Source organism: Pinus tabuliformis, chromosome 3_1, assembly GCF_031772625.1.
Source record: "Pinus tabuliformis cultivar Carrire ecotype Pingquan chromosome 3_1, CPIR1, whole genome shotgun sequence".
Classification (NCBI taxonomy): Eukaryota; Viridiplantae; Streptophyta; class Pinopsida; order Pinales; family Pinaceae; genus Pinus; species Pinus tabuliformis.
The window spans coordinates 228,309,789-228,381,877 of record NC_142301.1 but is presented as its reverse complement, the minus strand read 5'-3'; the positions used below and the strand labels follow the sequence as shown (position 1 = coordinate 228,381,877).

The 72,089-nt window shown below is 36.8% G+C and overlaps 1 pseudogene; it reads right to left on the bottom strand.

Moving 5' to 3' along the window:
* Positions 1-21,627: 21,627 nt before the first annotated feature.
* Positions 21,628-70,347, bottom strand: LOC149186625 (homeobox-leucine zipper protein PROTODERMAL FACTOR 2-like; annotated as a pseudogene).
* Between the last annotated feature and the right edge of the window lie 1,742 nt (positions 70,348-72,089).

The window sequence follows — 72,089 nt, the reverse complement described above, 5'->3', positions numbered from 1 at the left end:
ATTGACACACCTTGGAACTCGGTACATCTTTGCATGCTTACCTAGCACTGTAGCATGCCTTGGCACTACCTAGCATAGCTTGTCACTCCCCCCTTAGCACACTCGAAACTCACTAACACTCCCTATCATACACTCTTTTTCATTCATTTCCATGCAATTGAAACTAGTGCTCCCTTGTGTTTCCTAACACTCCCTAACACTCACTAGAATGTGTTGGCATCACACCCTAACACCTGATACATCTTGGCATGCCTTAGCACTTGGCATGACTTGACATGTGTTGGCACAAAAATGGAAATAGGGAAAATACCATGGGTTTAGGTACAAGGGGCCAACAAGGCTTTGTTGTAGTCTAGAACAATGTCGACATTTTCACCTTCCCCAGAGAGGGTAAGGAGTCTCACTTGAGGCATGCCGCGACTGAAGTTTAAGGGGGTAGAATGAGGCGCCAAGGGAACCGTAGCCTGGAAATAATCTTAAATCATAGCAATCACACAACTACTATAATCTAACCACATTATTCTACTTGCATTACCTTAGGAAATCATATAGCATATATACAGATATTTAAACATTTTAAAGAACTAGTATAGAACTCAACAATACATCATAGGTGAAAATTGTCTCTTTCATTATGCTTCATAGAAATAAATACATAAATAAGCACAGAAGGATTGAAGCCTAATCATCAACAACAAGAATGACCCAACCCACAGATCAAAGACCAACAAAGCAAGGGTGTACCCGCCTTTCATAACTCAGGAAGGTTGCATTGATTCCTGGCTTGCTTGGTTCATCAATATCTAGTAATCACCAACCCTTTCCCATCCTTTGTTATGCATTTTATCCTATGCTCCACACTTAGACTGCCAATTCCACTTATTTCCTGCTCGATTGACTCTGTCGTTGGCCGCCTTTTCTCTCTACTTGCTCGGTTGCTTTTTCTCTCCATCACCACTAATCTATTTTTGAATGATTAGTTTTTACTATGTTAATATTAATTGCATATTTGTAAACATATTCTTGCTTATTGTTTCTTGCACTGAGGTTACATTACCTGTTTTTGGATGTAATCAGGTAAATTTCCTTAAGTTTAAAATGACATTCATCAGAAAAATAACTTCAAAAACAAATATTGAACAACAGACATTCAAATTACATCAAAACATCAAAGATACACTTTAAAATAGTGATTTGATGAAGTAGTTCACCCCTCTTGGATTACATCTCCTTGGACCAGTTTCCATGGCTTGGGCCTCTGTATTAGCTAAATATGGAAAAATGTTGTTTTACAAATCTCTATGGCTCCTAATACATGCACCAATGTGTTGAGAATGTCCAAATTAGCCAAGAACACCTCTTCTTGAGCTCAATTTGGTCGAAAATTTCCTTCTCTATGACTCAGTTAGTCTTTTCCTAGAAAAGTTTGCTAAATATGGAATGACTCCAGTTAGTGCGCTAAATGTGGAGGCAGGCCCAAAATTGCGGGCACCACCAAACTTCCACCAAACTAAACCCGGAGTTAACTAGTGTTTAACTGCGCTCATTAGCTTTAAACCCATATTAATTAACATAACCCCACGATTAGTGTTAACCAAACCTTTAACATCCGGCGGTTTTGATGTAGTGTTCACATGTAGTGTTAATATCGCATTAACCATTGGAGCTAGAGCCGTCAGAGTGGTTAACTGTTTGAGGTTATGGAAATTGCATTCACATGGGTAACAAAAAATGTTAACGTTTTTGGAACTGTTCGCCAGAGTTAACTGCAACCTTGACCATGTGGTTTGTGTTGTTGCAATCACATGCGGAGAGTTGGCCTACGGGCTAACCCTCCTAACCACTCGCTCCAACATGGTAAAAATTTAAATGAATGTGGAAAGTATATGGGGTAAGAACCACGGTGGTAGCGGAGTTGGTTAAGACTTGTTTATTGTAAGCTGGAGGTTGTGGGTTCGAGCTGACCTCCAACAAAAAATTTTCTCCACTATGTTGAGTCATGCCTAGGCCATTGGGAGGTACACATGGTGGCCTTCGGGCTTGCCATGCGGCACTCTTCAATTGGTCCAAAAATAAACCAATAAGATCGCGCCAACACACCACCTGTATAACCCAATGAAGCAATGCCACTTGTCCATCTGTGATTTGTTGTTGACCATCATTGACCATGCCTAGTCACTTACCATGTCAATAGTACGAACTACTGACTATGCAGTGACTGGGCTTTTTCTTTAAATTTTTCCTGTTTAGAAAAGAAATCAAAACACAATAAATTTCTCATACAAACATAGTTTTTTACAAAACAAGTTGTGTTAGGATCATTTTTCTCAGATAGACGTCGTAATTCAGGTTTTAATCCATTCTTAGAACTTCGATTTTTGAGCTAAATACTGAGCGCCTGATCATTCCTCCCCACTAGAAGCCTTTTGGAACCCAAAAGAGACTATCAATTGTTTAGCAGGTGAGGGTACAGCTCCCTCACCTTCTCAATCTGCAACCATTTGGCTTGAGAAGGCTTTTGTCCCTTGAGTCCCACTCTAAGGTATTCAACATCCCCTCTCTTTGAAGTTCTGATTCTTCTGTCAAGTATGATATCCTACTGAAGTTCATCAAGATATTCTGGCAAGAAATAATCTATTGATGGCAGTTGAACATGCTTTCCTTGATCATCAATCAAATTATGCTCAAACAATCTCAAATTCTCAACATTGACAATAGAGTATATTTGCATGAAAGGAGCCAAATCAAGCATAAAAGCATTATTACCAATCTTTTCCAGAACTTTAAAAGGACCATAATGGATTGCTTTAGTATTTTTTCCTTCCCCTTGAAGTATCTCTTTTCTAATATATAACCAAACTTCATTGCCAACTTCAAATTAATGATCAACCCAATGTTTGCCATGCCTTGCCTTGTAGCTTCTTTGACTTTTCTGAAGTTGTTCCTACACTATATGATGTATCAACTAAATTTTCTCTATGAACTTCCTTGCCTTATTGATGTCAATATGACCATCAATGGAGACATATTTCTCAAAGATGAAGTCCAATGGCGATCTTGGCAAGTACCCATAACATGCCTCAAAGGGCGATGTGTTTGTGGAAGAATGCTTTTCCCTGTTGTATGAATGCTGCATGTAATGCAATTGTTCGTCCCACAACTTGGGATGTTTTCTGCAATATTCTCTAAGAAGATGAATAATTGTTTGATTGACCACCTCGGTTTGTCCATATCTTTGTGGATGAAAGGTTGTACTCTTCTTGAAATTTGTGTCCATCATGTCCCACAAATTCGACCAAAAATTCCAAACAAATCGAGAATCTTGATCACTTACAATAGAAGTAGTGAGACCAAAATGAACCCAAATGTTTTGGAAGAAAAGATGAGTTGTTTGTTCAACTGTAATTTTCTTTTTACATATTGTTAGTATGCACAGCTTGTTGAACCTATCTACAACTAACATATAAGTAATCATGACCTTTCCTTGACAAAGGAAGACCTCCTACAAAATCCATTTAGATACTCTCACATGGACATGAAGGTACCAGAAGTGGAGTGTATAAACCAAGTTTCCAGTATTGTTAGGCTTACTTGTTGCACATAAAGAACATCCTCTTATCAAACGTAAAGAATTATCCAACATGCGTGGCCAATAACAATACCTTTGAAGATTCACTATTGTCTTGCCTACACCAAAGTGTCCAGTAGTCAATGAAGTGTGTGCCTCCCTTATGATATTGTTTCTTTCTCCCTATGGAATACACAAACTTTCCCAAGTGATTATCCATAATGTGAAACATGCCTATTGTAGATAATTCTATAAGAAGGTTCGTTTACTAGCCTCATTAAGATTTTTTCTTCCTACATCTTGTATTGGCATAGAGAATATTGATTTTATTTTCCATTTAAAAGCTACAATGTATAATGGACAATTCTGGAGGTCAAGCACATGTCTTCATATTTTTTTCGTGATAGCGCAAAGTATTGCATGCACATGGATCTACATGTTGCATTGATCCATAACTTTGTTTTCATAAAGACAAAGATGTCGACAACTAAATTTTAGACAGTTATACTACAAGGATTTTTTAGATTTGAAATTTGTCACATGTTTGAACCAATAGACAAAATATGATACAAAAGTTGAAATAATCAAATAAATTCTCTAAGAAGTTATATGCTTGATGATAAATTTCATGTAGTAAATGTTACTCTGTAATAGCAAATTGAATTACAGTAGTTTCTTACATGTACTTGAAAGTACCTCTTGGTAGCCTATGATGGTCAAGTAAGGTAAGAGCCTAATATAACTTGCCCTTAAAGTGAAAATTCGTAATGGGAACTAGTCTCGGGCAACTTAGCTAAGTAAAATGTGCACACTGAATCTTTATACATTTTCCTCCATGCAGGCCGGCAAAAACAAGGATAAACATTTACAAAAACGCAAGTGTCATTCTCATTTCTCAGTTTCTATGCCAACAGTGTTGTAGGATAATATCTACCTTCAATCTTGATATTTCTTGTTTTATTTCCTAAATTTTCTATCCTTAAGAGACTACATACTCTAATAATTCTTCATTTTCCTGCCAGTCCTTGAGATAATACTGATTGGTATTTCATCTCCATTCTTTGTGTTTATTGGTGCTTTAAAATATTACATTGCCGTTATGATACACTGGGGATTTACATTTGCAATTCCGATCTTCTTGTGCTTCTTTATGTATTGTCCATCCATGTAGTGATTGTTTTTCTCCAACTGATAAATTGCTTCTTCCAACAGTTAAAAAAAGAAAAATATCACTGTAAACTTCTCAGTCAAGTATAATTGTTTATTACCTTCAAAATTATGTAGGTGCTTGATAAGGATGGTGGATTTATTTCAAAAGGTAATCTGGAAAGTGGTGCAAGTTGGGTAGTGGAATTGGGTCTTCAAACTATGGCATGCCCTATCATAGTGGATAATATGAGTCAGCCATGAGAATTGCTTATAGATGTCAAGTAATTTCTTAGATTAATAGGGTTCTAATATTGCACTCAATAACTCGTTTTTGTTATTTTGAGACATGGTTTAACGTTGTCATGTTATCTTCTATTGGTTTTCACCAATATTGTAGATGCTTTGTGAGGAGCGAGGGCTCTTCCTTGAAATATATGACATCATTTGAGGCTTGGGGCTTATGATTTTAAAGGGAGTCATGGAAGCTCATAGTGACAAGATCTGGGCTCGCTTTACTGTTGAGGTAATGCCCTGATTGTAAACAAGATAATTAACTCTCAGACCTTTGATTCCATGTAAAGCTTCCCCTATTATTTGTGTTTGGTTGCTTTAGAAGACCATATACATTAAGGATTGTAAATTGGATTTATAATGAGAAGATGGTATACAATCTATTTTAAGCTTGTGTGTGTTTCTAGAGTTGGAGAAAACTACCAATCCAATCAAATGGCTACAGTTTATTCTTAATAACTAATGCTTAGAGATTGTTCTTAGTAATTTGATTGTATAGGGTTGTAGATCATAAGATACTCTAGCTATCAACCTCTATATTTCACCATATGTTCTCTATGTTTTGGCATATAAAATTGTGAAGGCACCCTAGCATGATTTGTCATGTTGTGGAATTTTGCAACTTCACAATATTTTCTGCACAGTAGTGGCTTCTTAGATTGGGAGTGAAACTCTAACAATGTAAAAATATTAATAATGTTCTAAGAACCGCACAAATTTTAAAATCACAATTATGACCTTTAGTGAGCCTTGTACATGCATGTTACTAAATACTATTTGTAGTTAGCAAGAGATGACGTAAATCAGTAAAATTGTTTTGGTAGACTTAGTACTCTCACTTGAAGGTGTAAATTAGAATTAGAAAATTTTCCTAACCCACTTTATCCTTGGGACACCCGGAATTCACTAACACTCCCTGACACTCCCAATACTCCTCGACATGCATTGCCACTGTCTGGAATTTGTTAACATTCATTTTCATTCCTTCAAATGCCCTCCCACTCGTTAGCTATCATGACCTCACAACTACCCTTACCTTTTTTTGCAACTTGCGAACCCAACCAAATCTTTCCTTGACTACAACAGCTTGGCCAAGCTACAGTTACTATGAATAGACTATTCCTTGTTCACCTGATAACATCCTATAACTCATCTTAGGCTACTCATGTCGAATCTCAAATCATAAAACTTAAGAATTTATGAAGACAAGGCTCACATCGAAATGTGGTCATAAAACAACTAAGAAACATAGTTTACATCTTGACATGCCATAACACTTGGCACATCTAACATTGGCACTATGTGGCACATGTTAAAATCCCCTTCATTCCTTGGCATTCGTTGGCACTCCCTAGCACTCCTTGATACCTTTCACACCCAAAACGTGCTGACACTTCCCTTCACGCTCTTATTCATTCATTTCCATGCATTTGAAACTAGTGCTCCCTTGTGTTTGCCTGGCACTTGGCCCTAACACACAATAGAATGTGTTGGTGCCACACCTTGGCACTTGGCACATCTTGGCATGCATTAGCACTTAACATGTATTCGCATACCAAACATGCCTTGGAAGTGTCTAGCATGTGTTAGTACTTCATGGCATTCCCTGGAACACCTTAGCACTCCCTAGTTGTCATGCTCTCATAGATAGACTTACTTTTATTGAGACTTGGGAACCCAACCAAGTCATTGGAAAAACAATGTTGTGCCCAACCCAAGTATCCATTTGTTTGAAAATACATTGTCCAAGCCCTTATTGTAACCATAGGCTTTCCTCCTACAAGTCTTATTCTGACCTTATCCTAGCATATTTTATCCTTGAGACACATGGAATTCGTTGACACTCCTTGGCACACACTCTTATTCATTCATTTCCTTACATTTTGACCTAGTTCTCCCTTGTGATGTTTTGGCACTCCCTAACACTCCTCAACATGCATTGAGACTATCTGTCATGTGTTAGAAAGCCTTTTAATTCCTTGGCATGCCTTGGCACTCCTTAGCTATCATGCCCTCACATCTACCCTTACTTTTTTTTGGGACTTGGGAACCCAACCAAGTCTTTCCTTGACTACAACAATTTGACCAAGTTATGACTACTACAACTAGACTATGCCATGTTCACTTAAGAACTAGCTATAACTCATCTTAGGCTACTACGGCTATATTATTGGACCATTACATTGTTTTATATTATTACACTTCCCTTTATGAAACCCCCTTTTCTCTTATGGGATAATTTTTCTTGAGTGAACTTTCAAATGGCTGCTAATAATTTTTGTCAAGACCTTATATGAAATATTTCACAATGAAACTAAATGGCATGTATCAAAACCAACGAGATCCATTTATTTTTGTAATAGTGAAAGAAAGGATCTGTGTATCACCTCATCTGTAGATGCCCCATTTATTATGATATTCAAGAGATGTTATATTGTCTTTATCAAGATTTATATGGGTCGTTGTCTACATTATTTCAATACATATCTATCTCTTTTTATGAGGGAGGTATTTAGATTTATTTATTACATAATTGAGCGAAGAGTTGCATGGGTGGAGCAAAAAAAATAAGAAAGAGAGTCCAATCTTAAAAAAAAAAAAAAAAGTTTTTAAATTTATCGCCATTCCACTATTTCCATCTATTTGGCTACTTTGAATGTATTCTTCGACCATTACAATGTTTTATAGGATTATACTTCCCTTTAGAAAATTCCATTTTTTCTTATGGGATAACTTCTTTTGAGTGGAATTTTAATTGTTTGCTAATGATTTTTGTCGAGACCCTATATGAAATATTGCACAATGACACTAAATGACACTAAATGACACTTATCAAAACCAACGAGATTCATTTATTTTGGGTTTAGTGAAAGAAAGGATATGTTTAGGGGATGAAAATGAAGAAGATATTTACTCACCATTGGTTGATGCTATTTATAGAAGTGTCCCATGAAACCATTTGAGCTTCAACCCTTATATTGTTCCATGCTCTTTGATGCTTCCCATGGTTCTGCCTTGAAGATGGAAACCAACAACTTTTGGTTATCCTCATTCAAGATGACCCTTGTAATGTCCCCTATCTGAATAATTTGCAAAGCCTTGGTCTGAATTGCTCACAATATCTACACTTCATGTTGATATGGAGCTTGTAGTTCTCTCCCATATAGGAGTCGATAATCAATAGATCACTCATAAAGAAAAGGCCTCTCTAGCCCTAATGCATAAGTAGTGAACCCTTGATACAAATATTTCGTTTGCTTAGAAAACTCAATTGTGTCAATGTATAACATTGTGTACATAAGATTAGATAAAATGATAGTATCCACATAAATGCTTTAGATAACCTCACATTAGCCATGAGTGTGAGAAGAGGGTTGAATGCGCAACACTATTAAATTTAAATCATGTTTAGTTTCCTTTTACATCATGAGGTTGTTCTCTAGTATGGTTGATGAATCAACATAAGGGAGCTTGACACATCGACATGGGGGTAGAGATTAAAGTTGTAACACAATTCAAGTGATATACACCTCCAACGTAAATTCCATTATCGTATGCTTTCGTCACATTTTTAGAGAGTTATTTATAGACATTACATTTAGTTTACTTGGACTTCAGCTTTTCATGGCCTCGACTCTAAGATGGATTTGTGCTAGGTACACTTCATGCAAATAAGAGAGGGTGTTATTTTTTAACCCACATACGCACCAATGCATTTGATGTTTCTCTTGGATTCCCCTTGTTTTATTTGAAGTCAGTTAACGTTAGCATCAAGTTGAAACTAATCATCATGATATTCATCTTCTCAATAACATATGCTAGCTTTTCCATATACATGAGATAGAGTTAGAGGATCACCTCATATGTAGAAGCCCCATTTATTATGTGATTCAAGGGACATTATATTTTTTCTATCAAGATTTGGATGGTTCATTGTCTACATTCTTTCAATACATGTCTAGCTCTTTTTATGAGGGGGTCCTTGGATTTAGATCTTTATATAAGGACTTATGTGCCATTACCCATTTGAACTCTTTTAAGGGGGTCACCTCCTTCCATGTTTCCTTGCCTAATAAGGGCCAAAATTGACAAACCGAGATTAAAACTTCTTCAACTATCAAATTGGTGAGGTCTCATACCTCATATTGACCCTAAATGTTACATATCTCTTCAAAGAGACTTTTGAGGATTTCCCATTGAAAATGGTAGGTTGTATGTCATAGGACATGTTACCCCACTTTATATATGGGTTTTTAGAGGAAATTTATAAATTTTCATTGTCATCTTAACCTCTGGGATTATTTTCACATTGATCATTTTCCAACTGAGGTATATACATCTATATGTAACTCATGGATTTATCATTGGTCTGATGACACCTTTCCTTGGCTATCTAGGACCCTAGGTGTAGGGAGCGGTTGCTTTAGCTACCACATTTAGCTTGATATGTATGATCCATGTGTATATGATATATTCAATGTTTATTATTTTTGTTGTGATCACTTAAGCAATCTATTCTAACTCTTGATGCTTTGGCTATAAGTTCTAAGTTCGATTGTCCTATGGTGTTTCATAATTTTACTCAAAGAAGTGTGTCATCTTGATGGTTTGGGAATATACTTGGTGATTTGAATAGGTGCTACACATCAATATTATTGTACCCTTATTTCCCTTAGTCAAATTTTATCCCATGTCTTTCTATAGGATATTCATTCATTTTCCTCAGGTGACACCTTTATGATTAATCATTCATAGATTTCTCGAAAATTATTTCCCCTTTTGTTATTTGTGATGAGAAAAAGAAAAAATTGAAAGCCAAAATCATTAAAGATACACGAGTGCGATGTATCTAAGTTTAAACTCTAAGGTTGAAGTGCAAATTCATGTAAATGTTATATATATGAGTTGTTGAAAACTAAAGAAAGCCTCATTCCCTAAGCCCTAGATATAAGAAAAAATTGAAGAAAGGAAAATAGGGCCCAATGAATGGTAACCCATGATAATGAAACCCAAGATATCAAAATGACAACTGCAACTATTTCTAATTGTTTCCTTTGAACACTAAATGAGTGGTGTGATGAAGGAGGTATCTCGAGTAGAAATCAACTAGCCTAAGATGAATTCAAAATTCTTGAAATATAATAGTGAGAAAGTGTTGCCTTTGGGTAACATCTTGGGCAATAGGCCACATTCTTTATGTCAAAATAACATCATTGAATCACATTTATTTCTATTTCCACCAACATCAATCTAATAGAAAAATGGTAAAAAATAGTGTTTATGATATAAAATAAGTTTGGGTTGGAGAGCAATGTTGAATGCATGGAGGCTTGAAATGCCAAATGGAACGCAAGTGGGAAATGTTTCATTTATCTTCAATGTTTATGTAATTAAATTGTTGTGAGGGATATAACACAAAGTAAAGGAGAGAGGATTGGAGTAGGGTTGAACAACAAATGAAGCACATGGGCATTGAGAAGAACACCTTGGAGTGAGGAACTTCCCTTTCATTGACAATGATTATGTTTACAAATCTCATCAAATGCATGGATGAGGGTCGCATTATAAGTGTCGTGGGGGAGGGAAAGTAATTATCACCCTTAGGTGGCTCTAATGCAGAGGGTTAAACATAATTCACATTAGGTGTGAGTGTGGATCAACACAATATCGCTAATTTACTATTCATTTTTTATTCTCCAAAGATAGGATAAGCATCTTGTAGCCTTGAGGGTTAGTTTCAGTAGCCATGAGTAATATGTGAGGTCTCTCTCCCCATTTTGGTGAGGTCAGAGGTTCAATTATCTTGGTCTTCTAGGGGGAAGATGCTTGGAATTTGGGTAGTGATGATCTACCTATGTTACCATCCGTCAATGGTGGTGAAGTCTATGGAATTTTCCCATGCATATATATATATATATATATATATATAACAAGGTCACACATAAGATGGGTGTTCTCCTTGTGGTTTCACCCCATCGACACAAGCATTTATGTCACATAAGGCCTGACCTACTTTTTTGGAAGACTATTGTTGAAGGAAAACCATAGGAACTTGGTGGAGAAGAAGCAAAGCTCCTTGTCATTGGAGGGTCATATTTTGATCACATGAAGGCCAATCAATGCTTGGAGTATTTGGCATTAGGATGCAGTGTTAGAGGTCTCATTTGTATGAGAGCTCAATGACTTCTTATTCAGAGAAGAGATGCATGCAATAGTGTAGGCATGATATAAACACGACCAAATAACTTGATTGTGAAAACTCTAAGATATAATGTAATACACATCCTTTATAAACAGAATAAATAAATAGTTATTCATTTCAATATAAATATATTATTATTCTAATTTGATTTTAATTAAATCCTTAAATTTATCCACATATATTATTAATTACACCAGACACATTTTAAAATGAGATAAATTATCATATATAACTAGGCATATAGAAGTAATTTATCCCTAAAAAAAAAATTAGAATTTTATTCCTCCAAAAGTAAAAATAAAAACAAAATTTAGAAATCAAAATGATTTATGACTTAACTCCACCCCTATTTACAACATTTGACAACCATTATCTAACCATGTGTTACCTCCACACATAATCGATGAGTGTGGGAAACAAAACATTTGAAAACTATTACCTGACTAGGCATTACTTCCGTGCACAATCAACTAAGGGAAAACATGACCAAATAACTTAATTGTGAAAACTCTAAGATATAATGTAATACATATCTTTAAAAAAAAAAAAAAGTATATATTATTAATTTCAATATAAATATATTATTATTCTAATTTGATTTAATTAAATCCTTAGATTTATCCACATATATTATTAATTACACTAGACACATTTTAAAATGAGATAAATTATCATATATAACTAGACATGTAGAAGTAATTTATCCCTTAAAAAATATTAAAAATTTAAACTTTATCCTTCCAAAAATAAAAATAAAAATAAAATTTAAAAATCAAAATGATTTATGACTTAACTCTACCGCTATTTACAACATTTGACAACCATTATTTACCCATGTGTTACCTGCACTCATAATCGATAAAAATGGGAAACAAAACATTTGAAAACCATTCCCTGACCACGCATTAGTACACAATCAGCTAATAGAGGGAAACAAAGTGATTTCAAATTTAAAACACGACTTTTCTATCAGACCACCTCCACGCATAATCAATAAGGGTGGGAAACAAAACATTTGAAAACCACCACTCATTACCTCCATGCACAATCATCTTTAGAAGTTGAGGTTTATTTTTTAGAGGTTAGGATTTATTTTTTCTTATCTACATGCAGGAACAAGACGAAATTACTAATCTTCTGTGGTCCGGACGTTCTGCAAAACTAGGAGCCACATAAAGAAATTGTGGGCCATGTTAGTTCTATTTCAAAAATTCAGAAGATAGTGTATGATATGATAGCCCACGATTTCTCTTTGAAGAACATTTTCAGGCCCAATCGCCAGCGTACCATCAAGTTCTTTCTTGCTCTCATCAATTTTTTCTGCTACAGGTGAGATGGACATAGTATGTTACTAGATCTTAGCGGTAGCGTGTATATTGGCTTTCATGTGTTTTAACATTTTTTTTCGTACTCAAGGAAAATAAATTGTGAGGGGTAAGCCGGTCAATAATGAAAAAATGAATCACTGATAGAAGAGACGAACATCAAGGTTTTTCTCTCCAAATTTTCATATGAAAAATAATTGCTTTGCTTCAGATTTTTTTTTAAATTTAATTAGCTTAGATTTGCATATTTATTCTTTTTCATTGTATCTGAGCTGGAACAATAATTGAAAGAAATTGAGGCGAGTGACCATCAAAGAAGCCTCTAACTTAAGCATTAGAGGCTGAAATTAAGAAGTTGCAGCAAAACATTTTGCCTCTGAATAAACAACAATCTGATTTAAAGGCTGAAGTGCGTAATCTCTAGGAGAAGATTAGCGAGTAGAATAATAAGGATCTCGGTCTGTGTTGATTTCAGGGAAAAATATTCACTGTTTTACCAGTCAAATTTGAGATGGTCTGTTTTACCCTAGCTTCAATAACTTTAGCCAAGTTGCGGCCCACTCAAACAATTTTGGTGGGCATCGTACCGGTTTGAAACTGTGCATGGGAAATAAGTCGAAGGACTCCGCAGAAAACCAAATTTGGAAAGAAAGGGAAGCAGAAATGCGAACTGCGGCAGGTTAAAGCAAGAGGTTTTCAGTATAGGGACACTGAATTAACCGGCACAGCAGAGAAGCATATGCGTTTAAATTATTTGGTTTAAAGATGACCATTTTACCTGACGAATACCCTCACGCAAGCACTTGATTATTATGGTGGCATTCCTCTCTTTAAAATCTCAGCACAACATACTTGCACAGGCAAGCCATTTTCAATACTGACCCCAATCTCCGGATCCAGCTATATGGGTAGTTGTTTTAGTATACGAATGGAATATGATTCCAGCTCACTGTATGTATTGTTGGGTATTTTTAATGGGGAAAATACCAAAAACCAAATATTCAAACACACAGAGGCAATGCTCTGTTTCTTTTGCTCCAGGATCTTTTGTGCACACAGAAGACTTAAAAAAAAATTCACTGAGGAACAGAGGATTTCACCATAAAATATTTCTATTCATTAAAACAAAAAAAAACATTCACTGTGTCTCCATATGAGAATTTACACTGCTGGAAAAATTCCCATTAACATTTACTGCTGTAAAACCTCCATTCACATTTACTGGTGTAAAACAATTTTACATACTGCTGTAAAAACAAAACTTACACAGGCTTACAAAATTCGCTCCACCATTTTCCTTATGCACTGCTGTGCAAAACCACACATGGTTTTTCGCTATGGCCAACACAAAAAAAATTACATCGCCAAAAAAAAACTCACACCCCTGTTCTTGTTTTTCTACACACTGCTGTGTGTTTTTCCCTTTTTTAAAAATACAATGAGCAAAAGACTCAAGCATATATGTTTTGCTCGCTATATAAAACATAATGCGTAAAAACTCTATATTACCGTGGCCCCTTTTTTTTTTTTTACATTACATATGGTCAACACTTAAATAAATATATGCCGTATATATAAAACTAAATGCATTACGTGCCCTATGTAAAAAACTTAACTATTCACCTAAGTTTATGACAAGCATTAATGAAAGGTATGGTCAACCATGCTTTTAATTTACTCCACGCAAAACATTGAATTGATGTGGGTTCGTATGCAGCTCCAGGTGATCAACGGCGGAGAACACGGGAGCAAATCCAACGGTGGAGAACAATATCGGAAGACCAACAAGTGCTGAAAGTTAACCTCCGAGATTCTTACGTTGCGTTACGTCAGGGGTCAACCACGCGTCAGCTCCATATTTTCTCGGAGCTCCTTCCCGGATTATTCCTTCGTCGGCAAATCGCTCCGAGAAAATCCGGTGAACGGTTTCTGGCTTGGTTCACAGTTTTTCTTGGTCTGCGTTGAAATTAGATTTCAACACTCCCCTTTAATTTCAACAGCTGGGCATTCAGTCATACCCAGACACTTTCTCAAAAATTCAAAGCTCTTCTGATCAAGTGGCTTTGTCAAGATGTCTGCTACCTGTTCTTGAGTCCTGCAATGTTCTAGGACAATTTCTCCATTGTTCACCAATTCTCTGATGTAGTGAAACCTGGTATCAATGTGTTTCGTTCTCGTATGAAACACTGAATTCTTTGACAATGCAATAGCTGAGCTATTGTCACAAAAGATCACTGTCGCTTTTGCCTGCTCTTGGCCTAAGCTTCTCAACATTCTTCTCATCCACACTGCTTGACATGCTGCTGCTGTAGCTGCCACATATTCAGCCTCTGCTGTAGACAATGCTACAATGGACTGCTTCTTAGAAGCCCATGAAATGGCTCCTGAACCCATATTAAAAACATAACCGGAAGTGCTCTTCCGATCATCTACACTTCCAGCCCAATCGCTGTCTGTGTATCCAACCAAATCTGAATGTTCTGAGGCATGATATAAAATTCCAAACATTTTGGTGCCTTTGACATACCTCAAAATTCTCTTTGCTGCCTGCCAATGTGCCTCCTTTGGCCTCTCCATGAACCTGGAAATTAAACTAACAGCATACATTAAATCAGGCCTAGTTGCTGTTAAATACATAAGGCTGCCCACAATACTTTTATACAAGCTAGGATCAAAATCCTTGCTGCTGTCGTCTCTGCTGAGCTTTAATCCCATTACTGTGGGAGTGATGGCTGCCTTGCATTCTTCCATCTTAAATCTGCTCAAAATTTGATTTACATATCTTGCTTGAGATATAAAAATTCCTTTTTCATTTTGATCTACTTCTATGCCTAAGAAGTATCTCAAGAAACCCATGTCAGTCATTTCAAATTCATCCTTCATGACTGATTTAAAATTCTTAATGAGCTGATCATCATTACCTGTGAAAATAACATCATCAACATATAAGACCACAATCAAAATCTTACCATCCTTTTCTTTGATGTAGACTGTGGGTTCTCCTTCACATTTGTCAAATTCATTATCCAATAGATATGAATCTATCCTGCTGTACCATGCTCTTGGCGCTTGCTTCAGCCCATAAAGAGCTTTCTTCAATTTGCACACTTTGTGCTCTTCTCCTTTCTTCTCATATCCGAGAGGCTGTTCCACATAGACCTCTTCCATTAACACTCCATTTAGGAATGCTGATTTCACATCCATTTGGTAGACTTTCCATTTGTTTTGTGCTGCTATGGACAGCACTGCTCTCACGGTTTCCATCCTTGCAACCGGTGCGAAAGTCTCCTCATAATCTCTCCCATACTGCTGCTTGTAGCCTTTGACAACCAGCCTTGCCTTGTGCCTTTCAATCTTACCTTCAGCATTGCTCTTGGTCTTGTAGACCCATTTCACACCAATGACTTCTTTGCCTTTTGGTAACTCAACCAAATCCCATGTTTTGTTTCTCTCTATGGCATTAATTTCCTCATCCATAGCTTCTATCCATTTCTTATCTTTAATAGCTTCTTCAAAATGAATAGGATCATCAACATGACAATACAAGGCAAATAAGGAATTCATTCCTTCTTCATAAATTTCACTTAGATTTCTAAACTTCTTACCTCGTTCACTTGGTGTGCAAATGCTTGAAGATGCACTTGAATTTCCTCCTTGTGGTGTGCTTGGAGAAGCACTCTCATTGATCCTCAATGGTGTACCTTGTTGTCCTTGTGTTGGCGCTGTTGTTTGGGGATTCATTTCAGCCACCTCCTCTTCATCTTCATCATGAGACAAACAGTTCTTGACATTGACTGTTTTCTCTATGCTTCCATCCCAAGCTTCCTCTTCTATGAATTGAACATCCCTGCTAACAAAGAACTTCTTGGTAGATGGAATGTACAGCCTGTAGGCTTTGGATTCATCACTGTATCCAATGAAGATGCATTTCTCCCCTTTGCTGTCCAACTTCCTCCTTAGCTGATCTGGTATGTGTGCATAGGCCACACACCCAAAAACTCTCATGTGGGTGACTCCTTGCTTTCTCCCACTCCATGCCTCTTCTGGCACTTTGTTCATGACTGCTTTTGTAGGACACCTGTTCAATATATAAACTGCACAATGTACAGCTTCAGCCCAATACTCATTTGGCAAATGCTTTGCCTTCAAGATGCTCCTTGCCATCTCCATGATGGTTCTGTTCTTCCTTTCAGCAACTCCATTTTGCTGTGGAGTGTACCTTGCTGTAAACTGTTTATGTATTCCATTTTCTCTACAAAATCTTAGGAATTCCTTGGAGATATATTCACCTCCTCTATCAGTTCTCAAAACTTTAATGTGCAGCCCGCTTTGGTTTTCAACAAATGCTTTGAAGTTTTGGAATTTCTCAAAGACTTCACTTTTGTTCTTGAGGAAATATATCCAAGTCTTTCTTGTAAAATCATCAATGAATGTCAAGAAATATAGGCTGCCTGCTAATGATGGAGCTTGCATTGGTCCACACAAATCTGAGTGGATAATCTCTAAGGGTGTCTTTGCCCTATGCTCTTCCCTGATGGAAAACTTTCTCTATGTTGTTTTCCCAAAATACAGCCTTCACATAGGCTGTCCGGTTTCTCTATCAATGGTAATCCTCTTACCATTCCTTTCCTGCTCAACAAGTTTAGACCTCCAAAATTTAGATGCCCGAATCTCAAGTGCCATAACCAGTTCTCATCCTTTGGCACGCTTTGGAAGGCCTCTTCGGTGACTGCTGCCATTTCCCTTTTGTTCTTCATGTCTGCCCTGATCCGGAGAGGGAACATCCTGTTCCTTGTCATCTTCACTTCAGCAATGCATCTTTTGCTGGGTGGTATATCCATGATGGTGCACACATCATTTTTAAAGAAAACATTGTACCCCTTATGGACAAGCTGTCCAACACTCAAGAGATTACATCTCATTCCGGGGACATAGTATACATCTGCTATGGTTTTCCTTTCTCCTTGCTTTGAAAGTATTTTTATTTCTCCTTTTCCCATAACAGACACTTTACTATCAGTTCCTAGTGTGACCTCTGATTTCAAATTCTGATTTAAGGCTGAAAAGAGGGCTATATTCCCTGTCATATGGTTGCTGCAACCTGAGTCTAAAAACCATATGTCTTCACTATGTGTTTCAGCCATGTTACAAGCTAACAGGACATTTTCTTGACTGCTGTTTTCTCTTGTAACATTTGCATTTTGTCTGCTGTTCATATCATGCTGTTTCTTTCTACAATCACTAGCATAATGTCCATACTTTTTGCAATAATAGCATTGAACATTAGATTTATCATACCTTTGTCCTTGAGCATGATGTTGTCCTCCTTGTTGGCTGCTGCCTTGGCCTTGGTTCTGATTTGGATTGTTGCCTCTTCCTTGTGCATTTGATGAGTTGTTCCTTCCACCTCTATTCTGGCTTCTGCCTCTTCCTCTTTTGTTTCCTCTGCCTTGACCTCTGCCTCTTCCAAAGGACATCTGGGTCTTGAAGGCTTGCTCAAGAGATGAGTTTTCATTCCTACTCAACCTCTGCTCATGTGTTATCAGTGATGCATGTAGCTCATCAACTGAATAGTTTGAGAGATCCTTTGTCTCTTCAATGGTGGTGACTATGGCATCAAACCTTGAGGGTAAGACCCTCAATATTTTCTCCACAATTCTTCTGTCTTCAATGGTTTCTCCATGAGTTCTCATTTGTGTGATTACACCAATCACATGAGTGAAGAATGAGTCAATGTTATCTGACTCCTTCATGTTCAAGTTCTCAAAATCCTTTCTCAGCAATTGTAGCTTTGCTGTCTTCACTCTCTCCATGCCTTGATAGGCTGTCTTGAGGGTTTGCCATGCTTCATTGGTTGTCTTAGCTGCTGCTAACCTTGGAAACATACTCTGGTCTACTGCTAGATACAACAACACACGGGCTTTTGAGTCCTTCTTCCTATTGTTCTTCAGCAGATCCTTCTCTCCCTGAGTTAATGCATTGAACTCAGTTTCATCTGCTGGTTCTTCAAAACCTTCTTCAACTATTTCCCATAAATCTTGGGAAGCAAGCAGGGCTGTCATAGTTATTGACCAGTAGTCATAGTTCTTCCCATTAAACTGTGGGAGCTGGGTGTTAAACAAACCCATACCAGTGCTTGTGCTGGCCATTCCTTGACTGTGTATTTAAAACACTGACTGTCTCTTCAATAACAAACAAGATAGCTATGAAGAATACCTGAATCCTTTGTTGTCTGAGTCTTCTGTCTGCCTGAGAAGTTTTGCTGCAGCAACAACCTTCTCCCTTCAGCTTCTTTAACTTTTTTTTAAAGAGCCTAAGCCTGCTCTGATACCACTGTTGGGTATTTTTAATGGGGAAAATACCAAAAACCAAATATTCAAACACACAGAGGCAATGCTCTGTTTCTTTTGCTCCAGGATCTTTTGTGCACACAGAAGACTTAAAAAAAAATTCACTGAGGAACAGAGGATTTCACCATAAAATATTTCTATTCATTAAAACAAAAAAAAACATTCACTGTGTCTCCATATGAGAATTTACACTGCTGGAAAAATTCCCATTAACATTTACTGCTGTAAAACCTCCATTCACATTTACTGGTGTAAAACAATTTTACATACTGCTGTAAAAACAAAACTTACACAGGCTTACAAAATTCGCTCCACCATTTTCTTTATGCACTGCTGTGCAAAACCACACATGGTTTTTCGCTATGGCCAACACAAAAAAAATTACATCACCAAAAAAAAACTCACACCCCTGTTCTTGTTTTTCTACACACTGCTGTGTGTTTCCCTTTTTCAAAATACAATGAGCAAAAAACTCGAGCATATATGTTTTGCTCGCTATATAAAACATAATGCGTAAAAACTCTATATTACCGTGGCCCCTTTTTTTTTTTTACATTACATATGGTCAACACTTAAATAAATATATGCCGTATATATAAAACTAAATGCATTACGTGCCCTATGTAAAAAACTTAACTATTCACCTAAGTTTATGACAAGCATTAATGAAAGGTATGGTCAACCATGCTTTTAATTTACTCCACGCAAAACATTGAATTGATGTGGGTTCGTATGCAGCTCCAGGTGATCAACGGCGGAGAACACGGGAGCAAATCCAACGGTGGAGAACAATATCGGAAGACCAACAAGTGCTGAAAGTTAACCTCCGAGATTCTTACGTTGCGTTACGTCAGGGGTCAACCACGCGTCAGCTCCATATTTTCTCGGAGCTCCTTCCCGGATTATTCCTTCGTCGGCAAATCGCTCCGAGAAAATCCGGTGAACGGTTTCTGGCTTGGTTCACGGTTTTTCTTGGTCTGCGTTGAAATTAGATTTCAACATGTATGACATTTGAATCTTCTCTGCACCAGATTTTGCTATTATCATAGGTATTTATTTTGGGAAGTAGAAAAATTCCACTTTACTTCAAAAAGAAACCACTTATATTTATATTCAGTATTAGTATTTATATTGTGAATATCCATCTAAGGTTTTAGCCCATTCACCCGGAATGTTAAGTATTTGAATAATTGAAATGACCGAACAAAACAAACACTTAGACGAGGATTCTGAATTGGGGAGCAAGTACCAACAGTCTCGGTCGGTCTCTCTTACCTGGCGAGTTCCCTTGATTTCTAGAAACTTAAATTTGTCAGCAATTTATATCCATGATTTGGTTTTTCTATTACCATTCTACAGATAACCGTTCAACCCCTGTTGTTTCGAAAAAAAAATGATGATCTGGAAGCGGATCAGTGAATGGACTCCCTCTCATTTGTATTTCTTTATTGGGGAAAGTAGTGAGGGTCTCGCTTTCCATTGCCGGACGAATTCCCTTACGCAAGTAGTGGGAGTATTATAGTGGAATTCCGGAAATCTCATTAAAACCCCCCACACAGGTAGGTCATTTTCGTTACCCACCCCAATCTCTGTATCCATCTATTATTCAGAGAATTTTATGGGGGGTTTCTTTTTCTTGTACATCACCTCATCGTCCCACTGCCAAATTAGTGGTCATTGAGGAAGAGGCGGATGGATTGATTAGAAAGTTCCCGGAGCATGTGAAAGTAGCAGAGATATTAAGAGAGGGACCCGGCTTCTTCGTCTGCCATGCCGATTCCATTCGTTACGATGAGTTTATTTCTCCCCTTTCTGCAGAGCAGGAACTACAAGTGGGGCATCTCTATTTTCTGCTTCCTTTAGCCAAACTGAGTCGTCGTCTGTCAACCACTGATATGGCTGTGTTCGCTGTTGAAGCCAGAGCTGCCATGGAATGGAACGGCCACCGCTACAAGAAATTAGGGCGACGACGAGGCCATAAAGTCACTCCGAGTGTGACAATGATGGGACAAGAAGTGATATCAATCATCTGGATGGACGCCAGACTGATCATGAAATAACATATTCTGGACAATTTAAGGGCGAGAGTTATAATTCAGAGACATTGGAATGGAAAAGAGTGGGTGATGGTTTGAGGGTACGGCCTGTTCGCTCTAAAATGCAGCGCAGCGGGCGGAAAAGAGTTAATACGGCCTCCTTCAATGGACCCTGGAGAATGAAGCTTCTGACCATGTATGAAGAGGGCTTCCATTCCCTTATCGACATCAAATAGGAGAATGTAAAATCATTTCTCTGTCATTCAATTGTCTGCCTAAGATATCCCCAGTTATGGAGAAGACGTGGAATTGGGTACCGAGAATAGAAGGATTGCCCATTAACGCCCTTCAACTTTGGAAGAGAACCAATCTGAATAGAATGTGATGCAAGGTTTAATGGAGTGTTATTTTGTTTGGAATAGAGCATAATGGACTATAATGTATGACCAAGTTATGGATGTGGAAACATTTCACAAATCCAAAGCTGAGTGACCTGATTTTATTCTTTTTTCTTCACCCTGGAGACTCACCAACAAAAGAAAAAAAGAGATCCCTATGTAACATTTTCCTGAACTCAAAAAAAAATATACTTATTTCTCTGGAAAAGATTTGTTTATTTCCCAAAACAAAATGAAAAGAAGCTGACCATTACACAATCGAAATGAACATCCAAAATGAATGGTACCAGCGAAATCTACTTTAGCACTCACAAGTTGGTTATTGATGGATTCCCCTTGCCATTGTTAACAATGTAGTCAGTGAGAACCTTTGTATATGGCCTTGTGTCAATGGTTTCATTAGCATCAATCCCTCCTAAATAATTGCCCACAGGATTTCTAACGTTGTCCATTCCACTCCAACCTCCTTAATCCCTTTCAATATGGTAGGTAGGTCATCCAGCATAACTCCACGAATTTGCCAATTATGCCGAGTCGTTAAATCTGCGCATCCCTCTGCGCCATATTTTTCAATCATGCTTGCCAAAAATTGAGTTTGGAGACTGGTAATCACTCCATTCAGAATCTCAAGCATCATCATGAATCTCCCATCTTCAAAAACCAACAAAGAACCAAAAATTGTTCGACTCACAGTGATAAAATAATAGAAAAACCCCAAAACTTTAGGGGAAGGCATAGCCTAGAGGAATTGAATTAGGACACCTACACTGATGCTTTCTTCAGTGAAAGAGATCCAACCACTTCAGGGGTACATCTATATCGTCCTTATTAACCTTCTCACTCTCAATTTTAGCCAAGGGCTTCTTTGCAGTTCTTCAATCTCATTCCCCATGAACAATTTCATGGGTTCCCTTTCTAACTTAATCTGCACACAGTAATCATCTCCATGAGTGAATACACTCCAATTATTTCATTAGACACTTCAACCATATATCCATGGTTGAAGTGCAAGACATTTTCCATAATTTCTAAAAACAATTACATTAAGTGGAATTTTGAAATTGAAGTTCCTAAACACAATAATTACCTTAATCAGTTGAGCTTTGAATTTGAAATACATTTTGCTGTAAATTAGTTGCTTTGGAAAATCCATCAAGAATTAGTTGCTTATGATCCATAAAAAATTAGTTGCTTTGGAAAATCCTATTTCAAAAAATAAAAATGTTACAGAAATAATATGTTGTCCCAAACTCTTGCCTTTATATCCCATGCTATCACAATAATTAAAATGACAAAACAGATGGCGTATAGCATACAACATGATAGTTTTCCAGAATCTTGAATTACATCATGGAAATGCTCCATGGCAATTGTTAAAAGAGAAAATAGAAGAGTCTAGTGTCCAAGCAAATCGTACCTGAATGGATCTATAGATTGATGCCAAAGTTCTCATTTATTATTAAAAAAGGGTTGGGTTTGATCCACACATTTTGAAACAAATTTGTGAGGATTTAAGGAATCATTTGTATTCAAAGTCATTAATTCTAACAAAGGGATCTAGTGACCACAAAAGGAATCCAAGACAAAACTTTCCTTTGAAAGGAAAAATATTACAGACATGTACTTTGTGAATAATGGTGCTGAGTAATGCTTCACATTTGGAAATCAATCAACACCCTTGTTGAATCTAATGATCCATACCTTATACGGCAGTATGTTCCTTCTATGACCAAATCAAATTTCCAAAACCAATTTTTGTACGAATATCTCTGCATTATGAGTCTTGTGGCCCAGATCTATCATTTTAAACATAATTTAACGGTGAGGATTCAGATTGAGGAGATCAGATCTGTGATTCTCATTGCATATCAATGATTGGCTAATGGTTCTTGGTTCTCGGAAAATTTATTTGATCTAGAAAATATGCGACTGATTTCTTCTAGTACAATAGCATGGTTGCTCCAACTCTTTGGCCATGTCATTACTATCATCAGAATTGAGGCCGTCAAATTTGGCTGCGAATCTGAGATGCAACACTGGGCTTGGACCAGAATCGAAAGCTCGACCCTTTTAGATTTGAAGCCTCATAGCTCTTGACGCAGGTGGATCTGCTAGATGATTGTGTGTCAGTAATCTGGAGATAACATTCACCTTGGATATCTTATAATTTGTTCTTTGAAACTACGATCAATTTTAAGATCCTTGTTTCACTATGAACACGTTTTGCTGCATATATTATTCTCATTTCTTATGACTTTGTTGTGGGTGACAAGTGTTTTTGAAGGTGAGGTAGAGGTGGCCTAAGTAGAGTAACATCAAAATAATTGTGCTGAATTTATGTTGATTCCAGGTTCCAGAAATATCTTGAAATTTGACTGTCAAGAGATCAAATAATTGACCCATCTCTCTTATTCTTCAGATTTAAGGATATTCTCGGAATTTGTAATAAGCATAAGGATGCCCAAAAATTTACATGTAATTTAGCCATATATTAATTATTAATTTACAAAATTCCTGTACAGAGCTTGTACAAATTTTGGATTAAAGAAATTGGTATATTTTATTCCCAATTTTATGAGTTCAATGTCTCTGCTTTAATGTGCCAACATATGGTGTTAATTGTATAATACATATTATCCATTCAACTTGTCAATTGTAAGCAAAATTGGGTCGAATCACATCCAAATGGAAGTGCAGCATTAAAGTATTGTGATTTATGGAATAGGGAAAAGGAATTATGTGTGAGGTCGAGTTTGGGGGAAATTTTCTCTGTATAGCGAGCTATTCATCTAAATTAATGATGTAAATTATACCTAGTTCATCGTTTATATGGAACCAATGGTGAAGCCTCTTTTCAACACATCACTCATTTAAAATTGAGTTCAGCATTGATGCATATTGACTTGACTCATCGAAACGAAAGTAGAAATTAGTATCCAATGAGTATATACAATTGTAATTGAAGATGAAGTCTGTATAGGAATTTGTGTTGATTGGAATTGATGGTAAAATCAGCTTAGTAGGTTATAGACACAAAACCATGGATGTAGCATGTGTGTATCAAATCTTCACAGGCTATGATTGTAGAGAAATTGGTGGCTGAGACAAATGATTGTTTGTTCGAAAGGTTATTTTTGGAGGGATAAATTCTAATTTTTAACCGTTTTTAGGGATAAATTACTTCTATATGCCTAGTTATATACAACAATTTATCTCATTTTAAAATGTGTCTCGTGTAATTAATAATATATGTGGATAAATTTAAGGCTTTAATTAAAATCAAATTAGAATAATAATATTGAAATTAATGATTATTTATTCATTTTGTTTATAAAGGATGTGTATTACATTATATCTTAGAGCTTTCACAATTAAGTTATTTAGTCGTGTTTATGTCATTCCTACACTATTGCATGCATCTCTTCTCTGAATAAGAAATCATTGAGCTCTCATACAAATGAGACCTATAACATTGCATACTAATGCCAAATACTCCCACAAGCATTGATTGTCCTTCATGTGACCAAAATATGACCCTCCAATGACAAGGAGGTTTGCTTCTTCTCCAACAAGTTCCTATGCTATTCCTTCAACAATAGTCTTCCAACAAAGTAGGTCGGGCCTTGTGTGACATAAATGCTTGTGTCGATGGGGTGAAACCACAAGGAGAATGCCCATCTTATGTGTGACCTTGTTTTATATATATATGCATGGGAAAATTCCATAGACTTCACCACCATTGATGGATGGTAACATAGGTAGACCATCACTGCCCAAGTTCCAAGGCTCTTGCCCCTAGAAGACCAAGAGAATTGAACCTCTGACCTCACCAAAATCGGGAGAGATATCTCACATCTTACTCAAGGCTACTGAAACTAACCCTCAAGGCTACAAGATGCTTAGCCCATCTTTGGAGAATAATCAATGGAATAGTAAATTAGTGATATTATGTTGATCCACACTCACACCTAATGTGGATTATGTCTAACCCTCTGCATTAGAGCGACCCAAGGGTGGTAATTACTTTCCCTACTCCACGATACTTAGAATGTGACCCTCATCCATGAATTTTATGACCTTTGTAAACATAATCCTTGTCAATGAAAGGGAAGCTCATCACTCTAAGGTGTTCTTCTCAATGCCTATGTGCTTCATTTGTTGTTCAACCCTACTCCAATCCTCTCTCCTTTACTTTGTGTTATATCCCTCACAACAAAATTTTGTTACATAAACATTGAAGATAAATGAAACATCTCCCACTTGTGTTCCATTTGGCATTTCAAGCCTCCATGCATTCAGCATGGCTCTCCAACCCAAACTTATTTTATGTCATAAACACTATGTTTTACTAGTGTTCTATTAGATTGATGTTGGCAGAAATAGAAATAAATGGGATTCAAGGATGTTATTTTGACCTAGAGAATGTGTCTTATTGCCCAATATGTTACCCAAAGGCCACACTTTCTCACTATTATATTTCAAGAATTTGGAATTCATCTTAGGCTAGTTGATTTCTACTCGGGATACCTCCTTCATCACACCACTCATTTAGTGTTCAAAGGAAACAATTAGAAATAGTTGTAGTTTCCATTTTGATATCTTGGGTTTCATTATCATGGGTTACCATTCATTGGGTCTGATTTTCCTTTCTTCACCTTTTTCTTATATCTAGGACTTAGGGAATGAGGCTTTCATTAGTTTTGAACAACTCATAGATATAACATTTACATGAATTTGCACTTCAACCTTAGAGTGTAAACTTAGATACATGATTACATTGCACTTGTGTATCTTTAATGATTTCGGCTTTCAATTTTTTCTTTTATTTCATCGCAAATGACAAAAGGGGAAATAATTTTCCACAAATATATGTATGCTTAATCATAAAGGTGTCACCTGAGGAAATGAATGAATATCCTATAGAAAGACATGGGATAAAATTTGACTAAGGGAAATAAGGGTACAATAATATTGATGTGAGCACCTATTCAAATCACCAAGTATATTCCCAAACCATCAAGATGACACATTTATTTGAGTAAAATTATGAAACACCATATAGCCAAAGCATTAAGAGTTATAATAGATTGCTTAAGTGATCACAACAAAAATAATAAACATTGAATATATCATATACACATGGATCATACATATCAAGCTAAATGTGGTAGCTAAAACAACCTCTTCCTACACCTAGGGTCCTCTATAGCCGAGGAAAGGTGTCATCAAACCAATGATAAATCCATGAGTTACATATAGATGTATATACCTCAGTTGGAAAATGATCAATGTGAAAATAATCCCAGAGGCTAAGATGAGAATAAAAATTTATTAAGCCCCACGGGGGTAGGTGAGTTGGTAATCACATTATGGTGAAGTTTGTTAGAAAGGCGGGCTTCGTACTGAAGGTCACGAGTTCAAATCCCCCGGACTAACCCAGAGCTGTGGAGAGGGGCGGGCGTAGTCTCCCAAGGGTTATAGTGGCAGCGGCCAGAATCGACCCCGTGTTACGCGAGTTGCAAGGCTGCCCCAGTTGCCGATTCCCCTATCAACAAGAAAAAGACAATGAAAATTTATAAGTTTCCTCTAAAAACCCATATATAAAGTGGGGTAACATGTCATATGACATCCAACCTACAATTTTCAATGGGAAATCCTCAGAAGTCTCTTTGAAGAGATATGTAACATTGAGGGCCAAGGTGAGGTATGAGACCTCACCAATTTGATAGTTGAAGAAGTTTTAATGTTGGTTTGTCAATTTTGGCCCTAAGTAGGCAAGGAAACATGGAAGGAGGTGACCCCTTTAAAAGATTTCAAATGGGGAATGGCACATAAGGCCTTATATAAAGATCTAAATCCAAGGACCCCCCTCATAAAAAGAGCTAGACATTTATTGAAAGAATGTAGACAATGAAACATCCAAATCTTGATAGAGACAAGATAATGTCCCTTGAATATCATAATAAATGGGGCTTCTACATATGAGGTGACCCTCTAACTCTATCTCATGTATATGGAAAAGCTAGCAGATGTTATTGAGAAGAGGAATATCATGATGATTAGTTTCAACTTGATGTTAATGTTAACTGACTTCAAATGCAACAAGGGGAATCTAAGAGAAACATCCAATGCCTTGGTGCATATGTGGGTTAAACAATAACACCCCCTCTCATTTGCATGAAGTGTACCTAGTACAAATCCATCTTAGAATCGAGGCCATGAAAATATGAAGTCCAAGTAAATTGAATGTAGTGTCTATAAATAACCTCTCTAACAATGTGATAGAAGCATAGGATAATGGAATTTACATTGGAGGTGTATATCACTTGAATTGTGTTAAAACTTTAATCTCTCCCCCACAAAGATGTGTCATGCTCCCTTATGATGATGCATTGACAACCTTACTGGAGAACAACCTCATTATGTAAAATGAAATTAAACATGATTTAACTTTAATAGTGTTCCTCATTCAACCCCCGTCTCACACTCATTGCTAATGTGAGGTTATTTAAAGCATTTATGTGGATACTATCATTTTATCTGATCGTATGTAGACAATGTTCTACATTAACACAATTGAGTTTTTTAAGCAAACAAAATATTTGTATCAAGGGTTCACTACTTATGCATTAGGGATAGAGAGGGCTTTTCTTTATGAGTGATCTATTAATTATTGAATCCTATATGGGAGAACACTACAAGCTCCATCTCAACATGAAGTGTAGATATTGTAAGCAATTCAGACCAAGGCTTTGCAAATTATCTAGATAGGGGACATTACAAGGGTCATCTTGAATGAGGATAACCAAAAGTTGTTGGTTTCAATCTTCAAGGCAGAACCATAGGAAGCATCAAAGAGCATGGAAAAATATTATGGTTGAAGCTCAAATGGTTTCATGGGACACTTCTATAAATAGCATCAACCAATGGTGAGTAGATATATTCTTCATTTTCATCCCCTAAACACATCCTTTCTTGCACTAACCCCATAATAAATTAATCTTGTTGGTTTTGATAAGTGTCATTCAGTGTCATTGTGAAATATTTCATATAAGGTCTCGACAAAAATCATTAGGAACCACTTAAAATTCCACTCAAGAAAAATTATCCCATAAGAGAAAATGGGATTTTGTAAAGGGAAGTATAATCCTATAAAACATTATAATGGTCCAAGAATACATTCAAATTAGCCAAATAGATGTAAATAATGGAATGGCCATAACTTTAAGAACAAAAATTATTTTTTTAAGTTTGGACTCTCTTTCTTATTTATTTTTCTCCACCCATGCAACTCTTCTCTGAATTATGTAATAAATAAATCTAAATACCTCCCTCATAAAAAGAGCTAGATATGTATTGAAATAATGTAGACAACGACCCATCCAAATCTTGATAAAGGCAATAGAACATCCCTTGAATATTAGAATAAATGGGGCATCTATAGATGAGGTGATAAACAAATCCTTTCTTGCACTATTACCAAAATAAATGGATCTTGTTGGTTTTGATATGTGTCATTTAGTGTCATTGTAGAATATTTCATATAAGGTCTTGACAAAAATGATTAGCAACCATTTGAAAGTTCACTCAAGAAAAATTATCCCATAACAAAAATGGGGGTTTTGTAAAGGGAAGTATAATACTATAAAACTTTGTAATGGTCCAATAATATATTCATAGTACTTTAAGATTAGTTATAGTCAGTTCTTAGGTGATCATGGCATAGTCTAGTTGTAGTAGTCGTAACTTGGTCAAGTTTTTGTAGTCGAGGCAAGACTTGGTTGGGTTCCCAAGTCCCAAAAAAAAGTAAGGTTAGATATGAGGGCATGATAGCTAAGGAGTGCCAAGGCGTGCCAAGGAATGAAAAGGATTTCTAGCACACGCTAGATAGTGTCAATGCATGTTGAGGACTGTTAGGGAGTGCCAAAACATCACAAGGGAGAACTAGGTCAAAATGCATGGAAATGAATGAATAAGAGTGTGTGCCAAGGAGTGTCAATGAATTCTAGGTATATCAAGGATAAAGTATGCTAGGATAAGTTCAGAATAAGACTTTTAGTATGCAAGCCTATGGTTACAATAAGGGCCTAGACAATGTAGTTTCAGACAAATGGATACTTGGGTTGGGCACAACATTGTTTTTCCAATGACTTGGTTGGGTTCCCAAGTCTAAAAAAAAGTAAGTTTGTTTATGAGAGCATGACAACTAGGGAGTGCTAAGGTGTTCCAGGGAATGCCATTAAGTACTAACATATTCTAGACAGTTCCAAGGCATGTTTGGTATGCCAATACATGTAAAGTTCTAAGGCATGCCAAGATGTGCCAGGAACCAAGGTGTGGCACAAACACATTCTAGTGTGTGTTAGGGCCAAGTTCCAGGGAAACACGAGGGAGCACTAGTTTCAAATGCATGTAAATGAATGAATAAGAGTATGAAGGGGAGTGTTAGCAAGTTTTAGGTGTGAAAGGTGTCAGGGAGTGCTAGGATGTACTAGGGAGTGCCAAAGAATGCCAAGGAATGCAGGGGATTTTAACATGTGCTACATAGTGCCAACGTTAGACGTGCCAAGTGTTATGGCATATCAAGATGTAAACTATGTTGCTTAGTTGTTTTATGATTACGATTGTATGTGAGCCTTGTCTTCATAACTTCTTAAGTTTCATGATTTGAGATTCGACATGAGTAGCCTAAGATGAGTTATAGCAAGTTATTAGGTGAACAACGAATAGTATATTCATAGTAACTGTAACTTTGTCAAGCTGTTGTAGTCAAGGAAAGATTTGGTTGGGTTTGCAAGTTGCAAAAAAAGGTAAGGGTAGTTGTGAGGGCATGATAGCTAAGGAGTGCGAGGGCATGCCAAGGAATGAAAAGGTGTGTTAACAAATGCTAGACAGTGGCAATGCATGTCGAGGAGTATTGCAGGCCAAACACCAAATCTCTCTATCACAAAGATGAGTTGGCTCTCAATTCTTGTGGTCATGGGCTTGAAATTTTATTCGTCATGGAATGAGATATAAAAACCTCATGCCATAGGTTATAAAGAATACAGAACCTACCAAATTTGGAGTTGGCCTTCTATCCTTTATCCAAAAATAATGAATCAATGATTGATCCTTACAATGTAGATGGGTTTGAGAAGTAGAGTGCAATCAATTATATTAATACCAATCTAGTGTGCTTTTGGAACCTGAACTCAGCCTTCATAGAAGACAAAATCTGGCGTGACTTCTAGAATTTATTGAAACTATTACTAATGTGTAATGGTTTTCGTTGAATGAACTCATCGCACTCTCTAAACCAAATTCTCAACGACTGGATCTATATCTTTGTCCATTACTTCACTGTGCTATCATATGGGTTGGGGTGCGTTCAAATCTCACAGATATGTCTAGATATCACTGATATACTCACTTCCTACTCCGAATGAGCTCAATATACATGCAAATCAATGTGATTCTAATTGGCCCAACACCAAAGATTTACATAATGTTTGAATTGTTTTAATGCTTGGTTGTAATTGGGAAAGTATATAATGCATTCAAGAAATTGTGCTGCAACAAATTTTTGAACTCTGGCATACAACATCTATAGCCATTCATTATATATAACTACACCCTCATGGTTTGAAGTCGTTTTGATTTTCATGGCTCAAAAGTAACTCTGGGTTTATTCGGTGTCCACATTCTAGTTGGCACTTGGGAGGGTACCTACTACTGATAATATTTTATCCGCGTCATTTATTCGTTGTGCTTAATGGGTGGTTTTGTAATCACTTATTAATCCATAAATGTCCACTTGGCTTTGAATATTCACCAATCAATAATGGGTTGACAGTGAATTAATTTGGTGTTTGACCAAAAATTAAAATATATTTTTCAATTTATACATTATAAAAAAAATAATTTACTTTTTGAAATTATTTCAATTTTATTGCTCGAAATGGCTTGAATATTATTTTGCAATCACTAAAATCCTAATAAAGGTGCAAATTGCAGTTACCACACTTTCCATGTTTGAATCGTATTTATTTATATATTTATTATGAAGTTTGACTTTATTAAGTGTGGGGGTGTTTTAATTGATGTTGTGAGAACCCTGTACGAAGAATTTTTGAATTAACTGGGCATTTCCTACACAATTTGGGTCATTTCAATCAATCAAAGAGATGGTTTGATAAGACAATTAATCACAAAAGGACCCTTTCTATGCCAGGAACTCTTTCACGACATCCTACGCTTGATGCTCTGGCTACGCCACTGCATGCGGAGAATGGTGCCACCGTTAAATTAAATCAAATAGATGTCATTTAATCCGGTAAAAGAGCATATGGAGGATGTGAGAGGCAGATGAAATGGGTAGATGAAACTAGAAGGTGAATTGATTAAAAAAGAATTCCTATCGACATAAATATTGCAAAACAAAAGGAATAATTTAAGAAGTGTTTTATTTTTTTTTCTCATATTAATTTCTGAAAAAGTACTAATCTAAACATGATGATGATAATTGCAATATTTAGTTGGATTTCCATAGGTCACAATGTGGTTTTTGGATCCAGCATTCAAACTATTAATATCTGAAGATACAAAAATAAAATTTAATGCAAGAATCAGAAAAACATTGGGATCCCTAGTATCTGAGTGAGAAAGGATGGCTAGCTGATTTGTCCATCCACTTACTATGAGGCGACTATGCTCCTTAGTATAAGTTGGCTAGAAAAACATTGGGATCCCTAGTATAAGTTGATACCACAGAGTAGTTAGTTATAATCATAGTAAATCATGAGATGACTTTACGTTAAAAGAAATAGAGTTGTGCAGAATTCATATGGTCTCGGTGATGAGAATGCGATGATCAAGTTGTGTGGCATTGAGGGTTTCAGGGGATAGTTGTACTGCGTTTTACGATTGCATATTTCTGGGATATGAGGACACCTTGTTAGATGACAATGGGAGGCATTATTTTCAAAACTATTACATTGAGGGTTTTGTCGACTTAGTATGTGGCAATGTAAAATCTCTCTATCAGGCAATGGAAAATTTGTCTTTCGATTGATTTTCTTTTTTTCTGTTTCAATATCGCTTTCTGCTCATTAATAATAATAAATATTTTTTTTTAGCGGAAGAAATGCCAACTACATTCCATTCCTAAAATTCATGGTGCAATTACGGCTCAAAAGAGTATGTATACGGTGGAAGACTCAAGCTTCGTCTTTTTAAATTGCGGGCAAAGGAAAAATGCATCCAGGCAGGCCATGGGGAACATTCCATTCAGAGGTAGGAGGCCAAGATAATTAGCATATGTTTATTGCAAATTATTTCAATGAACTTGTATGTCATGTACCAGACACAACCTTTGATGATACCACTCTCCACTTTTCCATGTTCTCTAATTTGAAATGTTTTTCTTTATGCTGACTTCGAGAGTGTTTATAACAATTACGTGGTTGGGATTTAATTTCTAGTAAGAATAATGCTGAATAGGTTAATTTTGATTTTCTTTTCCTATTATCTTTAAATTGGTCCTCAAATATGGAGCCTATTGAATACATTAATCTTGTAATGGTGTACCATATTACACATGTTGAAACAACCATTCTTTTTGTTTTCTGATTTTTAGAACCTTTTCTTTTGTAAGTTTGACATTACTATATTGCCAGGCCCATGAGGTGAGGTGTAAAATATGATGTATTTATGAAAAAACCACCTAAATTAATTTGTAAAATCCAAGGGATAAAATCATTAGTTATAAAATAAAAACAACTCTAGTTTCAACAATATGATTTTGTCAATAACCTTTTTAGAATAGTAGTAGAGACAAAGTAGAAGAAATCAATATTGGATAAATTTTATGCCTCAAAAGAGAGACATAAGCTACACAATGTTGGGTCCCTATAATACTAGTGATTACTCCATTACTATTGGAGTTGTATCCCTTATTAATATTTTTGTGCCTCTATTTTCCCCATATTTTTATTATTGTGCCCCATAGAATCCCTCTATTGTTATTTTTGTGGCTTTATATTATTATTGTTAGGTCGGCTGGGTTATATTGTGACTCCTTAGACTCCTATATATAGAAAGGAGGTTTTGTCATTTGAATCATCCAAGAATTGTTCATTTGTGTAATGTAAAGGAGGTTTTCCCCTCGAAGAGGCTGAATTCTAAGGTGTTGATCTCTCTTTTTTGTCCTTTTGTGAGCTGGTTTCATAACATTTGGTATCAGAGCTTTGGATTCTAGGGTTTCGCTGCTCCAAACAGGTCATCATGGAGTTTTTGCTGTAACTTTTTTTATGAAATGTCTCAGAAGCTAAAAAAAAAACCCATTTGAGAAGAAATCGCGCTGAATCTCGGATACAAATTTCAAAGCTTTTCATGCTATATTTGCGGAGATATGATCTGAGGAAGTTGGTATTTTTGCAGACTCCTTAATTACATTCCAAACAGGTGACCTGGGGAAAATTGTCATAACTTTCTCTCTGAGCATCGGATTGAAATTTCGTAAGAAGGTATAGAAAGAGGACAGACTTTAGTTTGTTGTATATATTTTTTAGAGCCAGAGGTCGAAACGGTGACTCGTGTCACGTCGTACAAGTACGCTCTACTGAACTAGTCTATAATCAGGTCATCTTGGGAGATTGTGCATAACTCTTCCTTGGAGAATCCAATTTGGATCAGACTGGTGGTATTGGAAAGAGGACACATAGGGCTACCATACTTTGCAATTTTAGAACTGTATGATCCAAAATTACAGAGATACATCAAATGAAATATCAAGCTTCTACAAAGTGAAAAAAGGTGTGTAGTTTTTTTAAATTTTTGCATAAGCTTGGTTTGAAAAAATAGTTTGAATTGGTAATTGATGCCCCGAGGAAAGAAAATGCAAACACCTAGTAAGAAACCTGAAAGCTCTAGCATGACTCATGAGGAAGAGGAAAAAATGCAACATGATATATCAAAATTACGAGACCAAGTGCAACAAGTGTCACTTGCACAAAAAACAACAGAATCTAAGATGGATGGTTTAAGGAAAGATGTAGAAGCTAAGATGAATGGTTTAAAGAAAGATGTAGAAGCTAAGATGGATTGTTTAAAGAAAGGCGTAGAAACTAAGATGGATGGCATGGAAGCTAAGATGAATGACATGGACGCTAAAATTGATGGCATGGATGATAAGATGGAAGAATTGAAGATAAATATGAATAAGTTGCTACAAGAAATGGTCACTAATGGTGAAAGGGTAGTAAAGGAAACTCATGATGAGAACAAAATAAATGTTAATCATGATTCCATAGACTCTAATGTTGGATCGAAGACCCACCATATTCCAAAAATCAATATGAGGAAGTTTGATGGCAAGGATCTCGCAACATGGATATTACAGATGGAGCAATTTTTCGATCTCAATAATGTGCAAAACACACAAAAGGTACCTATTGCAACTTTGTATTTGGAACCAAATCAGTTTGTATGGTATCAATGGCTTTGATCTTGTAAGCAAATTATCACTGGCAATCTTTACGGAAGAATTGACAAACATATTATGAGGATACAAAAAGCAACACTTTTTTTAGCCAATTGATAAGTCTCAAACAAAAGGGTTCAATAATGGAGCACATTGAGGAGTTCCAAAAATTGAACATAAGCGTAAAAAATATTCCAGAGGAGCATAGGATTGATGTGTTCATAGGGACTTTAAAGGATAATATCCAACGTGATGTTCGCCTTTGGGAACCTGATTCCTTAGAGAATGCATTCAGGTTAGCAAGAAAAATGGAAAGCAAAATCATGGCAACCAGGAAGCATACCACTCACAACTATAAAGATGGAAGTGTTGTTGCTCCTAGTATTCCACAACCTATAAGGTTGACACCACAACAATTGGAAGAAAAAAGAGAAAAAGGGCTTTGTTACAGTTGTGATAGCAAATACACTAAAGGTCATAAGTGTGCTAAGAAGAAATTATTCTACATAGATTGTGAAGAGGAAGAAGAAAAGGAGCAAGAAAGGTCAAAAGAAGGGGATATACTCCAGGAACAAAGCCTATATAAAGAAGAAATGAATCCAACCATATCCTGTAATGCATTGGTGGGAATTACCACTCCTCAAACCATCAAGATAGAAGGACAAATCAAGAAGAAAAAGGTAATAGTGTTGATTGATTCAGGAAGTACCCACAATTTTATTCATTGTAAGGTAGCAAAAGAATTGAATTGCTTCTTATATCCAGCACCAAAGTGTGAAGTGATGGTTGCAAATGGAGGAACAATAAATTGCTCTGGAAAGTGCCATAACATCAAGCTATTCATGGGAGAATATGTATTGACTAGCCCAATGCTTTCCATTCCAATGGGAGGTGCTGATGTTGTACTAGGAGCCCAATGGCTACAATCCTTGGGTACAATAGCTTTTAATTTTCAAGAACTTTTTATGAATTTTTTTGTGGGAGGAAAGGAAGTTGAATTAAGGGGTATTGTAGGGAAACCGAGAAAGATAATCAGCTCTAACATTATGACAAAGCTTCTAAAAAAGGAACAAAGAGGTGTAATTGCACAATTATTTTCGCTAGATGTTTCCATGTTGGAATCATCTATTTCTCTAGATCTCCAAAAAGTCTTGGACAATCATTCTAAGGTATTTGAGACTCCCAAAGGTATCCCACCTATTCATGATCATGATCATGCTGTTCATCTGATTCCAGGAAGTGTTCCTCCAAACATCAGGCCGTACAGATATCCCTATGCCCAAAAGAGTGAAATTGAATGTATGGTTGCAGAAATGATAGAGGCTGGTATAATTCAACCGAGTCAAAGTTCTTTCTCTGCTCCAGTAGTATTGGTGCACAAGAAGGATGGATCATGGCGCATGTGTCCGGATTATAGGGTCAACAAGCTCACTATTAAGGATAAGTTTCCCATTCCTGTCATTGATGAATTACTGGATGAATTGCATGGATCAATTTACTTCACCAAGTTGGATCTTCGTTTAGGATATCATCAAATCATAATGAAGACTGAAGACATTTCGAAAACAGCATTTAGAACTCATGAGGGTCATTATGAATTTTTGGTCATGCCTTTTGGCCTTACCAATGCACCTTCAACATTTCAAGGTTTGATGAATTCCATTTTCAAACCATTCCTTAGAAAATTTGTGTTAGTATTTTTTGATGATATACTAATCTACAGCAAGTCTTGGAAGGATCATGTTGAACATGTTGATAGGGTGCTACAACTATTGGAGGAGAAATAATTATATGCAAAAAGATCCAAATGTTTCTTTGGAGTAAAAGAGGTGGAATATCTGGGTCATATTGTATCTCATGAAGGAGTTAAGGTAGGCCCTAGCAAAATTAATGCCATTAAGGAATGAAAAATCCCCACATCCATAAAGCATCTTCAAGGATTTCTTGGGTTGACAGGGTATTATCGCAAGTTTGTTAAGAATTATGGGAGAATAGCAGCACCTCTAACAACATTATTGAAGAAAGATGCATTTTCATGGACTCCAGAAGCAACAAAGGCCTTCGAGCATCTTAAAGAGGCAATGTGCCAAGCACTGGTCTTAGCTACACCAGACTTCACAAAAACCTTTATTGTGGAATGTGATGCTTCAGGAAATGGAATTGGTGTTGTTTTAATGCAAGATGAAAGACCCATTGCTTTTGAAAGTCATCCAATCAAGGGAAAGTTTTTACACAAAGCTATTTATGAGAAGGAAATGTTGGCAATACTCCATGCACTTAAGAAATGGTGACCCTACCTAATGGGAAGATGCTTCAAGGTAAAAATGGATCATGATAGCCTTAAATACTTTTTAGAACAAAGATTATCCTCTAAAGAGCAACAAAAGTGGGTAACAAAGATGTTGGGTTATGACTTTGAAATCATCTACAAAAAAGGGAAGCAAAATGTGGTGGCAGATGCACTCTCAAGAAAGGATGAGGATGTGGAAGCATTGTTGTGCGCCATTTCTATTATCCAACTAGATTGGATAAACGAAGCAAGGGAGGAATGGAAGAACGACGAAGAAGTGTGGGCACTTATTTGAAAGTTACAACAAGACTCCAGTACATCTGATACATTTAGATGGCAAAATGATTCGTTATGGTACAAAGATCGCTTATACCTCTGTAAGAATTCCCAGCTAAAACAAAAGATTCTTATGGAATTGCACACTTCTCCCTTAGGAGGGCACTCAAGATTTTTAAAAACTTACCACAAGGTTAAGAAGGAATTTTTTTGGGAGGGCCTTAAATCAGATATTCAAAAGTTTGTGGCAGAATGTTTGGTTTGCCAACAAAATAAAGTTGAAACAATTAAGACACCAGGTCTATTGCAACCTTTATCCATTCCAAGCCAACGTTGGGAGGAGGTTTCAATGTACTTTATCACAAGTTTACCCAAGTCTGAGGGAAAGAGTGTCATCATGGTTGTAGTGGGATATCCAAAGCCTGTGTTGGATGAATTTAATACTATTGATGATTTTGATTCCTTGTCGGATAAATAATGTCACAAGTCAAATTCAAATAAATAGAAGCAACTCAGGAATGAAGGTGAAGTTATTTCTTTTTGTCCAAGCCAATTTTCTTTATTTGTTTGTTGTTTTCATGTTTTGAGTGCAAACTTGTGAAATTCCAAATTGCATGTTGGTTTATGTGAAGGGGATATATATATATATATATATATATATATATATATATATATATATATATATATATATATATCATTCATGGTTTCCAGAGATTTGTGTTACACTTGTACAGAAGTTGAGATATCATTCAGATATCTAAACACTAAACAGCAACAACATTGAGATTTTTCTTTCACTCAACCTATAACATATTGCATCTGTTTTCATCAATTCTCCTCTTCCATATGCTATCCACTTATGACATTTCCTTTGCAATATTTGGTGCATTTTCTAGTTATAGGTCATTTGTAGGTTATAAATGCCTTCATATTTTCACTTCTAATTCAGTATTCAACTGAACATATTGATTCTATTATATGTAACTATTTTTCCGTCCACCCACTTTTCATAACTTCCATAACAATTAGGTAAGGACCTGCAAATTCGATGTTGCTTGGCTTGTTTAGTAAAATATTGTCGAGACTTTAAGTTATTATTGTAGAATTTACAATTTATGAAGTTTCAAGGTCTAATTTTTAAAAGTCTAATTCTTTAAAGGGTGCTAGCTCAATGGAAGAGCACTTGCTTTATAAGCAGGAGGTTTGTGGTTCGATTCCATCATGCCCTGACATCCCTATGGAATGGCAACGACCAATTTTTGGTGACAGAGGCTCTTTTGACCATCACCAATGAGCTTTGGTGACATTTTTCAACCTTCACCAAAATATGAAATGGTGACGGTCAAAAAACGCCACCATATATATAGATCAATAATGACGACCCTCAAAGGTCTGTAACCATAAATCATTGTTGTTGATATGAAATGGTTAAGGTTGATGTCTGTCATTATAGTCATTATTCATGACGGACCTTGAATGTCACCACATCACCTATACTTCTGGCAATACAAATTTTGGTGACGGTTAATGAACGTCACCATATATATGCACCAATAGTGACGGCCATGAAAGATCCATCACAAAAAATTGTTGTTGTTCATATGAAATGGTGACGGTCACTATCCATCATTATAATCAATATTCGTGACAGACTTTGACTATCACCATAACACCTATACTTTTGGCAACGACACCTTTGGTGATGTTCATTTTTTGGTGACCGAGGCTATAGTTCGTCACCATTTCTCATATGAAATGGTGACGTATGCTAACCGTCATTATAAATCATTATTGGTGATGGAATTTGAATGTCACTACAACAACTATAATTTTGGTGACGCCACCTTTGGTGACATTTAGTTTTTGGTGATGGAGGCTATGGTCTGTCACCATTTCTCATATGAAATGGTGACGGTTGGTATCCATCATTATAAATCATTATTGGTGATGGACTTTGAATGTCACTACAACACCTATACTTTTGGTGATGCCACCTTTGGTGACGTTTAGTTTTTGGTGAGGAAGGCTCTTTTGACCATCACCAATGAACTTATGGTGACATTTTTCGGCCCTCGCCAATGTCCTTTTTTCTTGTAGTTCCATACGATAATATTACCCTACTGATCCAAACATGAGGGAAATATTCCCCTGATTCTTTTATCAAAATATGAATTAAATGAAAAAATAGATTTCTTGATTCCCCCCAATTTTATCTCGACATTTTTCCTATAGATGTCCTTATGTAACCTTTTGTTTATCTCCATTGTCCTCAACTCCTGAGTAGACTTAGAATTAAGGAAATCAATCATTCTTTTAGCTAGGTGGGCACTTCATTTGGATTTATCTTTGTTAGAGGTTATAATCACTTCTAAGTCTCTTACAATTGTTTTCTCCTCTACCATGATCAACATGTAATCCTAGGTTGTCTTCACCTACTGGATAATATCATTCCAAATAATTTCTCTCTCATGTATGAGATACATATTACCTTTTAACTTCTCGAACTCTTCGATTTCATCACATGTAGTTTGATAGTTTTTGTGATGTTGTGATGCACTTTCTTTATACATATTAAGTCATCTCTCCTTGATATTTAAATTATATTTTGTATCATCCTGATTTTTTTGTATCTTCCTCATTTCATATTTAGAAATATTCATTTCATTCATGACTGTGGAAATCTTATCAGTAGGGTCTTCAGAGACTGGTTGCACAACAATTGTGCACACGTGTATTTTTTTTTGAAGGATTGCATTCAGTTCTTTCAAATTCACCACCTCCTTGTTTCTTTCTAGCAACTCTTGGGTTATAAGTTCTTTTTCTTTCTCAACTTGAGCTACCTTTGGGGCCATGACATGTTCAACTGTAGGAAACTTCACATTTTTCCTTAATTCTTGAATACTTGACTTTGCTACCTGTAAAATATTTTGAACATATGACTTTTCTTCATGGTTTACTCCAAGCTTTATAATCAGTTTCTTGAGCTCCGCATTTTGAGTATATAAAGCTCATGTGTTGGATTTTTCTAATTTCAACTGATTTATCACCTTTCCCAATAAAGCCTCTACTTTTCTTTCTTCCAATGAAGCTTTTCTGAGCTCGCTACAAATAAGTTCTCTAGTTTTTCTTTGCAAATTAATTTTATCAATGAATGGAATATCTTTTGCATCTACAGTTAAGTTCACAGTCTTAAATCCAATTGTAGAAGATAATGCTAAAGAAAAAGGATTGGACAAAGAGAATTTTATTTGATTTCTATCCATTTCCGTGGATGATAATAATTTGGTTTGATATTTTGACACTAGTTGAGCCTCCAACTAAGAAGTAATATTTTCCCTAATATTTTTATTCCTCTCCTCAATTTGTTCATAGGACTCCTTCAAGATATTAATGGAAGTCTACTCGACTCCTTCAGGAATATGAGAGGAAGGTGTGCAACTTACTTCTCCCAACTATAATGTGAAACTGACTCCAGAAGAAGACCTTTCCACCAACGGCTAAGATTCATGCATTTTTTATTTCTTAGAATGCTCGATAGTTTTAGTATCTATATCAATGACATCTTCAATTCCTCTTTTCAATCCTTTCTCACTAGGGTTAGGAGTTTCAATCTTCGTCCCTATATGTGATTGAGGTTGACCACCATTAGCAAGTTTATCAATTTTAGTTTTGGATTCATGTACATATGATTCATAGGAATTATCCACCCTTCTCTTTGAAATATTATGATGAAGGTCATAGTACCATTTATCCCCCTATTGAATGTGCATTTCTTGAAGTAGTTTTTGTACTTCCTCCACAACTTGTCTGTTATTAACAATAAAGGGCCCCGTATTCTTGGGAAACTTGAACAATTATCCCTTATTAGCTGGCACAAAATGGACTTGGTCAACATTCAAACTTTGCCTAATAAACACTAGCTCAAATTGTAACAACCCTCTTGAAAATTTCATGTAATAAAAGTTAATAAAGGAAAACTAATAACCATGGTTGGTGGGACACTTATTCCAAGATGAATGTTGGGAGAAATTCTAGTGATGGGGATCAATTGTGATTGATTAATGGCTAAGGAAATTTGCAAACGAAATGGCTAAGGCTTTGAAAAGGAAAAATGGAATTTTTTGGCACGTTTATTTACGAAAATAATGGAAATTAGGAGAAAAGGGAGGTGAAAGGTCACAGGTTTCATGTGAGGAGGAAATTGAAGGAAAATAAGGGAAAATGAAGAAAATATAGGCCTCATTCATAAAAAGGCTTCTGAGGATCAGTTGGTAATATTTTGTTAGTTTAGATTTGGAGCTCTCTCATTATTCTATCTTTCTCATACTCTTGGATACTTAGAGTGTCCTTGGAGCACTCTTGGAGGGTGTGGCATACTTGGATTCTTGGAGGAAGAAGGTAAAGGAAGAGAAGGAAAGCACAAGAGGGCATTGGGATCAACAACTACATCGGATATTTCTTGCAGGTATCGAATTGCAGGCATTTTTTACTCACTAGTTTTAGCATGCATGGCATATGCATATGGCTTTTTGGTTTTGATTTGTCATTGTCATGGAGGATGGTTGGGATTGAAAGTGCATTGCCTAGCCTTGCCATTTCCTGGATAGCCATGGATATTATGGGTTTTGGTTGTATCTCATGTTTCCTTATCTTGGGTTGAGTTACTATTCCTATAGTCTTGGTTGGACAAACGCTCTGGAGCCCTGTAACAACTTTGGTTGATTTACTAGTCCCATAGCCTTGGTTAGACAAATTCTTTAGAGCCCTTGGTTGCTTGAGTTACTAGTCCTAGAGCCTTGGTTGGAACAAATACTCTGTAGCTATGGATGTCTAGGATAGATACCAATCTAGTGACGGTTTCATGATTTCCGACCGCGAGGTGGAATCACTATTCGCTGGGTTGATGTGGATGACCTCTAGAAGCCCTGGATGGTTTTGGATTGATGTGTTCGATGAGATCCCAGATTCATGATTGGAATATGCCACGAGGGTGCATGGCTGAAGAGATATTTGGCTCAGTCATTCTAGGGTAGGGTGGAACGTGGATGTCCCATCCCGAGTTTGGATTTTTCTTCATCAATCTAGGGTTTTTTCTCCTTGTATTTCTATGAGTATTATATTGAATTATATGTGGTTTATATGGCTGTGATTTCATTGGTATTTCTTATGTTATTATGTTGGTTATATATATATATATATATATATATATATATATATATATATATATATATATATATATATATATATATATATTATGATAGTAGCTATGTATGACTCTCATCATGCTTTTACTGGTAAATGAATGAATAATGTATCTATGATGTAATGGATGCAATGGTAGTTGATGTGTTAAGGCATCAATGTTTCTTAGTGATTCTCAGCTAAGTGTAATACCCCTATGCTCATATATGTTATTTACACATGTAGATTACATATTCGTGATATGTTTGACGAAAAGTCTATGATGGCTAGTAGGGGTCCAACCAAGGTATGATTTAAGCAATTTATTTTTCACTGTCGTTTCCCTGTTATCTTATTGTTCTAAAGATGTCATTATATTATGGACAACAACCTGGGCTTTCGGAATGAAAAAGTGGATCAAATCCTAGGGATGCTAGCACAACAATGATAAAATGAGTCCCTGAATGCTGGCTTATATGCCCATGAGAGCATCCAAAGGTCACTAGACGATGGCATGCCCATAGCATGAGAGCGTCCAGAGGTCAAGTTATCCAAAATCTCAATGGGATCAAGGGGATAGTTGACAGAAAGGTTGGATTGGTTCTTGAGGGTCCTAATGTTGATGTTGAATGTTTGTATGATGTGTTTTTTCAGTTCCACTTCCCTTACGTGACTTAGGAGGTTGAATCATATCATAGTGGCCTCTCATCACATGTTTACCCCTACTGGATGGTTACTTGGTTAGATGTGGGAGCAGGGTGTTACAAAGTGGTATCAGAGAATGGTTCCCCCTTCAGTCTAGATGGGATGTGTGTTGGTCATGCATGCATGTTAGTTGCATGTGTGTCTCTTACACTTGCATTCCATGTGCTTGTTGCATTTTCATAATGTTGATCATGGTTGTAGTGATGTTGTCATCAGGAAATTGATGTTGTTATTGTGGAGTGCATGATCTTGAGTGTATGAATGGTTACATGTTGTTATATGTCACTTACATGTTGTTATATGTCGCTTACATGTTGCTATATGTCGCTTACATGTTGTTATATGTTGATTGGTTGCATTCTTGTATGTTTGGTTACATGAATCATTCTTGTAAGTTTGGTTACAAGTATTGTTCGTTTATGCTTGATTACATGCGCTTATGCATGTTAATGTTTGCATGTGGTCAAGTGTGCAGTGATGTAATTATTTTTTTAATGCATGAGGTCATGGTGTATGTTGTTGTTAAGGTCATGTATTGATGACTGGAACCTAAATAGAATGATGGTTGCATGGTTATATTCTTATGTGTTATATGTTGTCATGATTATGTTATACGTGTATCACACTGATTTGTTGACCTTGCATATAATATATCTTGCCCGAGCTATACTAAGGTATTTTGGTTTAATGTGATTTGGTTTAGCCCACATGATATACCTTGTAGGAAGAAATATCAAATGGCTAGCAAGATGGTGACTACAAAGACTCTCCCTGTGAACCAAATGAGTAGTATGGTGCTCGAACTCTTCCAATTTGGCAAATACACTGAGAAGCTTAAAGGAAGAAATAAGGAGTTATAAGGTAGATAATGACAAAATCATGCAGGCATAAGAGAACTAGTAGAAGCAAATGCAGTGTTACTTCAGAGATTTTTAGATTTTCAGCGACAAGGACCACTTTGGATCATCCATGAGAAGGACGAAAAAACTAATGGGGAATATGGTAGTAGGTCTCATGGTGGTGATAGGTTAGATAGAGATGAAACGGTTAGAAATGGAAGATTGTTGGATACTTCTGTCGTGGCGGAAAAAGTCGTTTGTGTGGACACAACTGACCTCCCTAGGAGTCTAAACTCTCTAGCGACAAACAAGACAAAATGGAGTGATCTTTCTCTAAATATACCTTTTAAAACATGAAAACTACAAGTGTTTAGGCTTACCTTATTCCAAAACGCTGTTGTTGTAGTCCGTCCTTGCCGATCCGGATGAGCTCCTCCTTCAAGTCAATTCTTGCAACCACAAACAATCAAACAATTACCAAGCACTTGCATTTCATATAATAAAACATATATTCAACATGCAGACCAAGGAACACATGAAATAACTCATTAACACAAGCTATTGAGAAAAATAAACCAGTTTGTATTAATAACGAAACAAAGAAACTCTCACAACCTGGCCTTGGTGTTGTGCAAGTTCCTCCCAGGGTCCATCAAGGGTTTTCCTCTACTTTGACAAAGCTCACCCACTTCCAAGTAGAATCAAGCAAAGACAATCTCTCCTCACAAGGTTCTAAATGGGAGTCCTAATTCCTGCAGCATTTACCCAAAGAAAATGTATAGCTCCAACCTCTCCTCCCTCTGGCTCAATGTCTTTATTTATAGTGCTGTAAAGAGGTTATTCAGGTCCACCATCAATGGGATAATCCCCCTCTTTGGGTGGGATAGCTCCCTTATTGATGGGATAAGTTCCTCCTTAATAGAGATACATGAACCAACTGGAGGCGCATCCAATTCATCAAACCGACCTCTAGAAAGTTCTAGAAGTAACCACAAGTAACTTTTTTAAGATGAAACTCGCGCATTTTGCCTTTTACAGAAGGACGCACCTGTCCCTTAACATACAGAGCGTCCATGGACGCAACTTTTGTGAACATTGTGAGCGTCCCCGCAGGTAAGGCTAGAGAGAACCTGCGACCCCAGAGATAAACACATTTTTACAAGACTTTCTCTCTTCTTTGAGTTTGAGATGGATAGCAGAGGCATAAGACTTGCCTAAGAGGGTAGCATGACTTTTGATTTGAGCCATACTAACTGTAAGTAGTCATGGTGACATTTTTTAGTGTAACAACTTCGGAGAGAAGAAGGGATATACATAGGTATTATTGTAGTTATGATTCCAATAGGCACTATGATCATCATTGTCATCATCCTTAATGGAGGAGTGATAAGGAATACTTGCCTAATGATTTTAAGAAATAAAAGCCACTTACTTTTGATGCAAAGATGAATAAACCACGTGATGTAGAGGCATCGTTTCTTGGCATGAGGAATTTCTTCATGTCACATGACTATTTATAGAACATGAAAGCCAAAGTAGCTACCTTCAGTATGAAAGTTAAATCAGAAATTTGGTGGGAACACATGAAGAATGTTAGGTTTATTCATGAGGAAGACTTGACTTGGAGTGAGTTTGAGAAGCTGTTAAACAAGAAGTATTTGTCAAAGAGCTAGTTTGATGACATGGAAAAAGAATTATATGAGCTAAAGATGGGATCTATGACAGATGAGGAGTACCCTAGTAGGTTCTTGGAGTTACTGAGGTATGTGCCTTATCTCATGGAGGAGAATGCCAAGATTTAAAGGTTCATTAGAGGATTACCTGTTGCATTCAAAGACAAGATTGAGTTCGATTAGCTTAGATCATTGGAGGAGTCCATTAAAAAGTTAAGGCATTGCTATGAACAATCGAAGTGAATATTTGATACTGAGAAAGACTGGAAGGGAAATGCAAAGAACAAAGGGAAATGGGACATGAAATGAGAAAAACCTCAGAGTAGAAATAATAAAGAGAATGTTGCACCATCTAACAAGTTCAATGCATCAGATAGAGGATTGGGACATCGAACTAAGGAGAAGAATAAGGAGCGCGTGCGATGTTGGACTTGTAGAGGAGATCATCACAGGAGGGATTGTCCAGAATATAAAGGTGGTAGGCCTCATATATATAGTGCATAGAATGCACAAACTATTGGGGGTGTTGGTTAGAGAGCTCCTTGTATTTATGCGACATTGGATAAGAAATAGGTAGACCACCAGGAATCTATCATTGAGATTGATGGTAAGATTTTTGAACAAGCTTTTTCTATTTTGATTAACCCTGGATCTAATTATATCTATGTTAGTCCTAAATTGGTGTATAAGTGTGGTTTGAGTAAGGAATTTCATTTAGAATCTTGGTTAGTGCAGTTGGATACAGGTACAAAGAAGTGAGATCATCATTGGGTAAGAGCCTGTGCATTTGATTTGAATGGTATTCCTACTACAACACATTTGAATCTATTACCATTGGGATCATACAACATGTTGTTGGGCTTGGGTTGGTTGTATCTTCATATAAACAAGGTGGATTGTTATGACAAAGCTATTGAGTGTGTGGATGACAATGGGGAACCAAGCATCTTGCAGGCAAAGAAGAAATCCACGCCAGTTAGGATGGTAACAGACATTTCTAGTCATAGGAAAGGGTGTGTGTTATTTGTAGGAGAAATTTCTAGTGACAAGGGTAGGGAAGTTGAAGATGCAGATGTGTTGAACAAGTACCCCATTTTACAGAATTCCAAGGATGTATTTCCTAAGGACATTATAGAGTTTTCACCTCACAGGTAGGTATAATTTTCTATTGAATTGGTGCCAAGGGAAACCGTGGCATCAAAAACACCTTATAGGATGAACATGTTGTTGTAGCAGCTACAACCACCCTCCAAAATTTTTCCTTAGCTTCGTTTTGGAGCCTCCCTTCCAACCTTCAAAGTAGCATGTCTTGCTTCATCAAGTACACAAGCTTCAGTGTTTTTCTTGCACAAAGGAAGCACGTTGATCACAACTCGATGCATTTCTCTAATAGTTTGGTCACTGGACTTGGTCCAGTTGCAGGATGAGTAGCTCCCCCAAGAAATTGTGCAATTTTGGAGGGCAACCACCCTTCCATCCAGAAATTACACAATCCTGACTAGCAACCTACTGGGCTCCAGAATTGTGCAATTCTGGCAGTCAACACTCACAGTGAAAATTGTGCAATTTTCCCCAGCAGGTCTACTCAACCTAGAATTTGCGCAAATCTGGGCAGTAGTCAGCTGCTCTTCCTAGAAATTTCACAAATCCCCTGTGCAACCAGCCCAACTCCCAACCAAAAATGTGCATTTTCTCCCAGCAATCGAGCAGTCTGTTATGAAACCAGCTCAAGAAAAGATAGAAAAGATAGATCAATGCCTTATAATTCAGCCTCTTCGAGGGGGCAACCTCCTTTACATTACATAAATGAACAATTCTTGGATGATACAAATGAAAAGACCTCCTTTCTATATATAGAAGTCTAAGGGGTCATAACATAATAAGAGCCGACATAGCAATAATAATGTAAGGGCACAATAATAACAATAGTGGGCTTCTATGGGGCACAATAGTAACAATATGGGCACTACATGGGTACAATGATATAATAAGTGGGTTGTACTAATAACAATAAGGGGTTACACTAGTAGTATAGGGGCCTAACATGCCCCTCTCCTTCAAAAAGTGTTGTCCTCAACGCTTGAGTAGTTCCTGATGCTTTTGTATAAAATTCTTGTCCTCCCATGTGGAATCTTCAGTAGGTAAGTTCTTCCACTTGATGAGATACTATGAAATGATCGATTTTGTAGCTGTCGGGTTCTTATTTCTGTGAGTACTACGGGTTCCAATATGATTTTTCCTTCCTCTTCAATTTCTGGCAATATTGTTTGAATTGGGATCTTTTGCAACTTTTGAATAAGTGGCCATACTTCTTTGTCCTTCTTCCATTCATCCCTTGCTTTGTTTATCCAATCTGGTTGGATAATAGAAATAGCACAAAACAATGCTTCCACATCCTCATCCTTGAAGAGTCTTCCCATTCGGTAAGGTCGCCATTTTTTAAGTGCATGTAGTATTGCCAACATTTCCTTCTCATAAATAGCTTGCTTTAGATGTAGTAGTAAAAATACCCAATCACCTACATCAAAACATTTTTCACTATGATGTTGATCTACCTGTTGTTTCATTGGATTTTGCACCAAAGTGGCGTTATCCTTTAAAAGTTGGAGAACTTGTTGTTGATGCTCAATGTGATATTTCACTGCTTGAACCTTTTTCTTCTTGATATGTCCTTCTATCTTTAGATTTTGAGGAGTGGTAATTTCTTCCAATCCTTTACAAGATATGGTCAGATTCATTTCTTGATGCTCGATGTGATCTTTCACTTCTTGAACATTTTTCTTCTTGATATGTCCTTCTATCTTGATAGTTTGAGGAGTAGTAATTTCGACCAAAGAATTACAAGATATGGTTGGATTCATTTCTTCTTTCGTGATGTGATATTTCACTTCTTGCACCTTTTTCTTCTTGATATGTCCTTCTATCTTGAGAGTTTGAGAAGTGGTCATTCTTGCCAATAGTTTACAAGATATGGTTTGATTCATTTCTTCTTTCTCTGGGTTTGGGTCTTGGCATATATCCTCTTCTTTTGATGTTTCTTGATCCTTTTCTTCCTCCTCTTCATACTCTATGTAAAATAATTTCTTCTCAGCACACTTATGACCTTTAGTGCATTTGCTATCACAATTGTAACAAAGCCCTTTTTCTCTTTTTTCTTCCAATTGTTGTGGTGTAACCCTTGTAGGTTGTGGAAGGCTAGGTGAAACAACACTTCCATCTTTATAGTTGTGAGGGGTAGACTTCCTTGTTGCCATAATTTTACTTTCCAATTTGTCACAAAGCCCTTTTACTCTTTCCAATTGTTGTTTTGTTGCTGTAACGAAGGTGTTGCTCTTTGTATCCTCATAATGTGCTATCATTTCCTCCATCAGAATTGACCACGTAACAAGTTGTTTACGAGAACAAAGCCCTTTATACCATAAAAATTGATCTGGTTCTAAATAAGAAGATGCAATACATACCTTTTGTAACAGTGGTACACCATGTAGATCAAAATATTGCTCCATCTGAAGTATCCAATTTACCAGATCCTTGCCATCAAACTTCCTCATCTTGCTTTTTCTTGATTTTAGGACCTCGATATTGAAATGACTGTAACGTTGTACCTTTGGATATTTAAGTTCTAAAATTGCTACCTGTAGTGCATGGAGTCTAGAGGAGTTGGTGGGCTCCTTCTCGATAAAATCTCCTGTCATTTTGTTTATGCTTCCTTGGAAAACCAAATATGGAGACGGAGAGAACAATTTTTGAAGAAAAATAGAGAGACAGAGAGAGTGTGTTTATTTTGTTAAGAAATAAGTAGCAATTCTTTTATGTATTTCCTCCACCCAAAATTTTGATTTCCTCCTCAAAATTAAACCATTTCTTGAATATTTTGATATTCAATGGAGGTATGCAAAGAACCTACCTCTTCAGCCCGAGAATTGTTCCAAAACCTGTAGAGGACTGTTGGCCTCTCCAAAACAACTCACTGGCCCTCCTGTAGAGGACTGTTGGCCCTCCTGTAGAATTCCTGTAGGTTCTCTTGTAGAACCTGTAAGTGCTCCTGTAGAAAATGCCAAGAGTAGGGATATGGGAGAGATTAATGGAGAACAATGGTTATGAGGCTGTGGGGGCACCAGAAGGTTGCAATAGTGGAGTTTAGAGGAGAGAATGAAGGAAAAGGTGGTGAGAGTGCTCGGGGAGGAGTACTTATTGTTTTTTATGGATATTCCCAGTGATGGAGGGTGAGCTGGCCAAGTGTAAGCTGTCCATATTCAGACCATTGGTCCCCACCTACCTTGTCATCATGACCCGAAAACAGAGGAGCAAGTTAGTTACTTACATGTGATCTGAATGCATTCGGTGTGAGGTGATGTGGCTCTTTCTTTCTGTTTCATGCCTTTGGTCCTTTTGATGCATGTTGTTTGTTTTCTGCTATGTGGTTGTGCTTTGTGCAGGTTTCTCTCTAGCTAGATCTGATCCTCAGTTGTCTTCTTCAACCTTCATATTTGCACCTTCTTACTGTTGATGTTGGATTTTAATGGGATCAGCTGCTACAAGAATTCCTACAAGAGCTCCTATAGCTACTTCTCCCTTTGAAATTTCAGCTTCTTTCTGTGCTGAGAGCTGTGAGGATGATGCCAGAGATGTAGATAGAGATGGAGTGGTAATGGGTAGGCTTTAGGTGAGGTGGATGGTGTTGTTCCCTTTCTTGTTTTTTTTGTTTTTTTTTTGTTTTTCCTCAAAACTGTTTTTTCTGTGTTTTTCTTGGGCAGGAAGAAGAATGATGCTTGGGATGTGATGCAGACTTGGAAATGATGGCAAGGAGGTTTGAAGTCTGTAGGAGGATTTACAGACCTTTTATAAAGCTTCCCTATCCCTCAAACTGCCTTTTATATCCATTTCTGGCTTTCTGTAATTCCTACAGGAGCCTCATGTAGAAAACACAGAGCCTCCTATAGAAAACACAGTTTCTGGAAAGAAGCACAGTGAGGTGAAAAGAATACCAAGAATGATGGACAAAGGTGTGGGAAGGTAGGATAGGTGCTGGCATTGGTTTCAAAGCTCCCTTAGCACCTTCTGCTGCTTCTTATAGTCCTCCTGCAAACTTGCAATGCAACTGGAAATTCATTTTTCTGTCTTTTTTTTTTTGAAAACAACCAAGGTGCCTTAGGGAGGTTTTCACCCTAGTTGCGTGCCCTGGGCACCTCCAAGGGAGGTTTTCACCCAGGGATCTTCTTTTCTTCCTTCTCTTCCTTTTTTTTTTGTTGAAATCATTGGGCCACCTCAGAAGAGGTTTTCAACCCAATGATGGGATTCAAGTGCCTCATGGAGGTTTTTACTTGAGTCCTTATATATATATATTTCTTTTTCTTCAGTGAGTGGATGAAATGGAGGCTAAGACATGCTCCACTACCATCACTGTTTTATTCAGATCTTCAATCAAATCTCGCTTGGAGAGGGGTTTCTTGTAGACTTTCAACCGGTGTCCATTGACAAGCATGGGGATGACTTTGTCATCAATGGTTCTGATCATAATTGAACCATTATCATTGCAATTTTCCACAGTGTAGGGTTCCATCCATCTTGTCCTCAACTTGCCCTTGAAATCTTTGTATTTTGATTCATAGAGTAGTGCCCAATCTCCCTCTTGAAATTGTTTTTCCTTGATGTTTTTTTCATGCCATATCTTTCTCTGAAGCTGAACTACCTCTGTATGGAGAAGGGCTTGCATTCTGTATTCATCCAATCCATTGAGCCGGAGTAATCTTTCTTTCTATGCATGGTTGAGGTCTAGGTCCAGCTAAGCTGCCATCATCATGGTATTGAATTCAAATTCCATTGACAGCAAAGCCTTCTTCCCACAGACCAACTCATAGGGTGTGAACCTTGTAGTAGTCTTCCATGTTGTATTGTAGGCCCAAGTGGCCTCAACTAATCTATCCGCCCAGTATTTTCTATTGCTGCTCACTACCTTTGTCAGGATCCCTTCCAATGTTCTGTTAGTGACCTCCCCTTGCCCATTGGCTTGTGGATGGTAAGGGGTGGAAGTCTTGTGATTGATTCTATGTTGTGTGAGTAGGTCTTCAATCAAATTAGAAGTGAACTGGTTGCCTTGATCTATGACCAACTCTCTTGGATACCCGAACTTGTAGAATATGTTCTCTCTCAAAAATTCAGCTACTTTTTCCTCTGTTGCTGCTTTCATTACTTTTGTCTCTACCCACTTTGTCAGGTAATCGGTGCACACAACGATGTATTGCTTTTGCTTTGAAGGAGGGCTGATAGGCCCCACAAAGTGCATGCCCCACATCTCAAATGGCTCAAAGGCCACTTGAAGTTGCATGGGCATTTCATCCTTTGGAGTAGGTTTCCCCATCCTTTGACACCAATCGCACTGGCTGGTATATCTCCTCACATCCTAAAGAAGAGTGGGCCAATAGTAGCCTGCTTGCAGTATCTTGAAGGCAGTTCTTTTTGTTGCAAAATGTCCTCCACAAGGCCTGTCATGACAGGTCAGAAGGATGTCAAAGACCTCCTCCTCCTTGACACATCTTCTCAATATTTGATCTGGGCCAAGTTTGAAGATATTGCCCCCATCTAAGTGAAATTGGCATTTTTCCTTACTATCTTGCTCTTCTCTTTTGTGGACAGGTGTGGTGGGAACTGTGTTGAAACCAAGTAGTTTTCTATATTATGAAACCATAGAGAGAGTACTAAGATAACAAACAGGTGTTCATCTAGAATTTGATCATTCCTTCTTCACCTACAGGCAAGTTCACTCTAGACAAAAAGTGAGCAACAACATTTTCTTTACCAGGCTTATCAACAATGGTCAAATTAAACTGCTGCAGTAAAAGCAACCATCTAATAATGCGAGCATTCACATCTGGTTTGTTCATTAGATATCTAATTTTAGCATGATCAGTGTGCACAAACGTTTGATAGCCTGTGATATAATGTCTAAATTTGTTTAAGGAATGCATGATAGCTAGGAGCTCCTTCCTAGTTATTGTATAGTTTAACTCCTTCTTTGACAAATTTTTTCTTATAAAGTATATGGCATAAGGCAATTTTTCATCAATTTGTCCCATGGATGCTCCTATTGCTTTGTTTGAGGCATCAGTGTGAATGTGGAAAGGTAGGGCTTAGTTTGGGCCTCTCAAAATTGGAGTAGTCACAAGTTTTCTCTTTAAGGTATCTAGGGCTTCTTGATAGTTTTCTGACCATATAAACTCGACATATTTACCTAAAAGGCCAAACAACGGAGAGGATAGCTTTCTGAAATCTTTGATGAATCTCTGGTAATACCCAGCTAAGCCTAGGAAACTTTTGACATATCTCACCTTTTGAGGAGGTGGGACCCTTTGGATGATGGAAATTTTGGTGGGGTCCACCTGCAGTCCTTGTTGAGATTTTGCATGACCTAGCACGATCCCTTCAGTCATCAAAAATTCACATTTTTCTGAATTGAGGGATAGGTTCATCTCAATACATTTGTCTAGAACTTTTCCTAGATTAGATAAGGCTTCCTGAAAGTTAGAGGCATAAGGAGTAAAGTCATCCATATATATCTCTACTGCATCATGAACTAATTTAGAAAGTATACTCAATACCACTCTTTGGAAAGTGGTTGGAGCGTTACACAAACCAAAAGGAAGGACCCGGTATGCAAAGGTACCCTAAGGACAAGTGAAAGTGGTCTTATCTTGGTCTTCTGCGCTGATATAAATCTAATTGTATCCACTAAATCCATCTAGGAAAGAGAAAAATGTTTTCCCTGCCAGACCGTCTAACACTTGATCTATGAAAGGTAAAAGAAAATGGTTCTTTTTAGTGGCTTTGTTCAATTCCCCATAGTCAACATAGATTCTCCACTTACCATTTTTTTGGCACTAGCACCAAAGGAGAGACCCTTTCACTGTCAGAGATGGGATAGATGAACCCTGCATCAAGCAATTTCTGCAGTTCTTCCTTAACAATATCTTTAAGTGTTGGATTCATCCTCCTTTGAGGCTGCCTAACTAGTTTTCAACCCTCCTTGATGTATATATGATGAGTATAGACTGAAGGGTGCACTCCCTTCATCTCCTTATAACTCCAGGTGAAGGCATCTAAGTGCTTTCTCAGCAGGCTACACAGTTCCTTCTCCTGGGAAGTGGATAGGGATGGATTGATTTTCAAGGTTCCTTCTGGACCGAACTCTATATTCTTAACATGGAGAGAAGTGGAGTCAGCTGCACATAGATCAGTTGAGGAGTTGTTTTGGGTTTCTCTTACTATGTCCTCTAAGGGTGACACACTGGGAGGTGGATTCTGAATAAGACTATCAATCATATCATCCTCATCTTGTTGTCCCCCCCCGGACCATGGCAATTCCTAATGTAGAAAGCGGTGCAAAATGAACTTCATCCTCATCTTCCTCCTCCAACCAGAGAGGTAGATCATGTTATAACAAGGGTTGGGCAGGAGGATATAGGATTAACTTCTTGGACATATGCCCATTCTTTATGGTCATGTTCCCAGTTCGATCGCTAATGTAGGCATCGATGGTATCCAACCAGGGTCTTCCCAGAATGAGAGGATACCCAGTGAGCTTTGCCTTTGGCTGGAGAACTAAGAAATCAGCAGGGTACTCCCAAGAATCAATGGCGACCATCACATCTTCCACAATCCCCTCAGGGGTCATGGTGGAGTGGTCTGCTAACTGTAGCACGATTGTGGTCTTCCTCAAGGAACCCTGAAGGTTGAGTTTGAGCATTGTGTCATTTTTCATCACATTAATGGCATCTCCTAGATCAATCAAAGTGTGTGGGATCATGGTGTCATTGATGTGGACATCAACTATTTGGCTTCCAGGGTCTAAATATTTTGGACATATTACCTACACCAACATCATGTCAGACAGTCTCCCTATGACATTGATGGTTGGGGCATCTCCCTTGCGCCTTCTTGGATGGCTGAAGCACTTATATTTGATCAACCTATTTTAGATAGGCACATCTTTTATGGCTTGGAGAAGTGGTATCTTCACACATAAATGTTTTAATTCCCCCAGGAGTTTAGTTTCTTCTGGGGTAGGATGAACTGTCACGGATAATCTTTCAGGAAAGGGTGGAATTGCTTTAGGTTCACTTTCCTCTTTCTCTTCCTCAACTTCCTTGGGTGGAGGCTGACTATCTTGGAGAACTCTCCCAGATCATAATTTAATTTCCTGAATCTACACAACATAAGTTGGGCACGATGGCTCCCCACTATACACTTGTTGATCTTGTCGGTTGTTTGGGTTCAGATTCGGCTGTGTGGGAATTTGGGGTTGCTTTGGTGGAGTAAGAGGTAACGGTTGCGGTTGGGTAGGTGGTGGAGGCAAGAGAGTGGGAAGAGATTTGTATTGCAGCCTCCACCCCTGATGAGGTGAATTCCACTGAGGTGGTGGCTGAGAATAGGATTGAAATGAATGTTTGGCTGGTTGGGCATGATATTGAGATGTGAAGGACCAAGGAGGAGGTTTGGACTAGGACAGATGAGCAAGGGGACCCCAAGAAGGTATGGAAGTGACTGGGTTGGGTTGTAGTATGCCTGGGATTTCCCTTGCATCCACTGATGGTATGGTCTAAGTCCATGCGGCCTTCTTTGGTTTATGTAATAGAATTGTTCAGTGACTCCCTCAGCCCCTTGATATACAACTTTAAGTCCGGGCAATGAAAGGCACTTATCTGTAGAATGATTTTCTTCACAAACTGAACAAACCTCTATAGAGTTCAATGGGCACTCATTCCTAGGATGCCTCCTGGTGCATCTAGGGCAAAAGATGGCCAAAGCCCTCTCTGCTTCCTCTTGTTTCCTTTTGATATGCAAGGTATCCATTTGCATGGCAAGAGTCTGCAGCATCTCACTCTTGAAGTCTTCCAACATGTTTCCAATTTCTTCATTAAAGGATGAGTTAGAGGAAGAGGTATTGGCTATGGGTTGACTCCCACTACCTTTCTTTATGGATGCTCTAGAAGGGTTTCTAAAAACAATCTTTGTGTCTTGATAGGATAGTTGGTAGATGTCTCCCCCAGCCAGAAGATGGAGGGTGTCTATAAGATCTTCCCAAATTCCCCTGAGTAGGACCATCTTTAGAGACTTAGGGTCAAGTGTACACCCGACCCTTTTATAACTAAGCTGGAACCTCTCCTTATAGTCTTCAAGGGACTCATCACTTCCTATAGTCATTAAAAAAATTTCTTCTTTAGTATCTTTTGACCTATAATAATCTCGATACTTGTTGTTAAAGGCTTGCTGCATCTAAGCCCAAGTTGTGACACTCTTTCTAGGTAATCCCATGAACCATTGCAATGTTGCATCCTTGAGAGTAGAAGGGAACATTTTCAACTTTTGTTCATCTTCTGCATAGTCATAGGTTCCACAGAGAACAACAAATTCAAACAAGAAGCTATCAGTACCTTCTTTAGTAAGACCATGGAAATGCGGTAGGGCGGAAGGGCTTATATTCTTCATTTTGGTATACCCATTGGTCTCCCGAATGGGAAAGGTGTTAGGATCTTCTTTAGTAAGACCGTGGAAATGAGGTAGGGTAGAAAGGCTTATATTCTTCATTTTGGTGTCCCCATTGGTCTCCAGAATGGGCAAGGTACCCTCTATTCTCTCTCCATTCCCCCTAGCATTTCTATCTTCAGCCATTGGCTTCAAAGGAATTTTTTCCTCTTCTTCTTCCCCTATAGGTTCTTCCAATATGTCTAGTTGTTCTCCTAAGGGTTCTTCTTGATCATAGCCATGAAGAAGAGAGAAGGTTGGCTGTATGAAGCAGTGGGGGTGTTGGGAATTTTTTTTTTTTGAATTGTCTCTACTCCTACGAGGCATGAAAGGAAATATTTTTGGTTGGTTTTTGTTTCTTTTTCCCCACACTGATAGTACCCGCAGGACTGAAATTGATTGAACAAAACAAATAGCAACTAATTGAAATGAACTTGCTGAAATGAAAATTTATAGAATTGAAGAGGAAAGCAAGAAAATGCAGAACTGAAAGAAGGGAAATGACTAATCTATTTTTGCTAAAATGGAAATTGCAGAATTGAAAAGGAAAGCAAGGAAATGTAGAACTTGAAAGAAGAGAAATGACTAGTCTACTTTTGCTGAAATAAACTATTAGCAGAATGTTGCAATAGAAAATAGAAGAAAGCAATAATCCCATAATACTCTGATGCTTCCCCGGCAAAGGCACCAAAAAGTGTTGAGCACCAGTATTGCAGCAATAATGCTGCAACTCCTGGGCTACCTAATTTACTCTTATCAACCCGATAGTTCGTAACAAACTTGGAAGCAACGGTGCTGTATGCACAAGTACTAGTTCTTATTGCAGGTTGTCACTTGGTGAGCCGATGTAATATCACTAGGAGCTCAAGCCAACTTCTATGGATTCCGGAAGAAGCTCCTTATGTGATGAAAGGAAAAAGAGAGATTACTCTACATATGTTATTCTACTTGAAGAAAGGAAGACCAAAATGTTAAGAAACCCAAGGAAATCCTAATTAACCAACTAATCCTACTTTTACAGAAAGCACTATGAAAACCATGAAAATAATGCCATTACCTACTCAAGGAACTAAACAACATCTAACTAATCTATTTCTGCAAGTAAATGAGCAAAAAACATCTTTTTGGATTTTTATATATTTTTATATGAATTTGACATGCATGTAATTTTATTGTATGTGAATGTGGCAGTGAATAGGTGGCGATGGAGGGCGGTTTTGGGACTTGAGAGGATGTAGGATGGTGTGGATGGGTCCTAGGAGGTATCGGGTGGCCTTCTGTGGGCTTTCCCCAAACTCGGCCTTCAAAATAAAGCCTACAGGAAAATCTACAAGAGGACACAGGAAATCTACAGGAGGAAAAACAACGTTCTACAGGAGGCCTACAAGAGGAGGCAGAGAGTAGTTTTCACTGTTTTGGAGGTGTGAGAGTGGGTGGAAAAGGTATATGGAGGTTGGAATGAAGTGTTAGGGCACTGAAGATCTACCAAGAATCATTAGGAGAGAGAAAGATGATTAGATTTTCTCAAGGAGAGAGGAAGAAATTCTATGCAAAATGCAGGAAACTAAGGCAAAATTGAGGGGAGATTTGGGCGACCTGTAGGGCATGGATCAGATGCAAGATGGAGTGGCTGATAGGCTGGCCTGCTACTAGAAGAGATCTGCTGCTTCAACAACTGACATTAAACCAATGAGATTAAGCAAGCAATGAAATAAGTGCATTTAGAAAAAAAAAAGTTTTTTCATCAAAGTAAACTATGATCTATGAAAGGAAATTCTGATAACCATTGAGAGAAAGTAAAGCATGAAAGACGACTATTTTGAATAAGGAAATGAGCATGATGAAGAATTTCTTAAGCAAAGCAAAGCTAGGCTATGAACCAACTTGAAAGCTGCAAACACTAGAATTCCTATGAATGAGGAAAATCTATGTTTTTGGGGCAGCAAGAGGGCCTTTGCCTCAAATCATGGTCCCAAAGGGAGGAAGAAAGGCCAAGGCACTGTTGCTAGTATTTTGGATCTTTTCCTTATCAATGCTTAACCTGCTATAGAAAGCAGAAATGGAAGCAAACTATTGAATCATCAAAAGCAACCTATTCTTAACCATGAAAGAAATGCAACTACAACAACCTATTATACAAACTGAAATGAAACATACAAATACAAGTAAAGAGGATCTTGGCTACTTGGATTGGGCCCTAACCTAAGAGATTCAGCCCTCTGAGGTAATAAGTTTTAACTCAAAAACGATTCCATATTAATTCTCAAAACAATAACAAGGTTACATGAAACTGCCAAAAATAATATGCTTGAAGTTGAGCAGAGTTTACATCAGCAAAACTGCAGCAAAAATCCAACAAAAATCTGGCCCTAGTGAGGCCCTAGGCCTCTCTACCTATACAAATGAAGCTACCGATAACTTCCTTAAAATTAGGGAGGCTTGGCTCCCAAAACTCAAGATAATCATCAGTTATCCTCCACTTGCTCGGTTGCCTGCTAATGCATGACTTGGCTGCTTGTACTCTAAGCTGAATGAAGGGGAATTCAAAGTGAGGAGTAATAAATGAGGGGGATTCCCTCCTATAAGTCCTCTCCTTTGGCCGCTTCGAGTTATTGTTGCCATTTGTCCACTGGATCCTTGACTTTGGCCACAAAATTCATCAATAGTCTACATTAAACACATATTATACCACATGGCATCATAACTAACTTAACTCACTCTATAAGCATAAATATAATCAAAAAATCATACAATAAGCTAAGAGAATGGTTGATTTTACAAGGTTAGGAGGTAAAATGAGCCCATATAATTACCCATTTATGAGGCTCATGAATACCTTGGTCTATCATACTATCCATTAATTTTCTTTTGGGTCGATGTTACCAATCCATTCAGTGTCACCGAGATGTTCAAGAGAAGTCACTTAGTTTGAGATTCATCCTTTGCAATACTCACAAACCTTCATTTTCATAACCGCCATTCCTGGACATTGTGTCATCAGTCAAATTCCGTCTCCAAAATCATTACACTCGCTTCATGTCATTGATGTGGGATACATCAAGGCCTTCCTCTGACGAGTCGCTTATTGTCGACATCAACACATTATCCAAGAAGTTGACTTAGAAACAACCTTCCAGTAACTTGAGGCTTGCATACATCAATGGAAAGTTTCCCGCTTCCGGTGATAGCTTGACATCACTAGCCTTCAACGGAAAGACTTTGTATGGTGTTCAACATCAAAACATGGTTCCGATGATAGGTTGACATCACTAGCCTTCAACGGAAAGACTTTGTATGGTGTTCGACATCAAAACATGCATTCACACCATGCAGAATGTACTACAGTACCTTGAGGATCATTATCATTATTGATGATTTCTCTCGCATCTATTAACGACCTACATCATTAGCTGGTAATCAGACGATGGCTTCCCATGTTCGACTTCATATCACATATTCACATTGTTATACTCATACTTGATCGAATGATTGAAAAATATAGAAAACCCCGAATCTAGTTCCATCCATCCAGACTGCGATTTCAGGAAAGTACCAAATCATCCGTACACTGGCTTTACATTGATGGTCATCCGATCATGCGTCTATATATGTAGACGACTATCTATGTACTTGTAATGAAAGTTTATATGATGAGCATGGGTATGCCTTCCCTCACCAATTCATGAAAAGAAATCAAAATATCATGATATTATGTATTTTAATCGATGTAGGTCACCATCCACTTCAGAACCTCCTCATCACATCGTAAAGCATATCGCTAGATATCATTATTTTCGACTTCATGCTTTAGGGGGCACCTGTTACAGATCCATTTGGGAACATCACTCCCATCATTCAGATCAGTACCTTTAGGGCTCATCAAACCCTAATTGAGTTGCAACATGCCCTAGATAAGTCACCACTTTGAATGCCTCCTTCCCTGAGAGTTTCTTGGCTTGAAGCCCTCCATAAATGCCTCCTTGAGGGACCAGCACAACCTTGGATATCGGTAAGTGAACTTCAGTGTAAGTAGGCCCATGTTAGGGTGCTTTCCAAAGCACATAGACCCACTTTGACCTGCTCTGGGCGAGTTTGAGCGAAATCATCATAGGGTTCTAGGAATATTCTTATCTTCTAGAGCCATCTAAAAGATTCCCACACTTATCATCTCCTATGAGTTCGAAATTGGATAGGGAATGAGTTAAGTAACCTCCTATCCTCTCATCCCTTCCTCAATGGAAACTAACCCAAGTTTGGAAGGCCATTCAATACCCTCATTTGTGACAAAATCTCCTCTATCTTCCTATAAATTGAGCACTCATCTAAGTGATCAGGGACTGGACTTTGATAATTTGTAAAGAGATACTGTTGGTGTGAGGATTGAGGTTATAAGCAAGTATTGTTATGCTGCTAGAGCATTGTGCTATTGATGTGATGCTAGTTGGAACCCAAGCTGGAAGAGTGACAATTGCTCAGACTTCATGGTTGTAATTCTTCCTTCTACTTAATAAAATCATTTACACCATTTTCCATATGCTTATCTTGATATATGATGTTTATATGTGTTAATGTATATGATTCTATTTACTTATGATCGATAGATCTCTCGCTTTGATTGGTTCTCTGTCTTCTCTTGATGCTTGCAAGTACTTTTTGAGCAAGTTAAGTTCGAGAAGGAGCAACGGAAGCCATACAAAGGAGAAAAAAGGAAAGCAAAAGAAAAAGTAGGTCCTTTGATTCCCTTGTCTTATTTATCATCTATAGAAAAAGGATAAGCATGTTAAATTTGTTGTTTTAGGTATAACTACCTAACTAGGGAATTAGTATTTATTTGTAGATGCAAAATTCCTCATAACACTAACCTAGGGTTGAATGTTTATTAAATGGGTTAGTTTCTTATGTTTGGATATAATTATTTATTGTTTTTTCCTATAGTTTTAGGAGACAATGAGAATTATTGTAAATACGAGAAGGTTCAAGGGTAATTTGGAAGAATTGAGGGAATTGTGGGTTAATTGGATATTATCTAGAGATAAGGGATTAAATGAGATATTTTATGGATCATAAGAGATGTTGTGGGAGTTTTCTTAGGATGTAGAACCTACTTTGGGTTCAGATCTACTTGTGTAAATCTAGGTGAGCCCATGAGGCATGTAAGTGTGTAAGTGAGTTAAAGAGAGGAATGAGATGCCAATAGTTATCTTGTAAATATTTTATTTATTAATTAGTTATTTCTGATATTTATATGCATTCTTATTGTGTGGGTTTTCAGTTGTATTATGTGTGTTTTTACTAGTTAAGTTGTAGGCCCTATGGCATGTGCATCATTTTTGGTATCAGAACAAGGAAAATCTATGTATATGATCGAACCACTTGCCTCATGTGTCATAGAACTGAAAATGGCCTCATTCTATATTCTTTGAACTTGAAGAAAAAACATCGGCAACAAAAGGAAGGACAACTCCATGTCGTCTTACATGTCCAACAAAACAATGGTGGAAATAAAGTTGGTGTAGGAAAGGTGGATCAAGTTGGTTACTTTGTTTGTAGTATATGGTGAAACCATTGAATGAAGGCTGCAACGTAGATGTTTCCTTTCTTTGACACATTTTTATAATATATATAATCACATATAATTGCGAGTGGACAAGTGCTAATAGAGCCTGCTTGAAGCTAAGTTGTGAGAGTATAGCATGAATGTGGATGATAGAGGGAAGCTTTTATGGTCAAAAAAATATTAGGGCTGATGCAATATCAAAATATTGAATGAATTAAAGCTATCGGAGGAAATGTATGCTTTAACCAGTAATGAATTCATATCCAAAATATATTCTACGTGGTTATGAATGAGAAATTTGATTGGCATTCCAGTTCTAAAAGGCATTCATTCCTATAAATTCCATTATGGCATCCAATGTTCCTTTTCAATGATAAGAAGTGAAAATTGAGCCAATTCTTTGAACTTGTTCTTCCCATGAAACTTTTTAGCCTAGGAGAAGTCATTTCATAAGATTATGGTTTGGTTGTTGCTTCATGAGCACTATGTTATTGTCTCAAGTAGAAGCTGATTGAAATGTTGCGCACTCGTTGTCTAAATTATTGTTTCATAGAGGAAGAAAGTCATGATCCATGTAGTGTAGGGTGATATGTGCTAAATAAATCATTGAGAGAATGCCTGGAACCAGTGTTAAAACTTACAACGTTATTTCAACTCAAACATGATGATACATATCAGCAAGATGGATGAAATATTGATGAATGTTTGACCAAGATTGAACAACATGAAATTTGATTATAGCTTAATAAAATCCATGAAATCGAGGACCAAGAGTGAGACATCAAGAACTCATGGTAAGCTTAGATTTTGGTTCTGAATGGATGGATATTTTTTTTATCTGAATGCAATCATACTTGTTATGGCCAACGATCATTGGAGAATGCACCCAACTTCAAGGAGACTACGTGTGAAGGAAATTATCTTTGATTTTTCAAAGATGTAACTTTATAAAGAAAATTATTTATCTCCACTCTTAAATATCACTCACTTTAAACTAGTATTTAAGAAGGAATAACTAGTGAAAGTAAATAGCAAGGGTAAAGGTGTTGTATTGAAGGTGAAAGTAAGTGGTAAAGGTAAGTTGATGTTTTAAAGCATGCTGGTTTTTATGAAGATAGAGGATAAGTGGTTAAGGAATGAGAAAATCATATGGTTAGAATAAATTTTGAATGATAAATGGTATGTTGTTGCACACCATTTTGAGTGGGTGATATATGGTTCCAAAAAACCATGTGTGGGTTTGAGAATGCATAGTTTTATTTATTCATCAATTGTAATGATGGTAATGTATGAAATGGTATATGCACATAAGAAATCATGAATGGTATATATGAACCAACAACAAGTTTTCAAGATACCTTAATTTTAATATGGGTTGAAATCTCTCTGTAATTAAATGAATAGTATGTGATGGTGAACATGATGGAGGAAATGAATATGACAATAGATAGTCATTTGCAATAGTCAAGAAAAAGGCACATAGATACTATAGAAAGTAGCATAAATGATGAAGAATTTGAGAAAGAGAATGTTCAGTATAGGGAACGACTTAATATGTTGATGTAGCTAGTACATAATCATAAAAGTGGATGTATAATAAAGAGGATGGCTAAAGGGCCAATCAAGGAGTTGATTGCAAGAAGACAAAAGTGCAAGTTGAAAGTTTTGTTAAGGGAAGCAAAAAATCTCTAGATAATTGAGATGAATGTATGCATTTGTGAATGAGAACAAGGACCGATGTTTGGTGAAGATAGTGATGATGCTGAAGTGAAGTTTTTTGATATGAACGCGGGTTTGATTCCCATAGAGGGAGGTACAAACCGTTTAGAAGATCCGCATCCATAGAGGGAGGTACAAACCGTTTAGAAGATCCGCATATGATGACTAAATGGTCGATGGAAGATATACATTATGTCACCTGGAAATTGGTGTGTGGATGTAGGATGTGTTGCAAATGATGGAAAAAATATTAATTTTGTTTCATTTAAGAATGAACACCAGTAGTTTGAAATGATTTCTGAAAGTGATCATAAAATGCTGATGAAATGTGAAGAAGAACTACAATTGCTAAAAAAGATGCTATTGGAACTGGAATCTAAGAAAGTTTCAGATATGAAAGAGAAATGTTCAAGCAATAAAAATGCGGAATCTCATATAAAATCTAATTTGAAATTTAATGTTAAATATAATGAATTCATATTCCAAGCGAGTGACAGTAAATTTTAGCCGAAAATTAGATTGGATATTGAAATTGAAGAACTAAGGAAACTAATGGAAAAAACACATAAAACAAGATATTAGAATATGGGGCAGAACAACATGAGACATTTGACTAATCAATATACATCAACAAAGAAGGAGGAGAGTTGCAACATAAAATTTGGAAACCTAGCGAATTAAAAGTCACAACCATTGAAGCACAAAAACAAAGAATGGATGGTCAACAACAAACTAAAGCTTGGGATCCAAAAGGAATTTTATCCACTTATGAAGACATATGGTTGGGATACCATGATTCTCTTTTACCCAGGGAGTCAAGTGCATCTAACCTACGGTTGAATTTTTACTAAAGAATTTATTTTCCTAAGTTAGGATTTAATTATTTATTGTATTTTTCTATAGTTTTAAGAGAGAATGAGAATTATTGTAAATAGGAGAAGGTTTGAGAGTATTTTGGAAGAATTGAGAGAATTTTGGGTTAATTGGATATTATCTAGGAACAAGGGATTAAGTGAGAGATTTTATGGACCATGAGAGATACCGTGCAGGTTTATTTAGTATCTAGAACCTACTTTGGGTTCAAATCTACTTGTATAAATCTAGGTGAGCCCGTGATACATATAAGTATGTAATTAAGTTAAGAGAGGAATGAGAGGCCAATAGTTCTCCCGTAAATATTTTATTTATTAATTAATTATTTCTTATTTTTATATGCATTCTTATTGTGTTAACTAGTTAAATTTTAAGGCCTGTGGCCATATATCAACATTATACACTATTATATTATCTATTAATAAAATTTTCATATAAACTTTACAATATATTCATTCCAAATAAAATATATTATTATTTTTATTATACAATATATTATTTATCTTCTTAAATTATATTTTTTAAATTCTCAAATTTTTTAAACATTTCAATTTATATAAAATAATGAAAGTATTTATAAAAATTCAAATTAACTATTACTTCCAACCCAATAAAATTGTTTAGAGATTTCAATTAATATATAAATAAAATAAAACTGAAACTATAATACCATATAACAAGTTCATTTATTATAGTACCATCTAAATATATGAAATTTTAGGAAAAATGTAGCATTTAAAACATCTTTAATGAAACCTTCAATACATAAAGAGATACATAAATATAGAGTCTATAGCTATTTTTGAAATATATATTTCAAAAACAATACAATACAGTGAAAAAATAATACAATACAATACAGTGGAAAATTAATATAGTAAAATTTCATAATGTAATCTCTTTTTAATTTCTAAATAAATAATATTATTTTACATATAGCAATCAAATAATTTTTAAACAATAAACATAAAATTTTCTGATATTTTGAAGATTTTAGAAAAAACAATAAGACTTTTTAAATGTTAAATAACTCCAGCAAACCAATGCAGTGAAAAATAAATAAATTAAAGGATGCCCAAAATTCTCCAAACCTTGAATCAGAGACACTTTAAACTTAAAATAAATGCAAATTTAAACAACACATAGCACAGACAAGCTCAGATAATGGCATTTATAATCTCAAGATTGAAACTTCATTTCTCCGGCCAAAATGTTCAGTAGTAGATAAACTAAGTTAATATCAGAACCATAACCCTTGCAAAGTGGTGAAGTCCATGAACAATTGATTCAATCCCTAGAACAAAAGTTCTTAATTACCCTAGAAATGTGAGGGGATTTTTTATGTATAATTGTCCTTTCCCAGTTGGCAAGGATATACTTGGTGCGTTCTTCACTGCCAAATGCATAACCGAAGCAACGATTGCCAATTGCTTTTGGCAATTCATTATGCTCTCGGCCTCAGAGAATCTAAAGAACCTTTTTCTCAAAAACTTTATACTGGATGACATACCCTATTTCAATTAAACATTATCGATATCCATCACAACCTCATCAGCCGTCCTTTGTTATTGTTTTGCAGGTAGTGTAAGATTGGAACAGATAAATAAGAAAACCATGAAATATAAATCACATCAAAATAATTCAGCAACAGTATGAATAAAATAGCCCGATTCTGTCAAGCAACATCCGCAATCAATGCTGATCTGATCTTCTGTACAGTGCCGGTGATCAACGGTTGCACCGCTTGAAAATCTTCCATGGTAGCCCTAGGTGTCGCCATAGTGGCCAACAATATCTGGAATGCAACTGTCAAAATAGTTCCTCCTTTATGAATATTGCTGAAGTTACTTCCAGTATCAAGTCCATCTGGGAGAATTACAAAGCCAGATGGCAAAACAGAAACATGATCAGGTTCACCTCCATGCATCACTGCATTCATGGAAGCCATATCAAAAGGAGCATAAACAATAATAGACCCCGAAGAACCTGTACAACAATCCTGTAAAGTCAATGCTGTCTGACTGGTATTGATACCCTGCAAATATTGAAATAAACAAATTGAGATAGTAATAATAGGGTATAAGATTCATGGCATGAATTGCAAAGATTCATGGCATTGATTGAAAGACAACTCATATTTCTTTCTCATTACTCATTTACTTCTACATATATGGAATAAGTCAATATACAAAAATGTTGTGCAGCATGAAGCTCCAACACTTACATTTGATGCGAGGAGGCTAACACTGTTCCGATGATCTTCTCCCATCACAATGCGGGTTATTTCTTGCTTTGGTTCACCGGTAGAGAACATATCCCACTGCATTATTTGATCTCGAAATGTTAGTGGTGGCAAATTTTTAACGGCAATTATCTTAGTATTATATATAAGTTAATCACTGGATCAATTCTATCTATTACATATTGGGTGAAGAATAAGTTATTAAACCTGGCTTCGACGTTTCGGATCTTGCAGGAAATTGAATGATTTCTGATGATTAACCGGAAGCCAGACTGAAGTGGCAGCACAGATCACAAGGCCAGGAAACTCGGGGTTCTCCATGTTCTTCCGTGTGGACACTCGAATATCCTCATCACCGTTGTCAGATAACTTAGCCCAGTTGTGAACCGCCGATGGACTCAGACTAGCACAGAAATCACTCGTCATTCGCTGAGCAAGTTTTAGCAAGCTTTGCCGACCTCTGGGATCTGGGAAAGCTGATCCGAGAAATAAGCATTTTTAGATGAAGATAGACTCATAGTAATGGAATATAAATAAATATTTTTGGATGAAAATAGATTCATAGTAATGGAATATAAGGTTGATAGGTAACAAGGTTTACCAGTCGTATCTGCATTTATTTGCACGAGAGCTAGACGTTGGCATTGGTGCTGCAGTGCTGAGAGCCAACGCTGAGATCCAAACGCCAATCCGGAGCTGACCACAGATTGATACATGCAGTCCACACCTCTATGGTCATAATCGATGTGCTCTACCCAGGTAACCTGTTGTAAACAGTTAATGAGTCAGTCAGCAATGAAAACCTGTAGGCAAGGAACCATGGATATTAATTCGATAACATGGAATAATTGTTATGAGCAATTACATTTGAACAATTGCCAGGGAGGTCTTGAATTATTAATCCCGATGGCTGCCTCTTGCAATTCACCGGAATTGAGTTCTCCACTAAACTGTCTGCCGAAACATCTACGACGGCCCAGACTCCTGCACCAAGCTGCTGGCAGAACCTTAAGAAATAGAATTCTCTAAGTGGACCAAGCGGTGAGAGAACATGGAGCTCCATATACATCTGTTATGACATTCAGTATTTCTAATGAGATTCTACCTTATGCATCGATAAAGAAATATGTATAATTCGCTTCACAAATAAAATATTTTAGAGACCATTACTAAGCTTTAGAAAAGTAAAAATATTTAAATTTCTAATTCAAAGCTAAAGCGTTTTTAATCTAAATTCCTGGACTTAAATAATGAGAAAATACTTGATTTTCCAATTCAAAGCTAAAATGTTTTTAATCTAATATTCTTGAATTAAATAATGAGGCCTAATCTGATTAGGTATTTTAGAGCACTTCACTTCCCTCTGTAACAATACTCAGATCTGAATAAAAGATTAACATACCAGTTGGAGTTTGCCGTTCATGGTACCCCCTACACCATCGCATAAGACCTCCAAGGTCGTGGCACTGGAAACAATTGACGCGAACATTTCCGAATAACGGTTCTGAATTGTATACGAAAGTTCAGTTAGTTAGTTCAACAGTGTGTACAGTAGCAGTAGTTAGAAATCGATCAAGTAGGCAAGAAGATGAAATGGTGTTGTCACAATCGATGGTTGTTTTCTTACATACCGAATTCATAAGTATCTCCACCAGATCCATGCTATTGATAAGCACAGTGCCAGCATCTCTGCTTCCCTCGGTTCCGTATCCCATCTGTTTCTGACCAATGACCCTTGGGAATTGGCGAAAATATTCGTCATGGTTCAGCGTTTCCTTTATCCCAGGACCCATCGTGAGGACTTTTGATCCAGAAAGGCTGTTGCAGTCGAGCAATTCTGATGAGTTGATCCATGGATGCCACAGCAAGTTCTTTTGCTGAGGATTTGTCGATCCCACTTGGACTTCCGTGTCGGCCTGCAACATCGACAGTGGAAAGCCCGTCCAGGGAATTCAAAGCGGGATTTACAAGATTGATGACACCAGCACTACCAGTTGCCAGACTCAGAGAAGTATCGTGTACAGGAGAAAGTGATGCTCCAGGCAGATTTTCTACAATCGCAGCAACTCTCTGCAACTGCACAATCGGAAAAAGAAACATACAATTATTTTTGTCAGAAAATAATATTCTATAACCCACCAGCACAGTATAATTATTTTAAGAATTTAATGTTTGATAGAATGCTTCCATGAATGTCAAATTGGGCCACTTACAAACCAAAAATCAACACCACGGTCTTTCAATCATATAGTTAGTAATTACAAATCGTTAAAAACGGTCATAAACATATAGCCCACTTCCCACAAGAAAAATCACAATTCCAAAACCAGTTGGGAGAAGGCGGTTTTCCACAATCTCTGAGTTTTCTGCTTACCAATTCGTGCATTAGCAGGATTAATTTCATTTCAGCAGAAAGAAAAACAAATAATTACTACTGAAAGGAAGAACTAAATGACAAATATAAGTTTAAAAATCCTAGCTTAACTTCAAACCAATACCCTGAAACAAAAAATAAGAGTTTGCTTAGTTTTAATAAATGTATGAAACCGTTTCGAACATGAAATGCATCGATTTCATTTGGAAAATTCCCTTCAATATTAATTTCTCAGAGTTAAAGCTAAACTATGTTTAAATGGCAGTGGAAGCAAACCTCATGTTTTAATCTGATGTTCTCCAACCGCAGTTCTTGGTCTTCCAAAGATTTCTCCGTGAGCGTCGCAGGTCCTCCACAATGGCAACAGCTACAGTTCGTCATTGCTTCTTTCATTAAACGATTTTCCATTACAAGTCTTTCATGCTCCTCCCTCAAAGTTGCATTTTCGTGACGCTCTTGTTTAGTCTAACCAATCCAAGAGTTAGCAGATGAGTATCAGGTAAATGAAGTAGAAAGGCAAATAATTCTTAATGACATTGTGCAGAAAAGTTGGAAAAATGCATACCTTAACCTGAGTGCGACGATTTTGAAACCAAAACCTTATTTGGGTAGGCGTAACCTGCAACTTTTTGCTAAGTTGTACACGTTGATTTTCGTTAGGATGGGGACATTCCTTGAAAAACCTGTACACAACAAACACAAGACTAGCTAGGAAACGAAGCAAAGCAAGAGTAACTTCATAACAAACATAAAACACAAAATTATATTTATCAAGGAAACCATGTAAAACAAGAGTAGTTTCATGACTTACGCCTCCAATTCCTGTAGCTTTTGTGGAGTATGTCTGTGATAAAGCTTCCTCGTTTCACGTTGACTGCTATTTTGATCATCCCCTGGTGGGCTCCTCATCACATCGTCGCTGTCCGACTTAGTATCATATTCACCATCTACTTTGGTCTTCCCAAGGTCTCTATTCATCTTACCTTTTGAATCACCTCCACTTTTCTGTCAAAGATGCCCATCTTAACTATTATAAAAATACCCCTATAGCATCTCTGTCCTATTGATAACAGACTAATTCAAGATTTCTACTCTCATTACAATTCAAAATTTCAGGACATACCAGCTTCAAAGAAAGCTCTGGAGTGGAGTTTCCCTTGTCCATATATGTATGTTCAGTATCTGTTAAGGACAATCAACCACTGCATCATTAGACATGTCATTGGATGAAATACCAGAAAATGGTATTTTATCTCAACTTATTATATTAATATCACAGCACCAGCCATAGCCAAGCTACCAAAACTAAATGTCATTGCTTGACAACCAAAATCGATGCTGTGTGTGTCGCACAATCTGTTAGTTCCATTTTCGTGTCATCTACCAATTGCAAGAAGAAAGGCCACACACAACTTAAATCACGTCAAAAATGTTAACTAATCACGTCACACAACTTAAATCGATTACTTATATTTTATTAAATATTTGTATGTGACTTTAGTTGCAATTTCTTTTACAATTTTATAATATAATGCATTATATACAAAATGATTATTAAACTATTAAAAATCAGATTATATGTATGTGTCGTTTTAAAGTATACTATATTATTTTCCGTATTAATAATAAGAATTTTTATGCGTAAATATTAATGTAATTATTATTATTAAAAAAAATTTATATATCTAAATAATAATATTAAAAAACCATAAAACTTTCTAATTTACTCAAAATATAAATAACATTGAATAAACAAAATTTTATAATAATAAAATTGAAAAATTAATTCAAAATAAAAATGGGAAGATTGTGGCTCCAAAATCATGTTATGCCTTTCTCATTAAGGACAAAAAAAACATGAAAATCCATTATTGTTGTGGAAGAAATTGTGAAAACCAAAATGTGTTGCAATAGCTTGTCTCCTCCAATGATGTATTTTGGGAAACCTTGTTCCAACTAGAGACAATCTAAACCAACAAGGGATTATAACGTTGATGGGATTATAACGTTGATTTGGTTTCCCTTATGTAGAAGTCTAATGAATAGTTAGACACTTCTTCCTTTTCTCTCATTTTGCACTAGTTGTGTGGTTATTTGTTATAATCTATTTAGGTATAACAATTCAATGGCAAGGTGGTTCCTATTTGCATGCATGGGAGAATTGTTATAACCTATCTAGGTATAACAATTCAATGGCAAGGTGGTTCCTACTGGCATGCATGGGAGAATTGGGGCAACTTTGCAAACCCAAAGAAAAATAATTGTTTTCCCTTGCTAATCTCTTGAGGAATATGGCTTGGGGGGACATAGATATTTTCCACGACAAGGCATCTATTTCAAACAAGGTGTTGCACAATCCTTAGTCACCTTCTCTATGATTTTTTATTTAAACTCTCTTCTTTCTAACATCTCTAAGAAATCCATTCATTATTCTTTTCCATAGGCTTATTTCCATGACTCCTCTCTTGTTGGGGAGCATGTGGAGGCAGGGTTGTTCTCTTTATTTAGCCTCTCTTCTTCCTACACTTAACATCTCTAAGAAATCCATTCATTATTCTTTTCCCTAGGTTTATTTTTGTGACTCCTCCCTTGTTGGGGAGCATGTGGAGGCATGGTTGTTCTGCACTTGTCACAAAATCATTCTTTCAAGCTGATAAGTGGATTGGGACAGGGAACAAATAAATTTTCTGAGCTTATGAGTCTAAAAATTCTTAGGTTGTTTGCTACTAAAAAGAAAGTTAGATAAATTCAATTTTTTTGGGACATAGAAAATGTTATAAATTGGTTCAACAATCCCTACATGCCACATGCACACACTTTACCCATGTTAGAAATAAATTTATTAAAGCAAATTTTTATATTATTACTTATTGAATGATGAAGAGCATGCATACTTCCACCTACCCTACATAGAGTGCATACTTCCACATACCCTACATAGAGGGCATGCATAGTGGACAATAATCTATGATACTTCTGGGATATGTATGGATGTATATATATGTTTGGATACTGTCCTAACTCCTGTAGATTTGTTTATCAGCCATGAGCGGTTGCT